This window comes from Rhododendron vialii, chromosome 2a (assembly GCF_030253575.1).
Source record: "Rhododendron vialii isolate Sample 1 chromosome 2a, ASM3025357v1".
Lineage (NCBI taxonomy): Eukaryota > Viridiplantae > Streptophyta > Magnoliopsida > Ericales > Ericaceae > Rhododendron > Rhododendron vialii.
The window spans coordinates 46071267-46132214 of NC_080558.1; the positions used below are offsets into that span (position 1 = coordinate 46071267).

General features: G+C 38.0%; 3 protein-coding genes and 2 long non-coding RNA genes across 10 annotated transcripts; 2 read left to right on the forward strand and 3 right to left on the reverse strand.

Moving 5' to 3' along the window:
- Positions 1-8517: 8517 nt before the first annotated feature.
- Positions 8518-20978, reverse strand: LOC131317918 (protein NLP7-like). 5 transcript variants are annotated; one of them, XM_058347616.1, is made up of 14 exons: positions 20517-20978; positions 19879-20429; positions 17879-17926; positions 16763-17768; positions 16125-16607; positions 15535-15572; positions 14714-14778; positions 10627-10684; positions 10453-10524; positions 10307-10363; positions 10098-10220; positions 9812-9909; positions 9059-9134; positions 8518-8809 (listed from the first exon to the last, which is right to left on the reverse strand). In XM_058347616.1, exons 1-14 carry the CDS (start codon positions 20800-20802, stop codon positions 8591-8593), a joined length of 3180 nt encoding a protein of 1059 aa, XP_058203599.1. In that variant the 5' UTR covers positions 20803-20978; the 3' UTR covers positions 8518-8590. The 5 variants fall into 5 exon arrangements, 4 of the variants coding, with proteins under 4 accessions (XP_058203599.1, XP_058203598.1, XP_058203600.1 ...); XM_058347615.1 differs by having other exon boundaries at positions 10307-10366; XM_058347617.1 differs by lacking the exon at positions 10307-10363.
- LOC131317927 (uncharacterized) lies at positions 14792-15537 on the forward strand. The gene is made up of 2 exons (XR_009197452.1): positions 14792-14953; positions 15277-15537. It is a non-coding gene; the product is annotated as an uncharacterized LOC131317927 (long non-coding RNA).
- A 7556-nt stretch (positions 20979-28534) lies between the features above and the next one.
- Positions 28535-32095, reverse strand: LOC131317926 (uncharacterized). Its single transcript, XR_009197451.1, has 2 exons — positions 29376-32095; positions 28535-29007 (listed from the first exon to the last, which is right to left on the reverse strand). It is a non-coding gene; the product is annotated as an uncharacterized LOC131317926 (long non-coding RNA).
- Positions 32096-38647: 6552 nt separating this feature from the next.
- LOC131317604 (patatin-like protein 2) lies at positions 38648-45723 on the forward strand. The gene is made up of 10 exons (XM_058347137.1): positions 38648-38660; positions 38768-38821; positions 39263-39351; positions 40253-40384; positions 44038-44219; positions 44326-44512; positions 44624-44785; positions 44881-45171; positions 45324-45496; positions 45594-45723. The coding sequence occupies exons 1-10, from the start codon at positions 38648-38650 to the stop codon at positions 45670-45672; spliced, it is 1362 nt and encodes a 453-aa protein (XP_058203120.1). The 3' UTR covers positions 45673-45723.
- Positions 45724-55128: 9405 nt separating this feature from the next.
- Positions 55129-59250, reverse strand: LOC131317920 (protein NLP7-like). 2 transcript variants are annotated; one of them, XM_058347619.1, is made up of 5 exons: positions 58695-59248; positions 57418-57465; positions 56282-57308; positions 55860-56129; positions 55129-55694 (listed from the first exon to the last, which is right to left on the reverse strand). In XM_058347619.1, the coding sequence occupies exons 1-5, from the start codon at positions 59007-59009 to the stop codon at positions 55228-55230; spliced, it is 2127 nt and encodes a 708-aa protein (XP_058203602.1). In that variant the 5' UTR covers positions 59010-59248; the 3' UTR covers positions 55129-55227. The 2 variants fall into 2 exon arrangements, with proteins under 2 accessions (XP_058203602.1, XP_058203603.1); XM_058347620.1 differs by lacking the exon at positions 55860-56129 and having other exon boundaries at positions 58695-59250.
- Between the last annotated feature and the right edge of the window lie 1698 nt (positions 59251-60948).

Sequence of the window (60948 nt, forward strand, 5' to 3'; positions counted from 1 at the left end):
AAATAAAAAAATTATGATTTTTATCCAAATATTTTTGAAAATATCCAAGATAAGCCCAAAAGCCCGACTTTTTAGGCTTTTATATCTTGGATGTTTCCAAAAATATTTGCATAAAATTAAAAACATCTTGGGTTTTCTAACTCATTTCGTTAAGACGAATCAATAATCTGCAAAAGCTTGATGCAAAATAAACAAATGCGAATTTTTTTTAATAACGACAAAACGCCCAGAAAAAACCCAAAAAAACTAACAAGAACAAGGCCTCAATGTTTCACATGGTGTTCGAGGCTCTTCCACCATCATATAATGTAGGACACCAAGCAACGGACCCTCCCTGGCAGTAAAGAGTGTCCCATGTGCACCGGATGCTTTGGACTAACGACGTTGCAAAACACTCTCACCAACTCGACTACGGCTGGTGTGCTTTTCGCAGTAGCTTGGGTCTTATATTTGATAGTTTTAGTTCATTCAAGCTAGTTTATTGTGATGAAATCTTTTGCCTTCGGATATTGGTAATGAAATGAATTGCTTGACTGAAAAAAAGAAAAAGAAAAAAGAAATAAAACACTCGACTAAGGTGTGTCAAATCAGCTCTACTAATTAACCCCCACAATTCCTGCTTTCTGTGATTGAAATCACGATTATTGCTCCGAGTGACCAATAACATGAGCTCATTAATCTAGTCTAGTAGTAGAAATTTGCTCGGGCTTGTAGGCAAGGTAGTGAGGCAGCTCATTGGGTCGCATCTAATCATCTTAAAGGACTGCTCCCATTGAATTGGGTTTGTAAAGACCCGTATTTTCAAAAATAGTTTAAAGGATTTACAAATGATAGAATATAGAATAAATGAGAGATTTATTGAATTATTTGATTTGGGGTCAATGTGGAAAAGTTGTTTGTAGGGGGGTGCTTATGCAATTTGTGATGTGTGTGACTATATATATGTGTGGGTGTGTGTAGGGGAGAGAATTCCCCAAAATTCTCTCTCTCCCCTCCCGGCCTCCCTCCCCTCTCTTGGCTCCTCTCCCTCTCTCACGCCTTCACTCAAAAACTTCTTCCCAAACTCAAAACCCAAGACAACCAACCTCCAATCCATCATCTACGCGCGTATTGGAGCTTGTACATCGTCGGCTAGCTCTCGGTGAAGGTGTAGTGCTCTCGGTGTTGATTTTGGAAGCTAGGGCTCGATCTCTCGTGGGGTTCGGCTTTGATGCTCGAGGTAGGGATTTTTATCTTTCTCTATATGTTTATGAGTTGATTCGGTGTCCAAAACTTGCTTTGGATCATTGTTTGGAAGCCTTGTGTTTGCCCTTGAAAGCTGTCAAATCGTGTTGAAAAACCCAAGTGCTACATGTACCAGTATTTACCCCGGTACATGGAGCAAACCCAGATTTCTTTGATTTTTCGTTCATTAGCTACATGTAGCACCCTTACTCTGCTACATGTACCAAATTCAGATTGTATTTTCTGTTCGCTGGCTACATGTAGCACCCTTAACTGCTATGTGTACCAAACTCAAATTATACCTTCTCTTCGCTGGGTACATGTAGCACCCCAAATCCTGCTACATGTACCAAACTGGAAAATTTTGAAAAGTTTCCTCTTCCATGGTTTGGACCCCCGATCACTTTTAATACCTCCTTGACACTTTCAAACCACTTCTTAACATGGTTACTTGTATCTCAATGATTGCTTGAGTTGCTCTCGTGTCTTCAGACCCTTGTTCTTGGGAATTCAAAATGGGAGATTAACTTGAAATAATGTCAAATGGTGTTTATGCATTAGAGTGATTTTGGGAGCTTTGAGACATGTTTATATGATGATGCAAGTCTGATGTATATATTTTCTAGTGTGATATTGAGATTTGTGAATTGAAGAATATGATGGGATGACGAATTAGACGTTATGAACTTGTTAAACGCCGAGGTTGATTGCTAAATAGAAAGTTGGATAAATCACGAATGAAATATGATCAGTTTACACTTGATGCCATGTAGTGCGAGGGATCAACTTAGATAACGAGTTTTGGAACAATACGGAAGTAGGAGTTAATATGTGAACCGTCTGTTTAGCATCGATATCTCGTATTTACATTCTTCAAGTTAGAGTCTTGGAAATACATAGGATGAAAAGCGATACGAATGATGTGATGTGGATGCACGGGGTCCCGAATGTCCGGACATAAATAAAAGGTTCTTAGTGGATGCACGGGGTCCTGAATGCCCGGACATGAACGAAATGGTTTTGGAGGACGCACGGGGTCCCAAATGCCTGGACAGAAATAAAAGGTTTCCAGTGGACGCACGGGATCCGGAATGCCCGGACAGAAATAAAAGGTTTCCAGTGGACGCACGGGGTCCCGAATGCCCGAACAGAAATAAAAGGTTTCCAGTGGACACACGGGATCCCAAATGCCCGGACATAAATGAAAGATTTCTAGTGGACGCACGGGGATCCTGAATGCCCGGACATAAATGAAAGGTTTCTAGTGGACGCACGGGGTCCCGAATGCCCGGACATAAACGAAAGGTTTCTCGTGGACGCACGGGATCCCAAATGCCCGATATTGTATTGAAAGGGAAAATGGTTAATTCTTGAGAAATACAAGACAAATTGATTATGTTCTAAAAGAAAATTCAGTGTTATGTTCGTATTATTCTACAGGGAGACATATTCATTGTCATTAGTTCATTTGTATTCGTTGTACATATTTATTGTTGCTCTTGTATTACGGTTAGTGGATGATCATCATATATCCTAATAGATTGAGGTACAATGGGTAACATATGAGAATTTAATTTTGCGTAGTGTTGGATAAGTGATGGTTGAGGACAAGCAGTGGTTTAGTTAGAATGATTTGAGTAGATTTCTACCATTAGTTGACGTGTGAGTTATTGAGGATACTCTTATAAGATTTGATTTCTTTGTTTTGTTGTAAAGTGCTCCTTCGTGGTGGAAGACTCTTATTACTGTTATTATTATTATTATTTTTGGTATTCTGTTGTATTCATTCACCCTTGGTGCATGTTTTTTCGCATTTTCATATAGTTTAAGTATAGAACTCTCTACTAGGCTAGTGTAGCTCAACCTAATCTTTCTTTTCAGGTTCAAATGCTGGATAGTAGCTTGCATGCATTGCGTGTTTGGAAGTGAAAGACTTTTGAAAGATAATTGTTTTAGTTACTTGATCATCGTTTGTAAAGGACTTTATTTTGTTAAAGATGGGTTTGTGACTATGCATTCTAGAAATTTCTTTTAACTAAACCGTTTGTAACTTAATGGTTTGTTTGTACATGTATTTAAGTTTTTCTTTGGGGCCGGAGTCGCAAAGTTGTATAACACTAATCATGGGGACTTGTTTTGTAAAGAATAACCTATGGGAACTCTTTGGGTATAAATTATGATATGTGAGGATCTTTTATCAAAAATGATTATTTATTTATGTTGAAAATCGAGAGCGTGACAGGGTTCGAGTCATTCCTCCATTTTGTCTTCTAATTGGATTTCTCCGAACTCGTTTGCTCTATCGAAGTTAACCTTGCCACCAGTGACACATTGCCGCGGGTGAAAAATATTTCATCAAATCATATAAATGAACGCTCATGTCTAGATACAAAACAAAACTCGAGTTTCCTCTATTTCTTTATCTTTATTGACGGGTTTTGTTTAGATTCTTTTTTCTGTTGAGAATTGGATGTAATTCCTTTGTAGATGCCAAAGGCTTTCTTCAATGGAAATGTTACCATGATAACAAAAAAAAAGAGTGGTAGCCCAGTTGTAGACACTATGTACTTTCATGCTTCTTCTTTTTTGTCATTCGTTAATCTTAATATACTCTATTCTAGGAGACTTGGAGAGGGGGATGAGTGCTTACGAGAATCGAACTCTGCCCATGCGCATGGGAGTATAAGGGAGGCACCAACTCTACTTCACTCCACTTGCACTTTCATGCATTTGATGAGCTTCATTTTTTTTTTTCGTGGCAAAAATGATAGGAGATTTCATTGATACGAGATAAACATACAACCAAGTGGAAACTATCCCTAATTGAGACAATAATTAAGAAGCCTAGATTCACAAGCTTATAACTCCAGAACCTTACAAACTAACACGGCGATTCCTTATTATCAGCTAGCTTCTGACAATCGGATCCCAAAACCAACGAATGAAACCCCAGCAAAATCACTTCCTTGATTATCAGCTAGCTTCTTACAATCAGATGTGTTGTTACTGGTGAGACAACGATTGTCTTGTCATCAGTTTGATATCTTTTGATATCATTCCGTTTCCGTTGTTTTCCAGAGTCTTCTCCCATAGATCCAACTTGAGTCACACTTTTCTTTGTCCCAGACGTGGGTGCAGAATTTCTATGAATTAGGGGTGCCGAATATAAACTTATTGAAAGTTGACGGGATCAAACTGATTTTTTTCATGAATGCAAGAGCTACGAGAGATGAACGATTGGGATCTTTTATGGGGGCCAAAATGGAGGCAAAATAATTGAGTTTGTGGAGTACGGAGATCGACAAGGGTATGGAGGGGAGCTTAACCCGGAGCGTTCTGAGCTCGCCCATACCCCTCTATATATGCCCTTGAATTGAACCCTCTACTTTTCAAAAATAAAATAAAATAAAATTTTCTTATCTTATTTATTTGCATAAAATAAGCATTAAACAATTACTGTAAGAAGGGTTTGGACCCTTTCGCAGCTCAATTGCCTATCTTCTGGAAACTAACAATTTGTAATACAAACTCTGGCGGTTTGGCGAAGTGGACATCTGGTTATAAAGAAAACGAATAATAATAGAATATAAACGAATAAACAATCGTTTGACCAAACAAAATTTGTTGTTTAAATAACTGTGGGTATTTTAAACAACAAGCGAATATAAGCAACTAAATGAGCCATCAGAGTCCATGCAACAAAAATCAATAGGTACACTTCCATGCTAGTACCTTTTGTCCTGCTTCTTTGTGTATGGAATTTGACATAAAATTAAATTTATTTTCACTCATTTAATTAAGTATTTATTTATTTATTTTGAAACGCAATTAAGTATTTATTTTATTTTTATTGCCTGTAGTTTTTTTTTCCTTTTCGTGTGATCCTTTTTCTCTGCTAAATAGTTGTGGATAAAATTGAAAAGGAAGAAAACCCTGGCGTAAGAAACAAGTTGGGTGAGGCAAATATTAAACCACATGCATTATTTCTCCACAAAGACTCGTTTGGCAGTCAAATTAATATGAAACCAAATTTTAATTAGAAACCAAAAATTCAAGAAATCAATGATGGCGAAAAAGAAGAAAAGAAAGGTACGTCAAGTTCACGAATTGTGTGATATCTTAATCAGAAAAAATCTTGGGAAAAATGCTCATTAAAAGTTGGTCATGACTTTGATATCTTAACCAATTACCTTTTTCTTGCTATTGGTAACGAAGTGGAAAAGGAAAATTTATGGCTTTTATTTAATTCATGAACCTACTTGCACGAAAATGTTCTAATGAGACTGTGAAAAAATTACCATAAATATATAGTAGTAGTTGATTCGAAAAAAATATTTGAAAAATTCAATTTCCTGATTCAATCGTAATATTTAACTGAGCAAAAACAGACAAAACTCTACGCAAATAGAGAGAGCCAAATTCTAAATCTCTTAGAGCAAGTTTACCGGTTGTTAGGTAAAATGCTGGTAAACAGTGCATTTTTTTTCATTTTACATCTCTTTCTACACTACATCAATACTATCTAACTATTACTTTTATTTCCCTTTTTTTTTCTGGGCGGAGAGAGAGAGAGAAAGAGAGAGAGAGAGAGGAATAATTAATAAAATAATAAACACATGGTGAATAGTGCTTAGGTATAATATTTACCTGTTCACTATTCATGGATGGATTTTACCTAGCCTTTACCTAATCTGCTGCAATACTCATTTGGGGGGCTTTTACCTCTCTGATAAACTTGCTCTTAATGATGCGTGGGCCTAGTTTAGATTGAAAAGTTACCTAACTTATTTTTGTCTTTATTTGAATTTTTTTTGTATTTGTTTATTTTGCGTTAAACTTTTGTGACTTATTGATTCATCTCGATGAGAGAAATCGAAAAAAAGTAAAAAATTATGATCGAAACTCATAATTTTTTGAATGAAGACGAAAATAAATAAAAAAACCAACTTTTTTTAACTTATTTGTGTCTTTTAAAAAAAAAAGAGTTTCAATCAAAATTTTTTACTTTTCCAATTCCTCTCGCCGAGACAAATCAATAAGTCACAAAAATTGAACGCAAAACTAAAAAATGCGAATTTTTTTTCAAATAAAGACAAAAAATAAGTTACTATTCCACTTTTCAATCCAAATCCACCCGTAATACCCAATGGTGGGTCCGATTAGGCCTATGAACAGGCATACTAATTTTCAGAACTTGTAGTTCATCCGTTTAACACCCAAACCGAACCACAAAAATACCCATATAAATTAGGTGCATGCATGAAACTAATAGGGAAACTGAACATGGGTACGGATTGACGAGGAAACTGAGCAGTTAGAATTGCAGTAGAAGGCAGCGGGTTCATTTCCGAAAATATAACTTACGGAAAATTTAAGGGTAAGTCATTTTCATCCAATTAATGGAAAATATTTTACATGTAAAATATTTTTCTCATTTTTAATACAACCAAACACCGAAAAATAGGATAAAACATTTGACTGAAAAATATTTTACATCGAAACAAGCAGAGCCCGAAGAAGCGGAAATAAAAATTGGGCTTGGAGAATGGGTAGTAATTACTAGTACTTTTCAAGAAAAGAAAACTAGAACAAAAATAAGCAAGGCCACGGGCTGAGCATCTTTGCCTTGTTGACTGGGGTGAGAAGTCTTTGGACAGATGCGTAGAAAAATCTCCAAAGGCTGCTTTTGAATGTTCTTTAAAATGACTGTCAAAAGTTGGAAGTGTGGATCGTGAGATAGGCCATCTTAAGCGTGGAAAGGCCGGTGGGTGGTGAGTGGCAGCCGTGGAAGACACGGTCATGACTTTTCAGCCAATGCCACTCAAAAGTCTTCATCAATTCATATGGCCCGACATGACCTACGTATAAGTACCAGAAGGCGGGATGGAGCAGCACCTCGAAAGCATTGCATCATGCAGCACTCTATCTTTTGGACTTTAAAAAAAAAACTATTATAGGAAAGCGTTAACTCTTCTCCTAGAAGCGTTATTTTAAAATTTGGACCACTGATTGTCGAGACGGACGGTCCCATATAAACTTGTAGTTCATGATGAAAGGGATTACAATCGGGAAAAAAAAGAAAGAAAAAGGAATTGCAAAGGGTAGTGTGGTAATTCAGAGGGAGGAGTTGGTGGGCTGTTGATTTCGTTTTTTGCTATTTTGTTTGTGTTTTTGTTTTGGAATATGATGTGATGGTGAAATGTGTTCTGAATGCTGGTTTGTTTTTTCATAAACCAATTTGCATGATAAAGTGAAAAGAATAGTCTCCTTTTCTTGCATTCGCTCTCATTCCCCATATTGTCTTTCTGCCTTCGTCTCTTCTTAAGCAATAACTTACAACCACTCATTTCTTGGGGATGCTGCCGAGCAGTTCCTTGACAAGAGGGTGTAGAGCAGTCGATCCGGTAGTTCATCGTGACATGGATGACTCGGAATATCGAATCTGAGCGCATGCAAATCTGAACCGTTCATTGCTTGGTTAAGATCCGAGCCGCCGATTGCCGAGATAAGCGGGGCGGATTGGTTGCTCTGCACCGCTCTATGGGGAGATGCTCGGCAACATTCTATTCAACATATTGACCCGATTATTGTCTAGGTATTCGTATTATGTTATGGGATTCTATACTAGCCACAAAAGTTATGTAAGTTCTGTGTGTCGTAATGCAACAAAGTCAAGAATTCGATCAACAAACACACAGGAGTCACTTGTTGATCCTGACTTTCAAGATGTAGTTTCTCAATCAATCTCAATGTTCTTTTAGTCCGATTATTTAGGGGGATAAATGAAGATATTGTAAATAGAAAAACAAATCGAAAAGCAACATAAATCAGCAGCATCTAAATGACTTTGATTGTCAAGTGGTTTCTGTGCTCGACTTTATTAAGGCTGTAAGTGTGACGACTTCTGTAGTGTTTTTTTCTTCCCCCCCCCCCCCCCCCCCCCAAATCCTTAGACCAAGTGTGACGACTTCTACAAGATTTTTGGTTTGAGGGTTTGCACGTTAATTTTATTTTTATGTCATGGTTAAGAAAAGATTATAGAAAGCTTTTGTAGAAACTTGTCCTCTTAAACTGTATGGAAAGGGTGATTATATAAGACAAAAGCAACCAAGCTCTTTCACACTCTAACAAACATAAGGAGAGGGATTTTAAACGGAATCGATTTCGAGTTAAGGTCAATAGAAATGAAGAAAAGGAAAAAAAAAATACATGTCAACAACATTTATTCTTGAACCAGATCGAGCAGTGAGAATTCATTAAGGCATTAGGGGGCTTCTTTTTTCAAGAATTTTTCTTACACCCTGCTCTCTTGAACCCGTAATATTACTCGTATCATTTTTTTTGTATCACTTCTTCCTTGCCCCGCTCAGCTACTTGATCCACGCACTTTACGTGAAGTTTCGGACACTAGGAACACTTCATCCCTCGATGCAGCCGTGGATTCCTTGTGTAATTTCTCATTCAACTCATTTTTCTTACGTTCTTGTACATACAAGAAGTTGTAGTCAATCAGAGGACATTGAGGTATAATATCCCATTTCTTGAGCTCAAGACATATGGTCCTGCGCATTCTTTTCGCTTGTGCCTACAGAGATCATCAAAAGATAATGCAAGAATTAAGGAAAAAAATGCATGTGAATAAAATATTGAAACGAGCAAGCAAGTACATTTTTCCTTTTTGTATGCCTAAAATGCTAAACTAAGTGCCAAAACTTCAATTTCATCTTTTTGGGGCTTCGGTCGCCAACTACGGCCTAGTCAAGGAGTCTTAAACAAATACTCCTGAGGAATGCTATAATTTGTTTGAGTGGTATGGTGCATCTAATATCTGTACCTGACTAAATTGGGGTAGCTTATCACCAACTGCGAGCGAAATCATGTATGCCATCATGTACACGCCACAATCATTTCTGCATGCCATTACTCAAGTATATGAATAAAGTGAAAATAACCAATCCATGATTAAAAGCATTGAAAAAGTAAATAGCACAAACTGAATAAACACATGCTTCAATGAGCATTTGTTGAGGTTAGGTTACTGTTTTCCATTTACATCCTTAGCTGCAAATAACAACTCATTTGCATTCAAAACTACAACATCATAGTTCAAACACGTGCTCAGAGTATTGTCTGTCAATATACTGGCTGACTATGTTGTGAAAGATGCAACTAGCGCAGAAATAAATTTTATTGCATTTTTTTTTTTTTGTTTCCTAGGTCACCATAACAAAAGCAACGCGAGACAATTTGCAAGCTTTTCATAAGTTATCAGGCCTTCATGCAAAGGAGTGCTCTATGTTTCTCTGTCAAATACCTTGGTGTGAGATTGATCACTACCAGATTAGGAGCAGAGGATTGTGCACAATTGAGGGATAAGGTTTGGGCAGAGAATTGTTAATTGTGCATCATAAGGAAAATGAAGGCTCGCCGAGGGTTTTTCGGCAAGCTCTCTGGTGCTAAGGTCTATCGGCAACCTTCTTTGCTCCTAAAGAAGAAGGGGTACAAAACACTGCATCAAGTATGCCAGTTGTCTTTCGCTGCCTCAGAGATGCATCAAACATGAATGAAAAAGTAATCCCGTACGTACCCATTATCTTGGATTGGAGTATTCTCCGGATATTTGATTGGCCACTCATTCTGTTCTGTTAGTCTTTTAAACACAAACTCGTGGTTCAAGAAATGGGCCTGCAAGTTATTTGTAAAATCAGTTGATATATCAACGGTAAGTAGCCATATATAAGAAGAATTTTGATTTTTGCGCTCCACTTTTTACTGATGGCACTCCACTTTGTTCATAAAAGTGGAGCGCCGTCATTAAAAAGTGGAGCGCGAAAATCAGTTTCCATACTATTCAAATAGTACAAAATACTCACGAAGTCTTCAGAATATTTCTCCTCCCTTTCACACCTCATTGAATCAAGCCAAAGGAAATATTTTTTCTTAACATCAATTACCAGCAGCATCCAGTGTCTGTCTCTGAGGATTGGAAAGAATATCTGCAAAAAAGATTCCATTATATTTCATTTTCTTTGTTTCTAGCATCTTATAAATGGCATTGATATATTAAATTCATAGTATTTACCTTTTCGGTCTTTGGTAGTAATATCGTATTGAGCAATCTTCCACTCTCCTTAAAATTCTTCCGAATGAGATAGTACCGAAAAACAAATTAAATGTTTTGCTCGACACACCTTGAAAGTTGAAACTTATATAATTAAATTTACTTACAATGACATTGGGGCCGAAAAAGTGACAATGAGTTAGATAGTGGTCCAACATCTCGCTATACTCCATGACAGTCTAAAAAATAAAAGACAAAAAGTTCCGTAAGTATAGAAGATTAAAATTTTGATATTACCTAATGGCTAAAAATGTGGCATATATATATTTAAAGTTCCTTACGATATTCGAAATCCAGCATCCATCAACAAATTCTCCCCGAAAGGAACCATCTTGCATACTATGTGTTTGTCTATTTTACTGATAGTCGACTAATCGACTAGAGATTGCTAAGTGTGCTGGAAATGTGGGTGTTTGTGGTGGTGGAGTTTGGTTCCTTGCCGTATTTCAGGACTTCTCTGGAAGCAAACTTAATGAAGTGAATGGAGATGGAAGAAGAACAACAAAATGGACTTTATTATCCCTCGGTGTAGAAGTCAAATCGACTATGAGAACACAATCGAACAGACGGTTAAATTACAAGCTACTCCTAGAGCAAGAAATGTAAAGTACAGATAAAAGTAGAAGCCTTTGGGCGATTGATTGGGGGAGCGTTCTAAATGTCTTTTATTCCTGTATTTATAGGCTGTCTTAGACTTAAAATTCAAACCAGATGGAATTCTCTCCTCTGATTTGAATTGGACGGTTACTGCCTTTGTACTCCTCATCTTGCTCCACGATCTACATGGCAGTTATTTCTCTCATTATGTGCTTGTTTTTCAACTACCCATCATCACGTCTGTAGATGTGTTTGTTTCACTTGTGCCTTGTCCAATTGCCACGGGTCCCCGACTATGATGCACATTCTTGAATAGTCACCAGTCCATTTGGCACCTTGTTGTTATCGAGCGGTAATCAAGCTAATTCATTAACTGTTGCCGCGTGTCATTATTTAGCCCAGTCGATTAGTAATGACCATCTTGCTAAAATATGGTGTAAACAATGCCCCCCTTATTCATTTGGGTGAAGGGCTAACGTAACCCAAGTGAATAATTTAACTAGTTTCAAATCACCCAACTGTCGATATCGACGGGTGATAATCTTTTACGGTGTAAACATTTATGCCCCTAACTCTCGAAGAGTTTTAGATAAATTTTACACCAATTTTTTCACTTTTCGACTGGTACAATAAAGCCTTCAAGGCTTAAAAACCACCATCGAAAGCCATGTGCTGGCTTAATAGATGCAAAATTCCCTCTGTCGAATTATGGGAAAGTATTGCCTCTGTTGGAAAATCCTTGTCGATTGCCATGATCGATTGTTGATTTCACCAATCGATTGCAATTAATGGATGGTCAAACAATTACTCATGGCAAAACCACCTGTTCAATCATGCATGCAAACACTGCCATGCCCAAAATATGGATTTGCCATAATTAGCCATTTCTGTTAGTCCTCGACCGAAAGTCTTCTGCTAGCCGAAGATCAGTGGTGGAACAAGTGGCATAAAACCAATACTTGGTGTTTTTCGACTAAAGCCAATATAAATGGCTTTGGAGAATCCATATCCCTCTTAACACATGGTTACTGTCGATCAACAATTCACAACCACAATTGGCTTGAACTCATACTCTATGGGCAAGTTTTCGCTATTCTTAACCCGTATAGATGGAGTGGAGGGATCATTTTCTATTTCGGCCATTCATGGTCTAAATTAAAAACTCTAGTCGAATTATCTTCATAACTCGACTTACTTTGAGTTTCAAACTTTTGAGCCACTTAAGTTTTATGATTGCCTCTTCTTAAGATGAGTTTGCCCCCCATGCATGCAAACTCAATATCAAAAAGAAGGCTATTTCTCATTTCATAATTTTGCCAAATATGTTCTCATTTCTTGTAAAACAGGCCAAATTTGGACAAAATATTCCAAAATCGAGAGAAAGTGATTACAAAAGCCTTGTATAAATGTTTGACATACATGGCCAAATGGAGGTTTATAATTCATAAATGGACCAAATCCATTCGCATCTGCAAAGCATTCAAAACCCTTACGATCAAGGCCTTCCATATGTACCTGTGGTGTTAATACTTTTCGTGCATGGTAAAATCTCATAGATCGTTTCCATTCATGGTCAATCTTTCTGATTAAAATTTCAAGTGGAGTGAAATGTACGGTGGCCTAACATTTTAAATCTTTGCCACCTATCAACCCCAGTACTGATTGTTCCAAGATCACCAACGAATGGCTTTCTTCAGACGAATAAAATGTCAAAGCCTTGTAAGGCTTTTCTGTCGAATTATTTCATGACTCAACTCCTTCGAGTTTAAACGTCAAAGCCGAATTCTTTGCATAATCTGGCTAAAATAAAGATCAGCTTGCCCCATGCAAATGGCTGGCCTCCTTTGAACAATAAACTGTTTCAAGCCTTAACGTGTAAGGCTTCCATGCAAGACTTATCAATGAACCCTTGATTTTGGGGTTCACATTTGTTCAACAAATGGCTAGCCTTCCATTTGATAACCGTTTCTGATGCTGTAAAAGGAACCATGCATGGCCAACAAAGCCAACAAATGGCCGAAGGAAAACCATGACAAATGGCCAACAAAATTGACAGGCAAACCAACAAAGCCGTGTTGGAACCTTTTTGTCTTTTAATTGTTCCACATGTAAATTACGCCTTCTGGTTTTGCTACAAACAACGGTGATTTGTAGAATCGACAGACAGTTGCTTCTTCTTTTCCTTTCCCAGAAGATCCAAGAGTTGGCCAACAAATGGCCGTTATTCTATTTCTGCAAGGCATTCATTTTCACATTTGATTTTTGCCATCACTTCCAATTTAGTGATGGTGCGGACAAAATTGTGGCCAATTTTGGCCATTTATATTTGCCCAAAATTGTAGAAAAGCAATGAACACTATCTACACATCTTAACCAAAACTGGGCATATTTCAACCAAAACCAATACGGATACCAATATAAATGGCTTTTGAAAAATCTATACCTCTTACAAATACTTTTGATCAACAATTGAACAAATGGTTTTGGGGCCCTTGTGGTTGACATGTAGTGTACCATAGGAGGCACATATTGACTTTGATTAGTACCAAATCCAGGCGGTACTTTGAAACCAATGGGAATATTTCCATCTCGGCCATTACCATGTTGACTTCCAATTCCATTACTTCCACTAGTATTTGAAACTGGTTGATAAAAATTCGTTGGCCTTGTTGGGCTAGGCTTAGGTTGACTAGACCCTAATGGAATTCGATTCGCTCCATTTAGAGGTTCAAGAGTAGGATTAGTATATACCTGTTGAGGATGCCCCCCAGGCATATCTAAAGTTTCTGGAGTTCTCCTGTCGTCAGGCAAACCACGGGAAGAAGGAATCTCTCCTTGTTCCGGTGCAATCAACCTTCGTAGTAGAGTCGAAAATTCTCGGGCTTCGTCATCTTGTGGATTTGCCACAATGTAAGACAAAACTTGAACCAATTTCTTGATTAGGTGTGCCATTACTTCCAAATTAGTAAGTGGCCCTCCTTCTAGCGCCAAAATTGTTTGTCTATTTTACTGATAGTCGACTAATCGACTAGAGATTGCTAAGTGTGCTGGAAATGTGGGTGTTTGTGGTGGTGGAGTTTGGTTCCTTGCCGTATTTCAGGACTTCTCTGGAAGCAAACTTAATGAAGTGAATGGAGATGGAAGAAGAATAACAAAATGGACTTTATTATCCCTCGGTGTAGAAGTCAAATCGACTATGAGAACACAATCGAACAGACGGTTAAATTACAAGCTACTCCTAGAGCAAGAAATGTAAAGTACAGATAAAAGTAGAAGCCTTTGGGCGATTGATTGGGGGAGCGTTCTAAATGTCTTTTATTCCTGTATTTATAGGCTGTCTTAGACTTAAAATTCAAACCAGATGGAATTCTCTCCTCTGATTTGAATTGGACGGTTACTGCCTTTGTACTCCTCATCTTGCTCCACGATCTACATGGCAGTTATTTCTCTCATTATGTGCTTGTTTTTCAACTACCCATCATCACGTCTGTAGATGTGTTTGTTTCACTTGTGCCTTGTCCAATTGCCACGGGTCCCCGACTATGATGCACATTCTTGAATAGTCACCAGTCCATTTGGCACCTTGTTGTTATCGAGCGGTAATCAAGCTAATTCATTAACTGTTGCCGCGTGTCATTATTTAGCCCAGTCGATTAGTAATGACCATCTTGCTAAAATATGGTGTAAACACTATGGAGACAAGAATCAATGAATTAGTGAAATGAATTTACGCTTGGGGGCAACTGAGAAGGGAGAAAAGGCCAATTTTACCATTTATTTATTGTCTCCTCCTCGTCAATAGTTGGTGTGTATGAAAAATGAGCATCCAACCAAACCTGAATTAAAGTAATATACAAAAAAATATGGCTAATCGATGTTAAAGTCTTGTTTGGCACGATAATGACCAAGAGAACAACTTGCGCTAGCTTGAACTGCTGCCAGCTGGACCTCACCTATTCTACATTGGGAACCTGTTACCAAAAATTAAAATTCCAACTTAAGCTTTCGCTTGTTTACCGATTTGTTGCCCTTTTCCTTCTCCCCTTTCTTTTGCTTATATCTTCTTCCCAATTCCTTTTTTCCTTTTCATATTTTCCCTTTCCCATTTACCATTTCCCACTTCTTCTGCATTATCTCCTTGATATCAATGTTAGGACAGAAACCAAAAACTAAAAATAAAAATAAAAGTACACCATGTTAGAGATCCTATAACCCGATACTTGCTTATGGCAATTGTGAAGCGAAATCTCACATTGCTTGGGTACCCAAGTAGATGAAGAATATAAGCATGGGTAGGGTGCGTGTCCCTAGCCTGGCAGGTGCTGTCGAGTGAGCACGTTGGATGTGAAGCGAAGTCTCACATCGCTTGGGTACCAAAGTAATATGAAGAATATAAGCGTGCGAGCACCGTCACATTAATAGCTTGCTTTTGGTTGAGTTCTACCCAAGATCATTTAATATCAACAACTATCTATTAATGTTCTCAGAAATTAAAAAAGCGTTTGTGTGAGGCAATTAAGCCTCTTAAGCTTTGGAATAAGGGTACCATTTTAAGACCCTTGAGGCAATTAGTACGAGTTGAAAGAACATACCCCGCCCGTAGTATGCACAGTGGGAACAACAGAAAGTCCTACAAAATTGGATTAGTGAAACTAATTAAAAAGCACTCTTTGACCATGGAAGACATCCAAATAATTGAAAATCAGAGTTAACAAAAAACATGCCATGGGACAAGGTATGCTCCCCTAAAAAGGAAGGGGGCCTAGGTTTTAAATGGTTAACCACCTGGCAAATGTGATCAAAGAAAAAAAATTATATATACATATATGTGTGTGCGCGCCCGCGCGTGTGTGTTGGAGGGTGCTAAAGCATCCAACTCAAGATCAATTGGCAATGAGTGAAGAGGCCGCCAAACTCATATACTAGTTTTGGAGCAGATAATTAACCGATGTGTGACAAGCTCCAACACTTCTCTGCACGTGCGACCCCCCGACTCGCATGTGTGGAGGTAAACAAACGATCCATAACAGTTGGATCACAACAAATAACGGTGCACTAATGACACAAACAAGGGGTAACAAATTCTTCAAAACCCTAGCGCTGCGCATCCAACCCAAAAACAATTGGCAATGAGTGAAGAGGCCGCCCAGGCTCATAAACTAGTTTTGGAGGAGATAATTACCTGGATTCAAGTTGGTAATTGGCTGCTTAAGCTCAAGCAATACCACTACAGAAGTTTTGTCCAGAGACCTAGAAGTGTGCATACAATCTTGTAAGTCCTCGTCGCAAGCTATTAAAGTCAACCCATCTTCCTCATCTTCCTCATCTTTATACTTGACATAATAAGTTCCAGTCTCTAGGTTCAATCTTTTAGCCACTTCTTGCTGCAACTCTACAAATCGAGATGACAAAGGCAGTCGAAACTTTATCTTATTATTTTCATATTTCGCCCTGATGGTCACCATATTTGCATCTTGGAACCCTGGCTTTATGTGAGAAACACCAACTAAGGCTTGATAAGAAGGCAGATCCGAATTTAGTTGTGGGATTTGTCTCTGGTTCTCAACAGGTGAGGGCCGAAAGGAATTGGCATTTTCTATGTTCCGAGGCGGCCACCGATGAATATCATAACCCCTACAGACACGCTTAAATGTAGATATGCTAACTGCAAAATGAAAATTTCGAATAAGACAAAATACCTTCAGTTCTTTATTGCCAAAGCCCAAGAATTTCCATTTGAAAAGAGAATGTCTAGTTAAAAAATACATTCGATCAGGAAAAGGAGTAAACTCATATTTATTTAGGGAGTGTTCTCTTTACCTTTGAGTTCCCTCGCAGCATCTTCACGCTTCATGTTCGAACATTTGAGGATCTCCTCTAAAGAAACTTCAATTCTAACTCCAGCTTTTTTATGTTTTCTATCTTGCATCTTTCTTTTACGTTCTTTTGAACTAGGAACCACAAGGATGTTTCGTTCTGCAGTGACAACATTCTGTCCATTGTTTGAAGGATCCATTGACGGCTGATCAGATGAATCTAGTTGTGTCGTCACTTTTCCATTCTTAAAGGAATCAAGACAAGGAATATTGTAGTTTTGTGTTTCACTAACGACATGCATTCCATTGTTTATGGCATCCATTGATGGCTGATCCTGTTGAACTTGCTGCAACATTACTCCTCCATCCTGTTCGAGTTCAAGACTAGGAATAAAACTACTTGCTGGTGGGATCATTTGAATGGAATGACTTCTCTGACCATATTGAAAGTCGATAACTTCTACGGATAATGCTTCTCCCAATCCTTGCCCAGAAGCAAGCTTAAAAGTTTTGAAATGATTCTCCATCAATCTCAATATCACGCTCAATCTAGTCAATATTTTCTCATCGTTTTCGACGCTTTTAGGAAAAAAGAACTCTAGTACATATAATTCATCTCCAGTGTAACTACTTTGCAAGCATATTGTGAACCAACCACCTAATTCGCACCATCGGGCATGGGGTACCAGCGGGGACTCAGCTATGCTGAATTGCTTTATGTCCGAGCAGTATAACAAGTTAGGAAATGGAAGTATTCTCCCAGTAACCTGCCCCTTTTTTAAGAGACAAACTTTACTGAATTCTGCGAAATAATCAAGATTCATTGCATCACAATCGTCTTCGCAATGAGAGCCAATCGTGAATTGGAATTGGCTTTGTAGTAAATCGTTGAAAGAACGGCAGGAGACCCATGTCAAACCCATAGGGAGGTTTAGAACATCACACACGTATTCAAACACCATGTTGAGTTCTTCAAAGGCAGCTGTAAGAGCTTTATTATTGTCCCGGTACTGTTTCGAAGGTATTGCCACGTTAGGATACTTGTGAGAACATATAAATTCAAGACAGAATACAAAGGGAAAAAATGTAGATTAACAATGCATTAGGGTTTGCCACTCACTTGCATTTTGTAGTGTTTATGTCCATCAAAACATCGCAGACCAAACTCCTGCAAGGGAATGGATGTTAGAAGTTAATTTGTATTTTTCCTAAGAGATAACTTGAGTGGAATAATCTGGAAAGTTGGATTCATGAATGGTCAGTCAAAGAGATAAGTTCATTGTAATGGTTCATCTTCCCAATGAGCTTGGTAATTGTAAAGGTCAAGCCGTCCAGGATAGAATTGTTCTAGGTGCTTCCAATTGTAAGTATAAATAAAGGTTTAGTGAGAGCAGCTAGATAGGCAATCGACCAACTATCTAAAAATTAGATTAAGGCCCTCGTGCCATAGCAGAAGGTTACTTGTAATAGCCTAAGCAGATTTTGTACCACAGCCCTCAACTGAATGAAATATGCAACACCTTAAATTACTTTCTCTTTTCTCATTTTTCTTCGTACTCTTCTTGCAATCACACACCCACTCACTCTTCTGCTGCCCCAACAATGGAAAGAAACAACTCAGGAATCTTGAATACTCAACATACTCTCTGAGAAAACATATTCAATATCAACAAGTAGGGTCAAAGTAAAGCAAAGCAAAGTTAAGAAAATATGCTGTCGCATGTACGCTTGTATAATATGCGGCTCGCACAAGCTTCCAATGAATAAGAGTTTAGTACCAAAAAGTGGGATTCTTGCCAAATCACTTCAAAATGTCGTGTTTTAAACCTTTTGTGATTATGTAAGATGACTATGTAGCTTAAGCATACTTGTATGGTTGAAAGCACCACCAGTGTAATAAGTGTTATGGCCGCAAGAAATTGGAGGACCCTAGTTTTTCTCATATCCATTGAAAGAGATAAAGATCACATAAAATAAAAGGATGACCCAAGTATAAAAATTAACTTGAATACACTATAAATTTCGATAAATAAATATTCATTTCAGACATATACATGACAAATAATGTACACTACTTTTTTCAGCAGTAGGTAACCTTATCCAATAGCTCCTCTCCGATTGTAAAAAAATAGGAACGATCCACTTTTGACAATTTTGATTCCATCCAGAGCTCAATTTGATGATTAGAATAATTCATTTTGTTGAGTTCCTTGACAAGTCAAACCAAGCCAAAAATCCCGTTGATCTCATATTGATCAATATGATTTAGAACACATTAACATTGAAACATCAAACAAGTAACACCGGATTGGAGCCCATCTATTTGAAGATTAATATAAGCAATAATCAAGCAAATAAATTTTGGCCAAATTGTTCTACTTGATGAGCTTTATATAATGAACTGTTCCGATCATCGAAATTATCAAAACTGGACCCGTCCAGTTTTTTTGTGCAAAATGGATATGATCCAGGTCCTTTAATAAATTATTTTTTTGGTGCAATGGAATAGTAGTTTAATAAATTATTAGAAGTAGTATAAAAGTAACAATTTATAGGGCAAGGCTGGACATCGAAAAGTGACAATGACAAAATAGCAAAGTATCTTTAAAAATAGTCTTGAAAAGATAGCATGACAAAAAATGAGAAATTTTTGGGTGCCAAGTGAGTACCACGTCACCTAGCTGACGTGGTACCCGAGCAACACATCCGAGCCGTCCAAAAGTGTATTAAACAGCCCCGATTGAACCTCTCTCTCCTCACACCCCAACACTCTTTCTCCTATTTCTCTCTCAAAATCCGAGCGGTCCAAAACCGAAATGAATTGCCCGGATTTACCCAGCGGACACCGCGTGGTACCTGCTCGGCATTAAAAAATTTCTCACAAAAAAAAGGATTGGCACAGAACCTAACAAAAAAATGAGACCTGCCAGGAATTTCCTGGACAGACATTAAGGGGACAAGGGAGTAGAAAACAGGCTTAGTTGAGAACAATCAATCAATAATCCTACTAGCTGAAATTTATAAATGGCTCCAGTTTCGTGGAAAAAGAAGAAAAGGGAGTAGTAAGGAATGTTAGTAACAAGAAATTCAAAAAATGCTAACTAGTGAGAAGTGACAAACCTGAAAAATATCATACATGCGGCCGTGGAATTCTCTGTCACAGCAAAGTCTAGTCGGAATATATTGACACGCTATCTCAAGTACCCCAATACAGGTGTGGCTGGATTGTTCAAACACGGGCAGAGCCCAAGATCCTTTAATCTCGCAACGTAAAGCGAGGTCGCGTTGTGGATACTCCTTACGAGAGTAGCACTTCACTTCCGGAGTGGATTCGGGGAGTTTATTGAGGAAGACACGGCCGGGAAGCCCGAGTTGTTCTTCTCCACTCTCTGCATCTGCGTAGAAGAAGTTATTATACTCCCTACACATCCCCATCCTATACTGACAAAGCTGATTTGTTTCAGTACTCGTTGCTGCTTTGCCAAGGGCAAAAGGTTGGTATTGAGTTGTAAGCAAAGTCCGCCCCTCCTTTGTTTCTGTGGGTGCCCAAAATTGAACTAGGCACTCCTGAAGTTCGGGGTAGAATATCAATTTTTGGAGAGCACGTCTGATACTTAGTCTAACTTTGTGACTCTCACAAACAGAGGGAATAAACCAGTCCACAGAATGATCTGTAAATCAAAATTGATGCTGAGCAACCAAAATAGAAAAAAGAAAGAACGCATGAGAGAGAGAGAGAGAGGGATGGGAAGACTTGCCGTAAGAGAGAGTAAGGTCGTCGTCTTGTCGGTTCCAGAAAACCCAACTAATGCCTTCCCATTCTAGGTCAGACCGAAATCTTGCTGCAGGCTGATAGCCAGGGTCGGGTTTATAAGTCTCAAGTCGAGAATATTTGAGCTCCCTCTCCATGTGCTCTTTGAAATCGGGAAGGAAATCTTCTTCATCGTGACTATTTTCGGAAATCTCAAGTTGAGAATATTTGTGTTCCCTCTCCATGTACTTACTGAAATCGCTGATCAGAAAAAAATCTCCAAGGGGAATCATCTTGTTCAATTTTGCAGAGAAATCCTCGAAGAAGAAATGAATGAGAGCTCCTCGATCAGTTCAACTTAATTGCTTAAGTCAAGTCAACCCCACAGCCGCAGGCTATATATTCATCTCGTCTCCTCACTGCCACCCCACAGACAGCCAAAGGACAAACAAACAAACAGTAAAGTAAAGTGAGATAATCAAATTGTCTTCCCTGTCTGATCAAATTTAAAATTCCCTCAGATAACTCTTCCTAGCTAAGAATTGAAGTTAATTTTGATGATTGCAACGTCAACCAGGCTTACAAAAGAAATTAGTTGAAACATCATTCACGCAGATATCCCTAAGTTTGGAATTTGTGGTAAGCTGGTAACAGGCATAAATCAAAGATTTGGCTGACAACACAACTACTCTTGGGCCCGTAAATGCATCTTTTTTTCAATAATTCCGTGGATCATAAGGTTTTTCTCCATAATTTAAAGGGTTATCATTTTTACTTTCCAACCACTCTCCGCTCAAAAGGTTATCATTGTTGTAGTCTATTTTTTATGATAGAATATTACTCCTTTTGTGGTGCAATGAAAGATTATGATAAACATTCATGTGCCCATGTGCCTGCTTCGCTATAGGACGCTCCTAGAAAGCTTTAACTATCGAAATGGAATAAGAAAGCCTCAAACCATTACAAAATTGTACAAAAGTTTTTTCCTTTTGATGAGCAAATATTAAATTGTTGTGAACAAGAAGAGGTTCAAAAAGGCTCAAATTATATTTATGCAATGAGTGGTAATGGAGATAGTTAAAATTTTTTTTATTAAGAATCGTGCAGAGAGTAAATTTTTTTCTCAAAACTTGTAAGAGAACAAAGGAAGTCTTTTTTGAACCCATCCAGCCTGCTAATCAAAACTGCCAAAAAAAATCAACAAACCCGTTGTTTTGAAGGTTGGCAATTTGGCAACAAGTTAAGAATTGCCAACGCGCCAAGGACTGGTTAGTTGAAAAAATACACCTCTAACCCACCCAACACGACATATGTGCATCCCTTATTTCTACTCTCTCTCTCTCTCTCTCTCTCTCTCTCCCTTATTTCTCCTCTCTCTCTCTCTCTCCAATACGATGGACTTCATATAGATTCAGGAAAAAAAAAATTAAAGAAGGAAGTTTGAAAACCATTAATCCTAATTTTTACTCACCCACATGAAAGATAAGAATATTGCGGTCTTTACTTGAATAATGAAGTGACATGAGAAAAAAAAATCACTAGGCATATTACTTAATTAGCTCAAAACCAGAAGGTCTTTGGTTGCATAGCTTTGTATCAACCTCTTTGTGGTTTCCTTCATTTCTTCCACCCAAATGAGATCTAAGCCTTGATATGATACAACAACAACAGAGGCAAGAATGGGAGTCGCAAAAAAGAGGGAGGATACATCGATCTGTCACATTTTGTGTAGTTTGTAAACAAAAGAAAATAAAAAGAAGAAGCATCAAGCAGCAGATTCAAGTTGGCAATTGGTTGCTTTGGCTCAAGCATTACCACAATCAAAGTGTTGCCCAGAGATCTAGAAGTTTGTATACAATCTTGTAAGTCCTCATACCAAGCTATTAAAATCAACTCAATTTCCCCATCTTTATATTTGACATTGTAAGTTCCAATCTCCAAGTTCAGCGTTTTAGCCACTTCCTGCTGCAACTCTACTAACCTACAGGACAAAGATAGCCAGAACTTTACGGTAATATCATTTTGCATATTTCGCCCTTAGGGTCACCATATTCGCATATGGGAATGCTAAAGCTAAATCGTGTGGCTTTATGTAAGCCACACTAGCTGAGGAAATCTACGATGAGAGAAACTACTTTTTTGTTCTCTACTACAAAAAGCTCAATAATTTCTCCAGGATGAAAAAATTGTCTAGTTGAATATAACAATCAAGACCAAAAGAAAACTATTCCCAAAATTTTTAGAGTGCACATTTACCTTTGAGTTCCCAGGCAGGATCTTAGGACTCATTTTCAAATATTGTAGGATATACTCTACAAGAATTTCAATTCTAACTCAAGTTTTTTTGTGTGTTTCCTTTCTTGTGTCTTTATTGTGGTGCCTTCTCCTGAATTGTTAAGCACAATGTCATTCTTTTCCGGACTAACGACCTTCACTCCATAGTTTATGCCATCCAGTGGTGGTTGATCCAGTGAAATTAACTGCATCGTCATTCGTCACTCCTCCATGCTTTAAGGGTTAATAAAAGGCAAAGATCTAATAGCTTGGATCGGTTGAACAAAATGAAGTTTCTAACCATTCTGAAAATCAATAACTTCAACCAACTGAGGCTAGCTCAGTTGGCTAGAACTCTTGCATCTCAGTGTGAGATCAGGAGTTTGAGTCTTTCCACTTGCGTGTGGGTATTTTTTCCTTTGTATTTGTTAGGGTTATTTCTCCCTTTAATGAGGGCTTGTAGTTGAGTTGGGTTTATAGTGATTGTTGTCCCTTTGTGGTAAGCTGGTAACAGGCATAAATCAAAGATTTGGCTCATGACAACACAACTACTCTTGAGCCCCGTAAATGCATCTTTTTCCAATAATCCCATGGATCAAAAGGTTTTTCTCCATGATTTAAAGGGTTATCGTTTTTACTTTCCAACCACTCTCCGCTCAAAGGGTTATCATTGTTGTAGTCTATCTTTCATGATAGATTATTACTCCTTTTGTGGTGCAATGAAAGATTATGATAAACATTCATGTGCCCATGTGCCTGCTTCGCTATAGGAAGCACCTAGGAAGCTTTAACTATTGAAATGGAATAAGAAAGCCTCGAACCATTAAAAAAATTTACAAAAGTTTTTTCCTTTTGATGAGCAAATATTAAATTGTTGTGAACAAGACGAGGTTCAAAAAGGCTCAAATTATATTTTATGTAATGAGTGGTAATGGAAATAGATAAAAAAAAAAAAAAGTGGTGGTGCCACATACAACCCACAATGGTCACATGACCACCCAAAAAAATAATTGCTATAATACATATAGAAATTTTAGGGTAGTCCATACTTTGAAGTATTTGAACACCCAGTTCATACATCAATGAACACCCAATTCACAAAATTTTGAACACTCAATTCATATATCAATGACCACTGATCCGTGGTAAAATTATGGCTCTTTTTGCTCTTTATTTGAGACTGTTTATATATTTTTAATCACATTTATTACTCCTTCCATCCCAATTTGATAGTTCTTTTTAAGAGTTTGTGCCACTTTTTAATTGATTATATCTTATAATTTATTACGTTTTACTATGTGATTTTGAAAATATTGTATTATAGAATTAATCAACATCTATCAAAAAGTTTTTTAGCCGGTTAGGGTCTATCGCATTGAGGCTTTCTGATGCCCGAGGTTAAGGGAAGAGAAAAAGAGCCACTATTAGATTTACGCAAAATATTTTCGAAGTACGTTCTTTCTTTTATTCGAGTTTTGAGTTTGGGTTTCTTTTAAATGACTTGGATACGACCATAATTAGATGAAAAGATCAGAACGTGTTTGTTCTCTGTAAGTAATCGTAGGATACACTTTGAATCGGGATACGTCGCTGTGTCGTAAGATTTCTATACAAAAAGGATACGGTCTGCGATACATATCGCTTTTGGAAGGAGATGATAGTAAGATACATATCCCGTATCGTAAGATTTTAACAACCATGACTACTAAAAAGACTTGGTCAAATGACATTTGTACACTTGAAAATGTCTACAAGTTTAGAATGTTATCATTTTATTTTATTACAATTTATAATTTCTCTCTAAGCATCTCCAACAATTATTTATTTTGAAAATCCAAAATTATTTTCTTATTAAAGTATAGAAAAATAATTTTCACACTCCTTTTTTTTTTACAATCCACTCCATTTTTTTCCTTTATCTACATGAATTTACCATATTGCTTTGAATGTATGAAAAAATGTATTGAAAAAATGACAAAATAGTAAATTCATGCAGATAAAAGGAAAAAAAATGAAGTATGCATTGTAAAAAGAGGAGTGTGAAAATCCCTTCCCTAAAGTATACCACTATTCTTGGACCTGGTAAATGCACTTTTTCCAATCAATCCCGTGGATCAAAAGATTTTCCTGCATAGTTCAAACGGTTATCATTTTTACTTTTCAACTACTTTTCACCCCAAAGGGTTATCATTGCTGTAGTCTATCTTTCTGGATAGAATATTACGTCCTCCGCCCCAAATTGTTGGTCTTTCTTTTCTTTTTATGTATGTCCTAAAATAAATGCTCATTTTAAAAAGTCAACGTAAAAAGTTGTGCAATATTAGAGGCCTGCTTTTCCCCCCTCCCTGACACAACCCATGTATGTCCTAAAATAAATGCTCATTTTAAAAAGTCAACGTAAAAAGTTGTGCAATATTAGAGGCCTGCTTTTCCCCCCTCCCTCACACAACCCCCCCCCCCCCACTTAGTTTCCCCTATTACCCCTTCACCCCCACCCCCCTCCTCCTCGTGCTCCCCTCTCCGCCCATTTACTTTTCTTTTTTCTTTTTTTTCCTCCCTTCTTCTCCTGCTCCCCCGTCCGCCCATTTACTTTTTTTTTCTTTTTTTTCTTTTTCCCTCTTTATTTTCTTTTGTTTCTTTTCGGCTGGATTTTTTTATTTTTGTTTTTTTTTCTCTTTATTTCCTTTCACTTTGAATCTTTTTTTTATTTTTTTATTTTTCAATTATTTTCTTTATTTGTTTCTTTTCTCATTTACCTCCCTTCTTATTTTTTTTTGGTTAACTCAAATTCTATTTTCAATTAAAATTGACTTTATACTTAATAAATTTATATTATTTTAATTAGTTAATTGATTAGTCTTAACAATGAATAATAAAAATAACTTGTAATGAACAATAATAAATTGAAATAAAATTTCATTTTATTATAATTGAGTACATATTGTCAAAATATTAAAATACATAAAAACACAAATTCTAATCAATATCTCCTCCAAATGCTGCTCCCGGCGTGCTTATACCCATTACTTCGTACCATAATTGCAAACGTATTCCATAATTGGCAGCCCATCCTTTAGCTTTGTCCGATGCATGCTCCTTTCACCATATTGGGATGGGTGGTACATGGTAATGAGGTTGTAAGAAAACTTGCACGAAGTGATCGTTGTTAACACAGGCAATAGCAATTTCCCGACGGTATTCGACTGGAACTGTAGGGGACCTCAATGGCAAATGAGTAAAACAACCGTAAACATCCTCATCAAATGTATGCAGTACAAGATTGTACCTTGTTGCAATGACAACTCCCAGGCTCGAACCAATTCAGTAAAATTAGTAGATGGTTTGCCCAATCATTTACTGGATAAATCTCAGTGTATAGATAATAATTTTGTCGAATCTCTTCAATAAGCTCCTCTCGTACTCGACTCCAATCATTTTCACTATACCCGATTAGTGCAGCTATCGTCCTGAATCCACAATGACCATCACCAAGCACGTCAACAATGTGGGAAATATAACGCTGGTAAGCCTGAGGTAATGCTGAATGTAGCGATCAGCGATGGGTGGAACTATAAATTGAGTGTTGCGAACCCCTGAACCCCTCCCACGTCTCCCTCTCCCTCTCCCTCGCGATGTTGCAGTCCTTGATCCTGAAGTGGATGCTTCTGAGAAAGAAGGTATGCGACGTGTATTTTGTTCATCTCTACCTGCAGGTCGACCTCTATGTTCTATGTTGTACGATGGAGGTCGAACTGTGCTACGAGATGGATCTGCCATATCGATAATCCTGTCTATTTTTGGCACACGAATGAACATTTTTGGATCAGTCGATTGCTACCTTATCTTGGCACACGAATAAACATTTTTTATACTTGTCTTTTGTTCACACTCTAAGCTTGAGGTGTAAGTATTGCCTCTAATGAATCCGACTGTCTTTTTTCCCTTTTTTTTACTAGATACATATTAAAAAATATAATTAAAAAAATAAGTGTTTCAATTTTCAATATGTTTGAATCGGTGCAAAGATGTCATTTTTCTGTTCATTTCATCCTAAATGGTAGTAATAAATTTTTGGCTCCAACGCCTTTCAATGGACACCTTAAGAGAGCCTTGAAACTAAATAATAAGTCTTAGGGTGTTTGTTGAAAAGCTTTACACAAAAAAGTTTATTATGACCATTTAGAATAAAATGATCAAAAAATACGATCTTCGCCCATGGTTCAACTGAATTGAAAATTGAAGCACTTAATTCTTGAATTATATATTTTAATATAGAAATGTTTTTATTTATAAAAGTTAAATCAATAAAATAAAATAATTAAATAAAGAAAGAAAGAAAGAAATTAAAACGTGGGGTAATTTATTAGGTTGGGGAAGGGGGGGCCCGGGGTGTAGTCTGGATTTTTCGGGGGCGGGGGCAGTCCGGTTTTAAGGGGGGGGGGGGGGGGGCAATTTGCGCAATATTATTCTTTCACCCTTCCTTTTCTACAATAAGTGTCATGTCAACAAAGTATAAAGTAAATACAAATTGAAAAAGTCAATACAAATTATATTTCTATTTATTCCTATTTTTGGCACCGTAGATCGGGCTTACTTTGAAAGGCCATTTAATTTAGTAATTAATTAAATTGGGCCGAGCACATGGGTTTCTTGGGTTTTTTTTATCACCTTTGGGCCCAGTTATTTACTCATTCAAGGCAAAATATGGCCCAAAGAATATGGGCAATCGGATGGCCACAGCCTATAGAAGACGGAGCCGACTTGGATCATGAGGCCGAGCCCACAAATTAAGGAGAGTTGGTTATTTTCAGGAGGCAGTTGTTTCCCTCCAAATACAAAGGCCAAGTGGTCAAATGGCGCCATGTTTAACATTTGCACGAAAACAAAAATAATACTCACACAACAATCCGAACACAAGCTCTCACATACATGTGAGTCCCACACATACTATTATGTGTGGATTTCACATATATGTGCATAAAAGGTTGTGTTTGAATTGTTGTGTATGCACTTTTGACACAAAAAAGGGAGTGGGGAAGTTATCAAATTGACCCATGATCTCTACAACGGCTTTCAACTTCTAGTAACCGCCCACTCGCACATGAAAGAGCCAACATGGTTGTCACGCTATGGAGAAGGGAGAAAACTGATTCAGACCTGGACCAGTTTGGTATTTGTCTATAAATACTAGTTTCAATTAACGAAGAAAAAATGGTCCAGCACCATTCAAAGCCTAGCGCGTCTACAAACTTTTCTATTTTTAGCAAAGTAGACATATCTGAGTACCTCGTACTCAAGCCCATTCCACTTACTTCTTCAAGTAATTGGGATTTTACTTTTATTTGAACCCTCAACTTTATTATTCCGATATAATAAAATCTACATTTTACGTTATCTTTCCTATACGACTAGGAAATTCTAAGTCTACAACTGTGTGGTAAGTCACGAACCAACTTGTGGTCTTTACCATTTAGATCACGCACAATCGCTCTACGAGTTAGAAGTCAAGATTCACGGCAATCCAAAGTTAGGCGCTACAAGTCTTGGCACTCGCGCACTTACTCAATCAACACTTGAGAACAGTCTCACACCCTTGCACGGCGTACGTGTGTCAAAAACGAGAGTTTTCAATTTCATTGCATTCTACCCATAAAAACTCTCCTTTGTGGTTTGAAAACCATTATTCCTAATTTTTATTTACCCAAAAGAAAGATAAGTAAATTGCGGTATTTACTTGAATAAGAAGTGAAATGAAGAAAAAAAGACTAGGTGGTTTCCTTGATTTCTAATTCAACGCCTTTGTGGTTTCCTTGATTTCTTCCATCCAAATGAGAGCTAACCCTTGATAGGATACAACAACAGAGGCAAGAATGGTAATTGGCTGCTTTGGCTCAAGCATTAACAGAATCAAAGTGTTGCCCAGAGATCTATAAGTTTGTATACAATCTTGTAAGTACTCATTGCAAGCTATTAAAATCAACTCAATTCCTTATCTTTATATTTGACATAGTAAGTTCCAGTCTCCAGGTTCAGCGCTTTACCACTTCTGTAAATGAAATTTGAGGTCGAGCCAAAAATAAGGAAAAAGAAAGAAGAAAGCATGAGAGAGAGAGAGAGAGAGAGAGAGAGAGAGAGAGAGAGAGAGAGAGAGAGAGAGAGTCGGTTCGTTCACTAACTCGCATTTCATGGAGTTTGTATCCATTAAAACATTGCAAGCGTAGCTCCTGCAGGACATGGAAAGATGCAAATGCATAATTGTATCATAAGATGTGCTGAATACATAAAACAGGATTGGAGTAGAGCGTATTGAAGAAAACTTTTGTCTAAATATGCAACAATTCTTTGCACACATTCACCTCAAGTACAGAAAGTCCCATCAGGAAATGTTCTTGGGTATTCAGTGGGTCAGCATTCAAAGATACTAATGCAAGCTTGGTACCTTTACTGAAATCTAAAGAGGACTCTTCTTACGAGTTGTTCAACTAGTTTGATAGTTCAGATTTGCTTTCTGATAATTATGCTACGAATATGTTTCGCATGATATGCCTGTTATCGATTCTTGTAACAAGGTGGATAATCCTGAATTTCTTACTTGGAGTTCTAGCGACCGCATGTTGCTTTCATGTGGAGTATTATAGCAACTCTAACACCTTCAGTCCTTCCACATGTCGTTGGATCCCAGCATGCTCATCAAGTTGGCCGACACTTGACAATATGTTCAGCACATCATCTCAATCATATCCATGATCTCAAACGGAAGTTGCTCAACCTCAAAAACACCACAACTATGGAAGCATATCTGGATTCAATTAAAGGCATTATACAGAAATTAGCTACATTATGTATATAAATTGATGATGAAGATATATCTTGTATTTCATACACCCAATGGATTGCATAGACGGTTCAAAATGTTGATGCGAGCTATCAGAACAAGCACATAACCTTTCTCATTCAGCAAATTTTCTGTATTCTTATAGCTGAGGGTCTTCACATTATCAACCTCATCCTATTGACTGTTCTGCTGTACTAATTGCACAACACTCAAGTGCAGCAAGCCGATAAAAAATACATTCAAGTGCAGCACACACTTCTAGATATTGTACTCCTCCTCCATCTGGTTTCCCCTTAGCTTCAGTTGTCCAGAATTCTCCTCCACACTTCTTATCCTAGCTTTCCAGTTCTGGTCCAAATCTTCATAACTATCTAACCTTTAATGATGCATAGAAAAACTCAGGAAATCACAATAATAGAGGGAATAACAGATATAAAGGAAATCAGATTAACAGAGGATGATTTCCCTCAATGATTTCAGGTGGCTTTGCACCTCAGATAACATGGGGTGTCAAATTTGTGAAGAAACAAATCAAACGGCCTATGGTTGTTATCACAAACGAAACATGAACTATAGGCTTCTTTCAATTCTAGGGGACAATATGGACAGCCAGGTTCTCAAACTCAGGTCTAGTATTCAAGAATCTTCGAGTCATCAACCAAGTTGAAGAACTACAAACATCTGTGTATGTCTTCCTTCTAATCCTCTTTCTCTTTTATTTTGTTTTGATCCATGACTTGCCGAGTTTGATATAATCTTGTTGTGTCCAATTCTGATCTCACAAGTCACACCCCCACTTGTGTCGTGGCCCATGGACACAGATGCTTTGCCAAAAATAGAGGATCTGTGTAACATAGCCCAAGCCCTTCAGTTTGCCGAATGAAATCTGCTCGTGGAGTCGTGTCGGCATTTTATGATGCTGATTGGGCAGGCAAATCAGTTGATAGGCGATCTACAAGTGGCTATTGCGTGTTTTGTGGCCTACGTAATTTCTTGGTCAGCCAAAAAGCAACCAACTGTCGCTACATCCTTCTCTGAGGCTGAATACAAATCTTTGGTAATGCTGCAACTGAGGTAGTATGGCTTCAACAATTGGTCAAGGACCTTTCTGCTTCTTATTTTCGTTTCGGTTCCTACCCCATAATATAATGTTTAATACAATTTTTCATGCAAGGACTAAGGATGTTCAAGTTGACTCTCATTATATCTGAGAAAAGGTTCTTCATAAACAGATTGTTCCAAAACATATTCCATCCTGGATCAGATAGCTGACATGTTCACAAATCCATCAACAACTGCTAGTTTCACGGACCTTAAGGCCAAAATGATGCTTACAGAGGTTCCACCATCAGTTCGTGGAGGGGGTCAAGTGTATGCAGCTGGGCAAACTGCCCGTTAACCAGCCAGTTAGTCAGTGGCAGGTAAGCTCTTAAGCCCTGTGATTGGCAAGCTGGAGCTTAGCTGGCAGTGGTAGCCGGTAGGTACAGCCCGGTATGTCGGTGGTATTTGAAGTAAATAGAGGAGATCCATCTCTGCAATTGCATTCTGTATCAATCCATTCATTTATAATCAATAACAAAATCCAACATTGTTTTGATCTTATCACAAAAGTTGTTGCCTTGTAGCTTACCTTACTCCTATTGTTCAAATCACCACTTGAATACATGGATTTATCGCCATGAGAAATTGGAGGATACCAATTTTTTCTTTGTCTACCGAAAGAGATGAAAACTTCAGAAAAGAAATTATATATAAAAAGCATGACCAATTTACAAGTGAATAACAGTTCAACTCGGGCATTCTGCGAATTGCACTAAGCATAGCCGCATAAGGGACGTTTGATACAAATATTTAGTTCTGTTTTGACGCATCCAAGACAAATTATGTTCATAGCAGTAGGTACTCTTATATAGATAATAAAAGGAGCAAAGAGCAATAGTTGAAGAACAATCAACAATGAAAAAGGAATATACAGTGCCCAACACACAATGAAGTAACGAATGTTAAGAAATTGAAAATGTAGTAAGTGTCAAACTTGAAAAATATCATACAGGTCTGAAGGACAGTTAGCAAGAGACACTTCCACTAGTACACCAACACAGATTTGGCTTGAATATTTGAACACCGGCAAAGCGCAAGATGTTGCAACTTCGCAATACAAATCAAGGTCGTGTTGCGGGTACTCTTTAAAGAGCAATACTGCACATCTGGAGAGGATTCGGGCAATTTATGCCGCAACACACGCCCAAGAGGTCCTAGTTCTTATTCTTCTTCTCCATCTCGCAAATATCCCCATAAAATTGATACTCCTTAGAGATCATCCTATACACTGGAAACTAAGAGATCATCCTACACTCACGAATTCCCTGTTTATTAAACATATGATATGTTAGTTTTGAGTTGAAAGGGAAGTATGCCCCTCCAATGTCGTTGTGGTAAGGAATTAAGTCTTGGGATCTAACATTCACGCTCGTATGTACATTGGGAGTGAAGTCCACAAAATTATCTGTAGATAAGTGAGTTTGAAAAAACTAGAAACGAAGAACAATCAAGTATGAGAGCATCCTCCACCACCACAGGAGCATTTCTGGCCCTTTATACAAGACATAAGAACAGTAACACATTTTTCTCCAATTAATTACTTAATAAGTCAGTTTTAATATTTTGGATGCATGTACAGGTCTCCAAAAGCTGATTTCTGGGAAGTTTTCGGTTACTCTAGACTCCCTGAAAGTTTTGTGAGCAAAAGCGATCAGTATGCAATACAACTCCATCCCCAGAGAAAACAACTTCAACTGCCATGATAGACACTTCTCTTTCTACGAAACCAAAGGGCAAGAAAATTTAGCCTCACCAACTTGTCTATCATGTTGCCGGTTGTCTCAAGCAGTTTACAATGTAGAATTGGCAATATAAGAACCTAACAACTCGTAGCTGAGTGCAATTTTGTTCACCCTCCACTTAAAGAGGGTGAACATTATCCTCCTTCCTATTGGTTGAAATGGTGTGGATCCCACCACAAAGTGATGTCGTGCTTACCATGCAATACACTTTTTGGTAAGCATGACATCACTTTGTGGTGAGATCCACACCATTTTAACCAATAGAAAGGAGGGTAATGCTCACCCTCTTTAAGTGGAGGGTGAACAAAACTCAACTCATCATAGTTCATAACTTAAGTTACAAAAAAAATGGCTTGATTAGAAGTTGAGTACCAATAGATGGTTTTGTATCTTTGTACCGTGAAACACACAGCCCAAGAGGGAGAAGACTAAGAGAACCAACATAACAGTAGATTTATCAACAATAGCAATGCACATTGCAAAAGGAAAACGTTATAGGTTAAACGGATAAATTTAAGTAAGTTACTGGATAGCGTCAACTCATGATTCGCTTTGGGTGTTTCTTCAAACAAAGGTGGAAGGCTTCTGAACTCCGTCAGCAAGAGCTGCAAAACAGAAGAGGATGACTAATACCATATAGCCAATAAACATGATCTCAAAACCTGTACTAATAAAAAGAGCAGTAGTTACAGCCTCGCGATGTTCAATTCATGTAGAAAACAATAACCCGAAAGAACAGTGAACTCAATGAAGAAGAGGAGAAAGAGAACTGAAGAAGTAATAACCCGGCTCTAAGGTAAGCTGCAGATCGAGCATCGCGCAAAGTTTGAAGAATTTTGACATGAGTTCTCTAGAACTCAATCTTCCCCAATGGAAAAGGTATCTTAGGTTGATGTAAGTTGATGGTCGATTTCCATACCAATGTATGACTCACCACGAACTACAAAACTAAGAAAGTAGAATCAATTACAATTTCCGAGTCCAAGAAAGACCATATAGGAGCCAAATATTATGACCCAAAACATGAACCTTGAGAAAGGAAGTGGTTTTATAAGCTCCCATGATGTTGGTTCTTTTTGACAGTTACTCCTCTTTTTATAGGACGACAAAAAAGGACGCTCTGGCCACAAACTTATACCCTATGAACCCAATTTTTTATTTTTTTTAATTATCAGAAATGTACTAGCATAAAATTAGGAAATAAGAATAAATTTAGAGTATTTAATCCCTACAGAGTCTTGTTGCAAATGAAAAGACAATACAGAAGGAATGACAGAAAAAGAAACAAAACCAAATGCCATAGTGAGCGCATTCTTGGCCAAGACATCCGTGCAAATATTGGCTTCGCGTAGCTCATGCTTGAGCCTCACCTCCGGTAAAGACGCCAACTTTTAATACATTAGCCGCAAACTTTCACATATTGGCCACGAACTTTTACACACTGGCCGCAAACTTTTGCAATTTAGCCGCTAAATTTTATATCTTGATCACAAACTTTTGCTCTTTGGTCGCAAACTCTTACATCATGGACGCAAATTTTTACAACATGGTCATAAACTTTTACATCATGGCCGCAATGTCTAACTTTTGGGTCAGAAGTTCAGCCTTTTATGCTTCTTCGGACTTCATTGGTCCAGGCTTGCTTCCATTTTAAGTCCAAAAATAATCGAAATAGGTCCAAAACAATTTTGTACAAATCTTGCAAGTGGTCAAAAATTTTATTTTTATTTTTGGCAAAAGCAATCTGAGATGAATATTTTGAAAAATAATTTTCTAGAAAACTAATTACAACTCATGCGAATAATAATTAATTTTGGGATCGAAGATCACAGCAAATGGAAAATGAATTGATGGAATAGCCGCCACCGTAGGAGTCGACGGAGGAAATCTCTGGCGAGGTGAGAGGGCATGGCTTCAACCGTCTCCGCTCATCGACGCCGTCAAAAATATATCAAGTGGCTCTCTCGATCGATCGTGTCTCTGCTCGCCTTTTTGACGACGATGATGATCTCAACTCTAGAGATTTGTTGAAATGCTTTAGTACCGCGCCGTTTTACTTTTTCCAGACTTTGCAGGTTAAAACTGCGAAGTCTATTCACATGGCTTCTCGGCAATAAATTGTAGATATATGGACTTCTATTTAATTTTTCAAAGAGCTGAATCGTTCACGTTGTAGAAAATAGAAATCATTGAATTCATTAACCAAGTAAACATTCATGCTAATAAAATGCCAATTGATATCTCATTGGAAAGAATTAGAAAGAATTTAGGCTTACATTTAGGAGTCTTGCCACATTGAATCATACCCTAAGTAACTCGTCAACTGTACGAGAGGGTAGAAAATCGGACGAGCTTTAGGACGACGCCGCTTCAATTATTCAGACGGCGGTTTGAAGAACCGAAGCAAGGAGACTTAAATCGGTTGAGTACGATATCGATAAGTAACGTTTTTTTTGCCTTTCGATATGATACTGTTGCACCCGATATACATGTGGGACAGTGGGAGGTAAAATTGTATGCGTATCGACCGGATCCAAGTACCTATTGGTCCACTTCCGATTTACAGATCGATTTGTGACCGATACTCGACAGTTACGAGTGATTTCGACACTCAAGTATTTTTTTCCTTAAAATGATTTTTATAAATTCATCATCGCAACATTTGATTCTGGTTCCATGTCGTTTGATTGGTAATCGAATAGTAACTACTCCGTACTTTGCAACTACTACTCATGCAATGCCACATTTCCGTAATTTTTTTTCTAGGTAATCAGTCATGTTGACGTGGGTATTGCTATAGACACGGGCAAAGCCACTAGTATAAATAAATTGCAGCTGTCGGTCAGAAGCGCTTGCCGCTTCTTTAATTTCACACTTTCCTCCTTCCTCCACTTGTTCTTTATGTTTGTATTCCTGTCTTTGAATTTTTTTCCGTTAATTGTTTTCTTTTGAGGATATAGAGATAAACTTCCATCTATATATATGTTGTGGCTGGTTTCAGGTCTACGCTAGTGGAGGGTTCTTTGTTTTCAACTGGGTTTTGAACTGGTTCTTTATTTTCGGACATGGAGATGAGCCAATCTCCGGATCTCTTTCGGTTTGAGACATTCACGAACATATATGATTTATTTTATTGTCTCAAATGTATTTTATGGTTTATTTGGTTCAGACATTTGATAACATGATTTATTTTATGGTCTCAAAATGTATTTCATGGTTTGTTTGGTTCGCAAATGTATTTCATGGTTTATTTATTTACGATTTCATGATTTATTTATATATTTCATGGTTTGTATATTCATGGTTTATTCATGTTTTTTCCGATTAAATCAAGATGTATTCTTAAGAAATCATGGTGTATTCTATTTAGTTCATGAAATCATGGCTTGAATTTGTATTTTTTAAATAAATCATGGTGTATTCATTAAATCGTAATTGTTTTGGTTTTTATTCTAAGTTGAAATAAATCATGGTGTAATCATAAAAAAACATGGTTGATTTGACTATCCCCTATTTCAAAAAATATGTTTCATAGTAATTTTACAGAAATAATTCATGAAAAATAAATTTTCGTGAAATTGGTCGAATCATAGTCACGTAAGTTTAGAATATAATATGACCAATTTATGAAAATTAAAGATTTGAAAATTCATGAAATTAAGAAGAGAAAATGATTTATAATATATCCACTACGGATTTAAAAAATTTGAGAATTTAAAATTTCTCATTAATCATCCCATGATTTTAGGAAACTATAATTACTACAACCCCACTAATCTCATATATAAAAGGGTGATATAGATAATTCACCATCTGAAAGGGTGAAAATATATATAATTGTTCAAAAGCGTCAGATGAATACTTACATAGGATGAGGGATGAAGATGAATATTTAAAAGCTTCATTATTCTACTATAAATTTTACGCAATTGAAATTCTTAATTATTTTTGGACCTCATAATTTTGAGTAAAATATATTCGGATGTAAATCGGGTAGCTAGAACTAGAACACAACAATTCCGATCCGGTCTTGTTGGGATTCAATGTCATTTGCTGCATATGTAGATAAACCGTATAAATACTCTTTGTCCATTGTTGGTGAATCCTATAATTACACATCATAGGAGTATTTGATTGTTTTGTACTGTTCAATACTGTAAGACAGGCTATAAATGTCAATCTATATGTGTAATATCGAACCATAATGTACAAAAGAATGGCAATTAGAACCCATTGAGCTAGTAAAGTAAAAATGAACATGAATGGGTGAAGGGAACAGATTGCAAGGTTGCCAAGGTAGCTGAGCTGAGAGTGCAGAAGTTGGCGAGTGAAGATAGCATTTAAATTTACGATATGGTGAAGCTGATGATATTTTTTAGTAATTCAATATTAACAAAATAGTTTGCAAAAATTAATTAAAGAAGAACGAACCTATTTTCGGTCCAAATAGAATGTTTTTGGTCCACATAGAATTACCCTCAACGAGAAGTGGAAGGAGGAGGAGAAGTGGGCCCGTAAATGTGAAAGAAAAAATACAACATAATGAGTTGAAGTCAAAGCCGGCTATGACCTAAAACATGTGTTGAGACTGCTTTAAGCTTTTAAAAAAAATTGAAATGTAAAGGTCCTCCTATTTTTTTATTCCTTATTATAGTCTAACAAAAGATGCCCTATTTTTAATTTTGTGTTTTAAGCCTCCGAAAAGTCAGGACCGGCTCTAATTGAAGTTGTGATTTGTGAAAAGCATATACAAAGATCTTGTGCATACTGGTTTTGGAGCATGTGGCAAACAAAAATTGAATATTGGGCGTGTGACTTTCTGATGCTTGACTCCGTTAGCACAGCCCGACTATATTATTAGGTTACGGTCGACTTTTAAGATCAATCTTAACCTTAAGGACAAAAGATCGACCTTTAATGTCAATTTTTAAGGTCGATCTTAAAAGGTAAAGAACAAAAGATCGACCTTATTATTGTAGGCAGACTTCCAACGAGGGACAGATTATGCCAGTGGGGGATTGTTTCCAATCCTCTTTGTCCTCTCTGTTGTGTTGGGGTTGAGTCTCACTTGCACTTATTTTTTTGATTGCCCCTTCTCTTCTTTTATTTGGTCTTCTATTTCTGATGAAGAATGGTATTTCTAGACAGATTCTTGCTCTCTCTGAAGAGATAAGGTGGGTGGGTTTCTGGAGGGGTAGTACTACTTTTCAACATTTGATTTTCAAGTTGTTTCTCGCTGCTTGAGATTGAGACTGATGTAATGGTTGATTTTGTTCTATAAAATCATTAATTTACCCCCAAAAAATGAGATTGAGACTGATGTAATGGTTGATTTTGTTCTATAAAATCATTAATTTACCCCCAAAAAAAGATCGACCTTTAAGGTTAATCTTTAAGATGATCTTACTACTTTTAAAAACAAAAGATTGACCTTAAAGGTCGACCTTAGCGTTGGGTTGTGTTAAGATGATCATACTACTTTTAAGGACAAAAGATTGACCTTTAGGCCCCGTTTGTTTGGACGTAAAATATTTTTCGGTTAAATGTTTTATCTATTTTTCGGTGTTTGGTTGAGTAAAAAAATGAGGAAAACATTTTATATGTAAAATATTTTCCATCAATTGGATGAAAATGATTTACCCTTAAATCTTCCATAAGTTATTTTCCAAAATGAACTCTTTGCCTTCTACTGCAATTCTCACTGCTTAATTTTCTCGATCGTCAGTCCTGACTCACGTTCAATTCCAATATTCTCATATCTCTTCACCGTTTAAGCTCCCCCCTCTCTCAAGCTTCCTCCTCTCTCTACACTATTTTATTGATTTCTGAAAATATTTTTAAGTGCCAATCAAACACCGAAAAATAAAAGTTTGAAGTTCATTTTCTAAAAAAATATTTTACATTGTAAAATATTTGACATCGAAACAAACGGAGCCTAAAGGTCGACCTTAGCGTTGGGTTGTGTTAAGACTTTTAAGGACAAAAGATTGACCTTAAAGGTCGACCTTAGCGTTGGGTTGTGTTAAGATGATCTCACTACTTTTAAGGAAGGACAAAAGATTGACCTTTGATGGTCGACCTTAGCGTTGAGTTGTGTTAAGATGATCTTACTACTTTTAAGAACAAAAAATTGACCTTAAAGGTCGACCTTAGCATTGGGTTGTGCTAGCAGGCGCTAACGCGTAAATGGCTAAAGCATGTGAGAAATGGCCTCTCTGCCATTGGGGTGATAACTGCAGGGGTGCATTCACCCTTTGCATCGCAATATCATCCGTAATTTCATAATCTAAATTGTTCATATTTTAGATCCTGTTAAGATGCTTGTTGTGACCAAATATTATTGTAGTCGAACATCTACAAGTATATGATTCAAATAGATTTTGATCGGTAAGCTGGGTTCCATGCACACTGAATCGGAATCCAGAAAAATCCAATCTTTGAATCTAAATGTGTTCGGATTATGTACTTAGAGATGCTGGATTTAACTAGTTTTTGCTCACGACAAGCATCTTGACAAGGTCTAAATTATGAACGATTTGAATTAAGAAATTATGGCCAATATCGGGACGTAAAAGAGTGAACTACACCCCCTGCAATATCACCCCGAGATGGCAGAGAAGCCATCTCTTGTGCAAAAAAATAACGTTTTGCCAAATATTATGGTTTATAAATTCTACACATTTGCCCTCTCCATCTCCTCCCCAGTACCACTCCTTACCACTACCTAGAGAGAGAGAGAGATGGCTTTGCTGAGAGAGATGGCTTTGCTAGTGTTTTTTTTATTGATCCTCACTTTACCAGGCGAGAAAACAGCCAATGCCCAAGAGTACAAGGTGAAGGACATGTCCCAGGCGGACTTCAGCTGCCCTGAGATCGAGCTGGCCGAGGAGGTAATGCTTACCAATATTCATTTCCAGTGTTCATCTCCAATCTTACCAATTTTCATTTCCAGTCTTACCAATATCTCCAAAATTTTGAAAACTGCCATTTCAAAAACTGTTTTGTTTTAAATATATTTTTCCTTTCAAATAGATTGTTTTGTGTTGCATGACTGCATGAAGTTTATTTGTGGTTAAGCATAGCCTGTTAGCTCAACCCTTTAGGAATATACAAGAAAAAGTGTAAAAGGTCGACCTTTTTTTTGTGTGTGCAAAAGATCGACCTTTTGCCCAATACTATAGTTTATTTGTGTTCCCTAACTGCCGATAACGTAGTTTGTTTGTTGTTAAGCATCGCTACTAAGCGTCTGTTACCACAACCTTTTTAAAGTCCTCAACTTTTTAAAGTCCAAAATGTTGAAAGGTCGACCTTTTGGATGAAAGGTCGACCTTTTGAGAAAATGTCACCCACTGGCCTCACTTCCTCTCTGAGCTAGCTTTATTGTGCTTCCTCACATTAAAGTCAACTTTTGGATGAAAGGTCAACTTTTTAGACTCTCTCTCTCTCTCTCTCTCTCTCTCTCTCTCTCTCTCTCTCTCTCATGAAGCTACCCACTTACATTTATTTCCAACTCTTTGTCTCTCTACTAAAAATAGTTTTTTTTTTTAATTATGGACTTTACATTGTTAATCTTAACTACCCCTTAAATGGATAGTCAAAAGATGAGGTGACAAATTTTGATTATCCAAATTTGGTTATGCCATCGGAGTCACTCTAAGATAATAAGCTTTGATAATATTTGTAAGTTGAATGGGCTATAGGAATGGTAGTTTTGTGGGATAACTCACATTTTGTCCATAGAATGTTGTTGTGAATACAGATTTTATAGCTGATATTTTTTTTTTCATGAAGAAGTCTACGAACTTGTTTCAAATAAGGCCGGAAGCTCATGGAAAGCTAATCTCAATACTTTCCATTGACGGTGGTGGTATTAGAGGGATCATTCCAAGTGTTGTTCTCGACTTTCTGGAAGCCCAACTCCAGGTAGTACTACGTAATTGTTTTTATAATTCACTTTTATATTTATCAAACTTCAAGTTCTCTTCTTTATGTTTTTTTTTTTTTTGGAAAATGGAGGCCCATGACGTATTTTAATAATTAATACCCGCTAAGGACACGCTGAGAACATTTGTTAATACTGAAAATGTCATTGGTGGGTATTAATTATCAAAATACGTCATTGACCGTCATTTTCCCTTATTTTCTTTTTTTTGTTTAGTTCCAGTTTTACATTCAAGTGAAATGTTCTTGTGTAATGGACTAGACGACTAGTTTAGTGTTGTTCAGTATTGAGCAGAGTGTAGTTGAAAGAATATGGGCCAAAATTCATGTAGCCCATTCCACGTGGGCCACTCAAGCCCATTCTACTTATGACTTAGAAACCGGGAGAGGATCCGTCCAGTTTGGGTTCCAACCATTTCGGTCCAGTTTTGGACCATTTGTGTGCTCTTTGTGGGTTCACAACAATAACCGGAATCGTTCATTTTTTAGAGCTCATTGAGAACCTTGGCCACGCCAAAAATCACGTTGCTATCCTTGCACACTTTTTTTGTGCAAACTTAATGCATTTCAAAATCATAACAAATAATACCCAATCAATGTAATTTTTGGCGTGGTCAATGTACTCATTGAGCTCTAAAAAATGAACGATTCCGATTATTATTGTAGGCCCAGGAAGGGTCCACAAATGGTCCAAATTGAACTGGACTGGTTAGAATAAAACTAGTTGGGATACCACCCCGAAGAAAGCCCCAAAATGGGTCCACCCTCGGCTGCCGTCCTCTTCCGCTGTCATCAGTCATCACACTCCCCCTCTTCTGAAAATCAAGTTTCTGAATTCAAATCAATTATATTTACGTACGAGTAATTTTTTCATATCCACGTTTTGAATTTTTATTAGAATTATAGTAATCATTTTTTTCCCCAAAAATTGATAATTAAGTAGAGTGTTTGTGATGCAGGGAGGCGAGTCGAAATAGAAGAACGTGCAACAAGGACAATCACGAATAAGTTTGAACTAAAGATACTCTCTCTACGAACAAACGATATTGAGAAACTTCTCAAATTTTCATTAATCAAATCATAAAACAACTCTATTTTAATGTCACCCTATAATTTATTTTATACTAAAAACCTAAGACCATAAAGGAATCAGCAAAACAGGAAGCTGAATCCCGGTGAATCACTATTTGACTCAATATTACCAAAATCAAAAGATTTGATCTCAAAATACTAAATATTAAAAGAAAACTTGCCAAAACAAATGGCACTTAAAGCAGAATATTCAAAAATAATTTATAACCAAAATAATAAAACTAAAAATCTATTTCTTAAATAATAAACCATTTCCATTCTGCATCATTCTCCCCGTCTTGAAGAAACTCGTCCTCGAGTTTATAAAGTTGGATTCGTCGTGACTTGTCTGCATCAATCTTGTACTTCAAATTAATTTTTCGGACCCCAAACTGTAAAGATGAGTCAGGAAAAATAAAAGCAATATTGTTTGCCACAATTTGCTCTAAGTATGCAATCCAAATATTCTTCGTCATAATAGCTTCAGTACGTTCCCCAAAAGAATCCTCAAATGGATTACCCCAACCAATCTCACCACCTTCAAGCATGGTAAAAACTTTTTTTTCCAATATTTGTTGATTTTTTTCTTTTGTAATTTTCTCTACCGTTCTTCATCAAAAACTGGTGATTTACTCCAATCCACTACTGGATCTGGAATAATATTTTCTGTGAATGGCCACTCAATAGTAGCTTCATTCACCATTGTTCTCCCCATTGACTGATGGTTACCAGCCAAAGGTTTGGTGATAGAAATATCATCCAATACCTCATCCTCTTTCGGAAACCGAGGTTGAATCAGACGACGGCGAGGCGGGTTTCCACCAACAGACAAGGCAGCAATCTGATCGGCCAGCGCACGAAACACCTCCTCCATCCACTGCTCAAGTTGTTGAAACCTCTCCTCCATTCGTGCTTCTCGTGCAGCTTTATTTCGTTCATACACATCTTCGGCAACAGCATAACGACCATAACGAACTCCTTGTCGCGCCATGATCTGGAATCGAGCGCAGGCTCTGATACCAACTGATGCAGGGAGGCGAGTCGAAATAGAAGAACGTGCAACAAGGACAATCACGAATAAGTTTGAACTAAAGATACTCTCTCTACGAACAAACGATATTGAGAAACTTCTCAAATTTTCATTAATCAAATCATAAAACAACTCTATTTTAATGTCACCCTATAATTTATTTTATACTAAAAACCTAAGACCATAAAGGAATCAGCAAAACAGGAAGCTGAATCCCGGTGAATCACTATTTGACTCAATATTACCAAAATCAAAAGATTTGATCTCAAAATACTAAATATTAAAAGAAAACTTGCCAAAACAAATGGCACTTAAAGCAGAATATTCAAAAATAATTTATAACCAAAATAATAAAACTAAAAATCTATTTCTTAAATAATAAACCATTTCCATTCTGCATCATTTGATGATTACCAGCCAAAGGTTTGGTGATAGAAACGTCATCCGACACCTCCTCCTCTTTCGGAAACCGAGGTTGAACTGGACGATGGCGAGGTGGGATTGCAACTTCAAAAGCCTCCATGGGTTGGGTAAGTGACCCAATTGCCGCCAAGACTTGCTGCAACCTTTCCTCCATTCGAGCATCTCGAGCAACCTCATCTCGCTCATAGACTTCATCAACACTAGCTGTATGACCTCCTCTTCCACCTCGACCTCCAGCACGTCCTCCGGCCATAGTCAGGATTGGAACGAAAGCTCTGATACCAACTGATGCAGCGCAGCCTCCTTTTACGAAACTATTTGCAAGAAGAGATCACGAACTTGCTTATGTTAAAGATTCTCTCTTTAAAACATAAACACAAATATGTATGAACTAGAGGTACTCCCTCTTTGAACATACAATAATGAGAAACTCTCAATTTTTCATTAATCAAATCATAAAACAACGCTATTTTAATGTCACCCTATAATTTATTTTATACTAAAAACCTAAGACCATAAAGGAATCAGCAAAACAGGAAGCTGAATCCCGGTGAATCACTATTTGACTCAATATTACCAAAATCAAAAGATTTGATCTCAAAATACTAAATATTAAAAGAAAACTTGCCAAAACAAATGGCACTTAAAGCAGAATATTCAAAAATAATTTATAACCAAAATAATAAAACTAAAAATCTATTTCTTAAATAATAAACCATTTCCATTCTGCATCAGTTTGGAAATAGGAAATCAAACCAAAATCCCCCACCCAAATCACTATTGCACACCCAAATAAGCCAGAACCCACAACACCAATCTTCAATTTGTTGAAGAACCTGCAACTATACCTAGATACGTGTGTGTATGCATATATACATGGCTTATTATACTGCAGTACTGGTAGACAATAATTAGGGACTCTGTTTGGAGCAAACTGTATTTTGGGGCATTCAAGGATTTACTGTACCGTCAGACAATATTTGTAGGAGTATCACATTGTCAGTCCACTTGACAAAACAGAATTAAGCCTTGTCCAAATTAAGCCTCATGTTTTGTGGTTAGTTGTTTGTATTTAGTAAGTTCTATTGAAGTTGTGCTTTCCCTTGTGCAGAAACTAGACGGTGAGGATGCAAGAATTGCAGACTATTTCGACGTGGTTGCGGGGACGAGCACAGGTGGTCTCTTGACTGCGATGCTAACTGCACCTAATGAAAAGAATCGGCCTTTGTTTGCTGCTAAAGATATCAAGGGCTTCTATCTTGATCATTGCCCTAAAATCTTCCCTCAAAAAAGGTGACTAGTTTGAAATGTATCATATACCATCCTTCATACATCCAAATAATTTAATCTTCTATAATTCCTGAAATTTGCTAATATGTTATCTTATTTTGACCAACAGATACCTGTCTGCTAATGGCATAAAATTGCTGAAAGCTCTCTTAGGACCAATATATGACGGCAAGTATCTCCGTCAAATTGTTAAGGAAAAATTGGGAAACGTACAGTTGCACCAGACATTGACTATGATTGTGGTGCCAACTTTCGACATCAAGCAACTCCAGCCAACCATCTTCTCTAGCTACCAGGTTTGAATATTTTTTATATTAAAACTAGAAGTCTGTACAAACCAATTTTACCATGTATTCAATTCAAGGAAAAAGAAGAAGAAAGGTTTACCACGTCTTTGATTGGTTTAGGTGAAGAAAAACCCAAGCATAGATGCCTTACTGTCTGATATAAGCATTGGAACCTCTGCCGCTCCAACATATCTTCCAGCACATTATTTTGAAACCATTGACTCCACCGGGAGATCAAGGGAATTCAATCTTATTGATGGTGGAGTAGTCGCCAATAATCCGGTACTTATATCCTTTGTTTAGTTGAAACCATAGTAGTTTTGATTTTCTTCTTAAAAATTCTCTTATGATTCTTTCTTTGCTTTTATTTGTTCCAGACTTTAGTTGCCATTGATGAAGTTATGAAGGAGATATACTCTGGGAATAGTGACTTTTTTTTTCCAGATGGACGCTTTTTGATTTTATCGCTAGGAACTGGTTCTACAAAAATGGAAGGGAAATATAATGCTAAAAAAGTTGCTGAATGGGGACTTTCGGGATGGCTACTCAATGCTGGTTCATGTCCATTGGCGGATACATTTACTCGAGCTAGCGGTAATATGGTTGATACTTACATTTCTACTGTTTTACAAGCCATTCGCTCTGAAAATAATTACCTTCGAATTCAGGTATGCAACCTTACACAATTTGTAATTACTGCGGAAAAATATACAAGAAAAACGATTACATAGTACTTAATGATTCTTTTTTCTTTTTTTTTCCATTTCTTTGGCTTGCCTTGCAACTTAGTTGTACTGATTGATGGGTTAAAAACATGCAGGATGACACGCTAAGCGGTCAACTAACTTCTGTCGATATTGCAACAACAGAGAACTTAAGGAATCTTGTCAAAGTTGGTGAGGAATTATTGAAGAAGCCAGTTTCGAGGGTAAACTTACATACCGGTATATATGAACCTTCTAATCAGGGCACTAACGAAGAGGCCCTCATAAGGTATAACTGTTCTGATGAAATCTAGTCTAGTCGAGTTTCGAGATCGCACTTAATTAATACACATGTTCTAATCCATGCTTTTATAATCTCTATATAGGTTGGCCGAAATTCTCTGCAAGGAAAAGAGGCTTCGTGATGCTAGATCCTTACATGGCTGTATTATTTCAAAGTCTTGAGTTCTATTTTTGCAAATGTTGTTCAACTGTACTCTGACTATTTTGATGATACCTTCATTAAAGAATTGTTGTAAAGTTCATTATAAGAATTTGTAACATATCCAGTCTACCTCATATTTCCAAAACATCTCTAGTTCAGCCCATTACTTTTTTTAAAGTCTCGGCTCCACTTCATTTTTTGACAGGACAAAATTATCCCTTTATTAAACTTTACATTACCACCACCACCACCATTGCCGCCACCACCTCCACCTCCACCATCACCATCACCACGCCGCCGCCGCCACCCCACGACCACCTCAACCACCACACTGCCACCGCCACAATGCCGCAACCTCCACCACAATTATCACCACCACGCTGCCACCGTAACCACCACCTCCACACCCACCGCTCCACCACCCCCACCATGCAGCCACCACCACCACCACTACAACGCTAGAACCACCACCACTTCACCACAACCACTGCCGCCACCACCTCCTCCGCCACCACCACCTCAACCACCACGTCGCTGCCACCACCACAATGCCGCAACCTCCACCATAATTACCACCACCACCACCTCCACCACCACCCCGCCCACACCACCACCACCATGCTTGCACCACCATGCCCCCAACCCCACCACCACCACTCCACCACCACCACCACCACAACCTCAACCACCAGGCCGCCCCCACCACTACCACAATGCCGCCCCCACCACTACCACAATGCCGCAACCTCCACAACCCCGCCCCTACCACCCCCACCACGGTGCCACCACTACCACAACGGCGCCACCCCCATCCCAATGGCCCCCCCCCCACCACCACTCCCGCCCCCCCCCCCACCATGCCCCCCCCCCCCCCCCCCCCCAGAATGCCACAACCTCAACTACAGTTACCACCACCATAATGACCAACTGCACTGTACACATTTTTTGTTATATATTCAGACCGTAAATTTGCACTTTTAAAATGAAACCACTACCATGTAAAGTCAAACAGGACCCATCCAATAACTTACCAGAAAGTCTACATACACATACAATCTGTGCACAGATTTCATTTTGGGGCCCACCACGGATCCTACACAAATCATCCGAGCCGTTCATTAAATGTAAAACATTTTTTCAAGGGTCCCCGTAAAAAATAATCTCAATTCGATACATATAAGTGCTCGATCCAATCATATAACTTTTCATTATCTGGAAATTTGAAAGAAAAGTTAGATGGTTGGATGAAGCACCTATAGGTGTTGGATTGAGCTTATTTTTTACGGGGACCCTTGAAAAAATATTTTACATTTAATAAACGGCTCGGATAATTTGTGTGAGACCTGTAGTGGGCCCCACAACGAAATCTGTGCACAATCTGTGCACAGATTGCTGTGTGTGTAGCATCTCTCATAACTTACCTTACAACTGTAGCCATATCACAAATCCCAAACAATAAAAAATCCATAGCCGAAAATTTTAATTTGAACAAGTGGGCAAGACTAATATTATACGAAGTACGGATAAAACAATCTTCCCCCATAATGTCAACTACCATTGCAGGTTTAATACATAGCAACAAAGCCCGGCCCTTGGGCTGATTCAAGGCTTTTTACCTTAATATAAATAAAGGGTTACAAATGCCTTCATGAATCCCGTAACAAGGCTCATACACCTAAACTCACTTCATACCTTAACGAGATATCTATCTATCTATAGTCCGGATCTCATAAGGAATCCTTTATTTTAATAAAATGTTATTAGAACGTGATTTTAAATGTCCTCGCGTGAAATCAGCAAAAATATGACCGGGAAGTGCTTGATTTGAACAGTTTTCATTGAACGGTTCAATTTAAAAAAACTGCTCAAAACAAGCACTTCCCGGTCCTATTTTTTGCTGATTTCTCGCTAGGGCCTTTAAAATCACATTCTGCACACATTAAATGATTTAGATTATCAAAATTTGATCAAAAAATGGGAGGTCCTCATTTTATCAAAATAAGGGATTCCTCACTTGATCCGTGGTGTATAAATATATAAACACATAGTCAGGATCCAGTCAGGGATCCCTAATTTTATTACGGTCAGGACCTCTTTGTTCCCGATCGAATTTAGATGATCCGAACTGTTCAATATGTTTAAAACTTGATTTGAAGGGCATCCGCAAGAAATCGGCAAAAAATATGATCGAAAATGGCTTAATCTGATTAGTTTTTCATAAAATGCGTTTTTTATGAAAAATTGCTCAAATCAAACCCTTTTCAGTCATATTTTTAATTGATTTTCATTGGTACCTCTAAAAATACGTTTTAAACACATTGAACGGTTCGAATCATCGAAATTTAATCGAAAACGTGGACTTCTGCATGAGGTCCTGACCGTAATAAAATCAGGGATCCCTGACTTGAACCAGACTGTGTGCATGCACTTGTTTTCATAAAAATGCATTTAAGGGTCCCCATGAGAAATCGGCAAAAAATATTATCGGAAATGATTTGATCTGACTAGTTTTTCATAGAAACGCATTTTTGAAAAAGTAATCATATCAAGCCTTTCTCGGTCATATTTTTTGTCGATTTTTCGTGGGTACCCTTCAAAACAAGTTTTAAACACATTGAATGGTTCGACTCATCTAAATTCAATCAAGAACGATGAGGTCCTAACAATATTTTCAGTTTCGGATCATCTAAATTCAATCGGGAACAATATGATCAGAACGTGATTTTAAGGATTCCCGCGAGAAATCAGCAAAAAAAATGACCGGAAAGGGCTTCGTTTGAATTTTTTTTATTGAATAGTCCTGTTGTAACGAACGCTATGAATGCAAGCTAAGAACGAGAAATTGAAAACTAAACAAGAAATCACAAAGACACAAGATATACGTGGTTCCCCAAATTGGGTACGTCCACGGGCGAGGAGAGAGAGGATTCACTAACCAACGTGAAGAAGAGATACAAAGAGCCGGCTATGATCCGTAACTCGTCTAGAAAGGCCACCAATATGACAGCCCCAAAAGGATACAATAGAAGTTCCCCAAAAGCCCTATTTATAATAGGCTACATAAATAGGAGCAACATAGTTAACCAATGTGGGACTAAAGAATACAAGGCATAAACAAGGCATTCCCAACAATTCTCCACCTTGACTTGAATTCCACCGAACCAAATCACCAAATATAGCTATCCCCTTCTAACCTCTCACTCGCCAAATGCCCCCGAGGGGCGATCAACTGCAAATACCAAGCAAGCCCAAGCAATGCTTGAACTTGGCAACCGGAACCGGTTTAGTCAACATATCTGCTGGGTTATCTGCCGTACCCACTTTCTTCACCTCAACTTGCTTCTGTGAGATGATATCCCGAACGAAGTGATACCTGACATCGATATGCTTGGTCCTCTCATGATACATCAGATTTTTAGTCAAATGTATAGCACTCTGCGAATCACAAAATACTGAACTCACACCCTGTGTAAGACCAAGCTCACAAAGCAAACCTCTCATCCACAATGCCTCCTTCACAGCTTCAGCAATGGCCATATACTCCGCTTCTGTTGTAGACAGCGCAACTGTAGCCTGTAAAGTAGCTTTCCAACTAATGGCACTTCCGGACAGAGTAAAGACATAACCTGTCAGAGACCTCCTCTTATCGTGGTCACCGGCAAAATCCGAATCAACATAACCAACAGCATGATCACCAGAATTGACAATCCCAAACAATAGACCAACACCTGCAGTTCCGCACAAATACCGTAGTATCCATTTCACAGCCTCCCAATGTGCCTTTCCTGGACGCCCCATATAACGACTAACGACACTAACTGCATGTGAAATATCAGGACGAGTACATACCATGGCGTACATAAGGCTCCCAACTGCGCATGAATATGGAACCTGAGACATATACTTCTCCTCATCCTCCGACTGTGGTGACAACTCAGCTGAAAGTCGAAAGTGTGCTGCCAAAGGGGTACTGACTGGCTTCGAGTTCTGCATGGCAAAGCGCTCAAGCACTTTAAGAACATAAGACTTCTGATTCAAAAATAGTTTGCCAGCTACTCGATCTCTGCAAATCTCCATACCCAAAATACGTTTTGCTGCACCCAAATCTTTCATCTCAAATTCACCACCTAACTGTTGTTTCAACCTGTTGATTTCTGATACACTCTTGGCAGCAATAAGCATATCATCAACATACAACAGTAGATAAACAAATGAACCATCTGAAAGTTTTCGAAAATACACACAACTGTCATACTCACTCCTAGAATATGACTGGCTTATCATAAAAGTATCAAACCGCTTATACCACTGCCTAGGGGATTGTTTGAGGCCATACAAAGACTTACGAAGTAAACAAACGTGATCCTCCTTACCAGAAACAACAAATCCCTCAGGCTGACGCATATAAATCTGTTCTTCAAGCTCGCCGTGCAAAAACGCAGTTTTGACATCAAGTTGCTCTAACTCAAGATCATAACATGCAACAATAGCAAGTATAGTGCGAATGGAACTATGTTTTACAACTGGTGAAAATACCTCATTGTAATCAACACCCTCCTTCTGGCTGTATCCTTTCGCCACTAGCCGAGCTTTAAACCGAGCGTCTTCTACCCCTGGAATACCTGGTTTGCGCTTGAAGATCCACTTGCATCCAACAATCCTCTTCCCTTTCAGCGGTTCTACTAACTCCCATGTCTGATTCTTCTGAAGAGACTCAATCTCCTCATTCATAGCAACAAACCACTGTGCAGACTCAGCGCTCAAAACAGCTTCCGTATAGCTTGAAGGCTCCTCATACTCAACTGTTTCAGCAACTGATAAAGCATAGGCCACCATCTCAGAATAAGCCGAATACCTTTCAGGAGGCCGAATCTCCCTCCTTGGCCTATCTTTAGCAATAGTGCGTGGTTGCTCAACTAATGCATCAACCTCTGTGTCTGAACTCTTGAACTCCTCTTCAATTGGCTTCTCAATATGCTTCTTCCCTGAGTCGAAAGATTCACCCATAAACTCCACCTGCTTTGGAACACTATGTTCCTGAACTGTATCATCAACCTGCTTAGACCCCTTAATCAGATAATTTTCATCAAAAGTCACATCCCTACTGATCAAAAACTTCAAATCATCAGAGCACCACAACCTGTACCCTTTGACACCTGCTGCATAACCCAAGAAAATACACTTCTTGGCCCGTGGCTCCAATTTACCCTCATTGACATGAGCGTAAGCTGGACACCCAAAAACACGCAACACAGAATAATCAGCCGGATGACCTGACCATACCTCAAACGGAGTCTTACACTCAATAGCAGTCGACGGAGACCTGTTCACCAAATAGCATGTTGTGGAAACGGCTTCAGCCCAAAATTCTTTGCCCAATCCGGAATTGGACAACATACAACGTGCCTTCTCCAAAAGAGTCCTGTTCATTCGTTCAGCCACACCATTCTGCTGAGGGGTTTTTCTCACTGTGTGATGCCTCACAATGCCCTCATCACTGCAGAACCTATCAAACTCACCAAGACAAAACTCCATACCATTGTCAGTTCTCAAACGTTTTATTTTCTTACCAGTCTGATTCTCAATCAAAGTTTTAAACTGTTTGAATGTATTAAAGGCGTCACTCTTATGTTTCAACATATACACCCAAACTTTACGAGAGAAATCATCTATAATACTCATAAAATATCGAAAACCACCTTTAGAAGTTACCTCTGCGGGACCCCAAAGATCCGAGTGAAAATAATCCACCGTGCCTTTGGTGCGATGAACAGCTGTACTGAATTTTACCCTGCACTGCTTGCCGTAAACACAATGCTCACAGAAATCCAGCTTCTCAATTTTCTGGCCACATAGCAAACCCTGTTTGCTCAAAACCGTCATCCCCCTCTCGCTCATATGCCCAAGGCGCATATGCCACAAACGAGTCAAGTCTGAATCTGAAACCTTGGATGAAGCAACCGTTGCTGCAGCACCTAAAACTGTACTGCCCTGGAGTGTATAAAGGTTACCACGCTTTTGACCCTTCATCAGTACTAATGCACCCCTTGAGACTTTCAAAACTCCACCTTCACCGAGGAATTTGCAACCATGAGAATCAAGAGCACCCAGGGATATAAGATTTTTCTTCAAATCCGGAACATGTCGAACCTCAGATAAAGTCCTAACAATACCGTCATGCATCCTAAGCTGAATCGTTCCTGAACCAACAGTCTTACAGGCCATGTTGTTGCCCATCAAAACTGTACCACCATTGACCGCCTCATAAGTAGAAAACCACTCTCTATGCGGACACATATGGTATGAACATCCAGAATCTAGAATCCACTCGGTATTAGAGCGAGAATCGCCCTCTGTAACTGATAACACATTATCTGACTCATCTGAACTTTCAGCAATTCCAGCAATTACTTTACCCCCTTTCTGGTCTTCTTTTTCCTTCTCTTTGAGTTTTAAACAGTCACTTTTCCAGTGCCCGGGTTTCTTGCAATAATTACACTTTCCCTTCTTCTTACCTGATGACTTGGATCTTCCCCTATTACTCGACTCCACCCTTTCTGTTGTTCTTCCCCTAACAAATAAACCCTCCGCATGGGCATCACCCTCACCTGACACTTTTTTCCTCAATTCTTTCGAATATAGGCTGGCCTTAACATCCTCCATGGATATCGTGTCTTTGCCATACAATAGGGTTGTAACAAAGTGCTCATACGAAAGTGGTAAAGAACATAGCAAAATTAGGGCTTGGTCCTCATCCTCAATTTTACTATCAATATTTTTCAGATCCATAATAATACGGTTGAACTCGTCTAAATGATCTTTAACAGGTATACCTTCTCGCATACGAAATGTATAAAGACGTTGTTTGAGATATAACCTGTTGGTGAGCGACTTCGTCATATATATGCCTTCCAACTTCAGCCAAATTCCTGCTGCTGAAGTTTCTTCTTCCACCTCGCGAAGAACGTCATCTGCCAGACTCAACTGAATAGAACTCAGAGCTTTGGCATCCGTATCATCCCAATCTTCCTCTTTGATTCCAGAACTAGTCTTGCCTAACAAAACCTTGTGCAATCCTTGTTGGGTTAGCAGAGCCTTCATCTTTACTCTCCAAAGACTGAAACTGCTGCTCTGCCCATCAAACTTCGCAATCTCAAATTTAGCCGCCATAGCCACAATCGGAAACGAAACCCTAGTTTTTGCAACCTAAGGCTCTGATACCAGTTTGTTGTAACGAACGCTATGAATGCAAGCTAAGAACGAGAAATTGAAAACTAAACAAGAAATCACAAAGACACAAGATATACGTGGTTCCCCAAATTGGGTACGTCCACGGGCGAGGAGAGAGAGGATTCACTAACCAACGTGAAGAAGAGATACAAAGAGCCGGCTATGATCCGTAACTCGTCTAGAAAGGCCACCAATATGACAGCCCCAAAAGGATACAATAGAAGTTCCCCAAAAGCCCTATTTATAATAGGCTACATAAATAGGAGCAACATAGTTAACCAATGTGGGACTAAAGAATACAAGGCATAAACAAGGCATTCCCAACAAGTCCAATAAAAAACTACTCAAATCAAGCAATTCCCGATCTTTTTTTTTTGCTGATATCTAGCGAGTACCCTTGAAATCATGTTCTAATCACATTGAATGGCTCGGATTATCAAAGTTAGATTGGGAAAGGGGAGGTGCGGACCGATCCGGATTTTGTTCAAGTTAGGATGTCCGGATTTTGCTTCGGTCCGCAACCCCCCTTTTCCGATCAAATTTTGATGATCCGAAACAGAAAGATTGTCAGAACCTCATTGTTCTCGATCGAATTATTTGTCTTTAATAAACTTTTTAAATTTTGTCACAAGTTTTGATTGTCTTTCATAATGAACTAATAATTTACAAAAATTGACGTGAAACTAATAAGATTTCATGTCTCCGACATTGGCAGGAAATTCCTGTGCCTAAGCATCTGAACTACGAACCACACTTCTCTCTTCCCCTGTCTCTCGCCATTAACACCCATCTCTCTCTGACATTGGCATCTCTGACATTGGCAGGGAATTCCTTATGTACTCTACAGCCGAATAACAGAGCACTCGTTTTACAGGCATTAATATAGAAGCATTAGTTTGTTAGGCGAGCAGATAGTTGCCGATTTTTACGAAAAGAATTTAGGAGATAATCATGTATTAGTGGGTTTATTCTGCCGTTAGTATATAACTGTATATATTACCTCCTCTATATATAAACCCACGTAATTAAAATTAAAATATTAAATTAAACCAACACATACACTGTAAATGTGAGAAGTACAAACAAAAGTTAAAAACCCCATGGACATGAGGTGAATATGGGGTAGTTAAACTCATGATTTTACTCCAATTGATTGGGACACAAAACTCAGTTTAGTTTAGTTTAGTTTAATTTGGTTTGGTTAACTCATAATTTTTAAGTCCTCGAACGAATAATTCATCAAAATTTGGATTATGTAAGGTATTAGCCATCCATTTTAACCAATTACTATCCAGGGGAAAGTTCAATGTCCTGTGTTGATTATGATTCCTATTGCTGAGGTACATAGAAGTGTTCTGCCTGTCCATCATTGGTGATGATGTGTGAACTAGTTAAGGTGGTTTAAGAATGTCTATCGTACATGGTCGATGCGTTAGTTTGGAGGAATGATATGTTAGGATAGATTGTAGTATGGGAACGGGTAGACCAAAATTGACTTTAGAGGCGGTAGTTCGAGAAGACCTAGGTTTTTTGGTTATCACAAAACACAATGCCCTCAACACAACTCAATAGAGATAACACATTCATGTAGCCAACACTAATTATTGGGACTTAAGGCTTCGGTCTGATTAATTGGTTTTTGTACGTTTATAAACAAAGTTTATTAACAAAATCAGCAACATCTAAATGACTTGTGATTGTCTAGTGGTTACTGTGCTCTTGATTAATTTACATTATAAAGGCTATAGATTGGACAAACTCATGCTCATACTCATAAGTGTGAAGACTCTCTAGTTTTTTTTTTCCCCAAATGCTTACACCTAATCGAAGAATGATTATTATATATATTTTTGGTCTTGGTTAAGAAAAGATTATAGAGAGCTTTTGTAGAAACTTCCTCTTAAACTGTATGGAAAGGGTGATTATATAAGACAAAATATACATAACTCCAAATGCTTCTATCTGAAGAGTCCGTACACACACTTCTTTAGTGTACAAAATTGCCCTTCTCCAACCTTGCTTGTTGGAGAGCCAAATCCAACGTCACGGGCCACGCTGTATTTGACAGCACTATGTAATTATTCATTACCAGTAGTCATGTAATTCTCAATCGATCCAATACACGTACAAAGTGACTGTCCTTACACGGGCCACGCTACATCTGGTAGCACTATGTAATTATTCATTACCAGTAGTCATGTAATTCTCAATCGATCCAATACACGTACAAAGTGACTGTCCTTAAAAAAAATTAGCACTGAAATATCAATCTCATATACCTCCAAAAATTGAACTAAAGGGATGTTACACGGTGGATCCATTACAACGACATAGTTTAACCCACATTAAAAGCTATTTAGAAGTTTTTTTTCTAAAGTAATATAAATGTCATTGTTTCCTTGAGATCTAAAACACTGTATACAATCTTGTAAGTCCACGTCAAGAGCTATTAAAATCAACTCATCTTTCTCATCTTTATATTTGATACGATAAGTTCCAGCCTTGAGTTCCAGCCTTTTAGCCACTTGTTGCTGCAGCTCCTCTAATGTAGACGACAAAGACAAACGGAACTTTATCGTATCCGTTTCGCATGTTGCCCTGATAGTCACCGTATCTGCATCTTGAAACCCTGTCTTAATGTTAGCAACAGTACTTGAGGCTTGATTCGAAGGGAAATCAAAATTTAATTGTGGGGTTTGTCTTTGGTTCTCAACAGACGAGGGCAGAGAGGGCTGGATCTTTTCTATGTTGCAAGGAGGCCACCGATCTATACCATGACCCCTACAGACACGCTTGAAAGTAGATATGCCAACTGCAAGAGGAAAGTTTCAGATCAAACAAAATACCTAGTGTTCTCTACTGCAAAAAAGCCCGCAAATTCTTTATGAAAAGAATCAATCTAGTTGAAAATTACAATCAGGAAAAAAAAAAGAAAAAAAGCAAACTCGGATCTTAAATTTAGGGAGTGTACTCTTACTTCCGAGTTTCCCTGCAGCATCTTTTTGGTTCATGTGCGAACATTTGAGGATCTCCTCTTTAGGAATGTCAATTCTAGGTCCACCTTTTTTATATATCCTATCTTGTGTACCTGAGGCTTGATTCGAAGGGAAATCAAAATTTAATTGTGGGGTTTGTCCGTGGTTCTCAGCAGACAAGGACAGAGAGGGCTGGATCTTTTCTATGTTGCGAGGAGGCCACCGATCTATACCATGACCCCTACAAACACGCTTGAATGTAGATATGCCAACTACAAGAGGAAAGTTTAGATCAGACAAAATATCTAGTGTTCTCTACTGCCAAAAGCCCACAAATTCTTAATGAAAAGAATCAATCTAGTTGAAAATTACAATCAGGAAAAAAAGCAAACTCGGATCTTAAATTTAGGGATTGTACTCTTACCTCTGAGTTTCTCCGCAGCATCTTCGCGGTTCATGTGAGTACATTTGAGGATCTCCTCTTTAGGAATGTCAATTCTAGGTCCACCTTTTTTATGTTTCCTATCTTGCGTCTTCCTTTCATGTTCTTTTGAACTAGAAACCACAAAGATGTTTCGTTCTGCAATGACGACATTTTGTCCATTGCTTGAAGCATCCATTGACGGCTGATTAGATGAATCTACTTGCGTCGTCACTTTTCCATTTTGCAAGGAATCAAGACTATGCAAATTGTCGTTTTGTGCTTCAGTAACGACATACATTCCATTGTTTATGGCATCCATTGAAGGCTGATCCAGTTGGCCTTGCTGCAAAATTACACTTCCATCCTCTAATAGTTCAAGACTAGGAATAGATCTAGTAGCTGGGATCATGTGAATGGAATGACTTCTCTGATAATTCTGAAAGTCGATGACTTCTAGGGATAATACTTCTTCTCCAAATTTTTGCCCAGAAGCAAGCTTAAAAGTTTCGAAATATTCCTCCATCGTTCCCAATATTAATCTCAATTTGGTTAGTATGTTCTCATCGTTTTCCTCGCTTTCTTGCAAAAAGAACTCTAGCACGTATAATTCATCTCCAGTGTGACTACTTTGCAAGCACATTGTGAACCAACCATCTAATTTGCAAAGTCGGGCATAGGGTACTAGCGGAGACTCAGCTATGCTAAATTGCTTTACGTCCGAGCAGTATAACAAGTTATGAAATTGAAGTATCCTCCCACTAACCTGCCCCTTTCTTAAGTGATAAAATTTACTGGCGTTTACGAAATCCCGAAGGTAAGAATAGAAAACCAAATCTTCCGAATCCAAATCGGTTAAGTCAACATACTCCAGATCCGCGAGTTGGTATTGGCTTTGCAGTAAATTGTCGCAAGAATGGCAGGAGGCCCATGCCAAAGCCAAAGGGAGGTAATGAATTTTACAAACAGATTCACATATCATCTCGAGTTCTTGAAAGGCAGCTGTACGAGCTTTATTCTTGTCCCCATTCTGTTACGAATTTATTGTCACGTTAGGATACTTGTGAGAACATATAACTTCTAGACATAATACAAGGGGGAAAATCCAGATTAAAATTGTATCAGGGTTTGCCACTCACTTGCATTTTGTAGTGTTTATATCCATCAAAACAAAGCAGACCAAACTCCTGCAAAGGAATGGAAAGAAACAACTTAGGAATCTTGAAGATGCTCAATATACTATCTAAGAAACATATTCAATCTACAACTAGTATCAAAGTACAACGAAGTAAAAAAAAAATATAGTGTTGTCTATATGCTGGCATGATATTCGGCTCACAGAAATAGCAGCCTATGGAAAAATGATCCTGGGTATTTAGTGTGTCAGTATTCAGACATATTAATAGTTTCTTAGATGGAACGCAAGCTTCCAACGAATAAGAGCTTAGAAACCAACAGTGGAATTGTTGCCATATCATCAACTTCAAATGTCGTGTATTAAACTGGCCTTTCGTGATTCCCTAAGATAACAATGTCGCTTAAGTATACTCATGTTGTCCAAAGCGCACCACTGGTGTAACCCATAAGAAATTGGAGGATACTCTACTGAAAGAGATGAAAACTCGAACAAAAATAAAATAAAAGGACGAACAAAGTATAACTATTGAGAGTTGTACTGAAGGAGGTTTGATATCAATATTTAGTTCAAACATATCCATGACAGATAATGTACACTACATTTGTCTGTAGTGGGTACCCTTATCCAAATAGCTCCTCTCCAATTGTAAAAAAAACTGGACAAATTCAGTTTTGACACTGTTGGGTCCATCCATAGTGCAATTGGGTGATTAGAATCATTCATTTTGTTATTGACAAGTTTAACCAAGCCAAAAATTACGTTGATTGATATGATTTAGAACACATTCATATTGAAACAACTAGGCGCATACACCGATGAACTCTATACGAAAAACTGTTCAGATCATCGAAATGAGTCCAGTATATATCTGAATTTCTCAAAATTGGATCCGTCCAGTTTTTTAACCAACTGGAGATGATCCAGGACCTTAAAATAAATTATCAGAAGTGGTATAAAAGTTGGAATTTAACCTTTCAACAAGTACAACATTAATTTAAAAGGACGTGCATTTACCTTAAAAGTTGAATTCCCAATGAGACAAACATTAAGGGGGCAAGGGAGTAGAAAACAGGCTTTTTAGTTGAGAACAATCAATCAATAATCCACAAGCTGGAATTCATAAATGGCTCCAGTTTCGTGAAAAAGGAAGGCACATCATCATATCCTTTGCCTAACAAACAATAAAGTAGTAAAATAAACAGGGGAGAAAAGAAAAAGAGAGGGAGTAGCAAGGAATGTTAGTAACAAGAATAGGAAAAAGGCTGGCTAGTGACAAACCTGAAAGATATCATACAAGCAGCCCGGGAATTGTTTGTCAAACCAATCGCTAGACATATTATATCGAGAAACAAACTCAAGTACCCCAACACAGGTGTGGCTGGAATGTTCAAAAACTGGCACAGCCCAAGATCCTCCTATTTTGCAACGTACAGCAAGGTCGCGTTGTGGATACTCTTTTAGAGTGTAAAGCTCCACATACGGAGTGGATTCGGGGAGTTTATTGAGGAAGACACGGCCCAGAAGCCCAAGTTGTTCTTCTTCACTCTTTGCATCTGCGTAGAACTTATTATTATACTCCCTACGCATCCCCATCCTATACTCACAAAGCCAATGTCTCGTACTCTTGTAGCCTACACTGCCAATGGCAAAAGGTTGGAATTGCGTTGTAAGCAAAGTCCGCCCCTCCCTTGTTTTCGTGCATCCCCAAAATTGAACTAGGGAATAAGTAAGTTCAGGGTGCAATATCAATTTACGGAGAGCACGTCTGACATCTAGTCTAACTTTCCGACTCGCACAGACATCGGGAATGAAGTCCGCAGAATGATCTGTAAATGAAAATTGAGGTTGAGCAACCAAAATAGAAAAAGAAAGAAGAACACATAATAGAGAGAGAGAGAGAGAGAGAGAGAGAGAGAGAGAGAGAGAGAGAGAGAGAGAGAGGTGACTTGCCGTCAGATAGAGTATGGTCGTCGTCTTGTGGGTTCCAGAAAACCCATCTAATGCCTTTCCAACCGTTTGACGAACGAGACTTGTAGCCAGGGGGTTTGTCAGAAATCTCCAGTCGAGAATATTTGAGTTCCCTATCCATGTACTCTTTGAAATTGGCAGGGAAATCGTCTATTGGTTCATCGTCACTATCTTCGACATCGTCTATTAGTTCATCGTCGTCTATTGGTTCATCGTCACTATCTTCGACATCGTCTATTGGTTCATCGTCACTATCTTCAACATCATCTATTGGTTCATCGTCTATTGGTTCATCGAGAAGGAAATCTTCTTCTTCTTCTTCTTCTTCTTCTTCTTGAAGATGGCGGAGAAGAAGGAAATCTTCTTCTTCTTCTTGAAGGCCGTCACTATCTTCAACATCATCTATTGGTTCATCGTCTATTGGTTCATCGAGAAGGAAATCTTCTTCTTCTTCTTCTTGAAGATGGCGGAGAAGAAGGAAATCTTCTTCTTCTTCTTGAAGGCGGCACTCCGCCATCTTGTTCAATTTTGCAGAGAAATCCTCAAAAGAAGAAATGAGAGCTCCTCTCGGTTCAACATGCTTTTAAAAGTCAAGTCAACCCCGCAAATTGCTTTTCTCACCCTCAGACACCACACCACACCCCCCGGCCCCACCTCCGTTTTCCCAGACCACCTCCTCTCTCTCCTTACAGTTTTTATTTTTTTTTTTCATTTAATTATTTTTATCTTATTTATTTAATTTCTATAAATACATATTTTCTATATTAAAAAATATAATTCAAGAATTAAGTGTTCCAATTTTCAATTCAATTTAATCAGGGTGAAGATCATATTTTTTTGATCATTTTATTCTAAATAGTCATAATAAATTTTTTGTTATAAGGTCTTTCAACGAGCACCCTATGACTCATTATTTAGTTTCAGGGTTCTCTTAATATGTCCATTGAAAGGTCTTGGAGCCAAAAATTTATTACGACTATTTAGGATGAAATGATCAGAAAAATAACATCTTTGCACCAGTTCAAACGGATTAAAAATTGAAACACTTTTTTATAACTATTTTTTAATATATAAACGGTGTAAAAAAAATAAGTGTTTCAATTTTCAATCCGTTTGAACCAGTAAAAAGATGTTATTTTTCTGATCATTTCATCCTAAATGGTCGTGGTAAAATTTTGGCTCTAAGGCCTTTCAACGAGCACCCTAAGACTCCTTATTTAGTTTAGAGCTCTTTAGGGTGCTCATTGAAAGGCCTTAGAGTCAAAAATTTATTACTACTATTTAAGATGAAATAATTATAAAAATAACATCTTTGCACCGGTTCAAACGGATTGAAAATTGAAACACTTATTTTTTTTAACTATATTTTTTAATATATATATATAGGCGGTTCCGGAGACACCCAAAAAAATGCCTAAAAAAACACCTCATAGTTCCCGATCAAATTTTGATAATCCGAGCCGCTCAATATGATCAGAACGTGATTTTAAGAATACTCACGAGAAATCAGCAAAAAAAATGACAGGGAAGGGCTTGATCCAAACAGTTTCAAACAGTTTTTTAT

Coding starts and splice junctions, on each gene's coding strand:
- LOC131317604 (XM_058347137.1), top strand. Junction 44,220..44,325: donor AAAATCTTCCCTCAAAAAAG/GTGACTAGTTTG, acceptor TTTGACCAACAG/ATACCTGTCTGCTAATGGCA. Junction 44,513..44,623: donor CCATCTTCTCTAGCTACCAG/GTTTGAATATTT, acceptor TGATTGGTTTAG/GTGAAGAAAAACCCAAGCAT.
- LOC131317918 (XM_058347615.1), bottom strand. CDS start 20,802: ATGATTCCCCTTGGAGATTTTTTTCTGATCAGCGATTTCAGTAAGTAC. Junction 15,573..16,124: donor AATTACCAACTTGAATCCAG/GTAATTATCTCC, acceptor CCAATTTTGTAG/GACTTTCTGTTGTTCCCACT. Junction 10,221..10,306: donor TACTACCAAAGACCGAAAAG/GTAAATACTATG, acceptor TCTTTTTTGCAG/ATATTCTTTCCAATCCTCAG.
- LOC131317920 (XM_058347619.1), bottom strand. CDS start 59,009: ATGGGGATGCGTAGGGAGTATAATAATAAGTTCTACGCAGATGCAAAG. Junction 57,466..58,694: donor GCTTGTATGATATCTTTCAG/GTTTGTCACTAG, acceptor ATTCCTTTGCAG/GAGTTTGGTCTGCTTTGTTT. Junction 55,695..55,859: donor TGCTGCAGGGAAACTCGGAA/GTAAGAGTACAC, acceptor TTCCTCTTGCAG/TTGGCATATCTACTTTCAAG.